Below are 70,671 nucleotides of genomic sequence, written 5' to 3' on the forward strand. Positions count from 1 at the left end.
TAAAGGCTCCTTCTGCTTTGAATCTATATATATTAGCCACTTTAAACAATGCTACCTTATATAAATGTTACTTACCCTACATTATTCATCTCATACGCATACGTATATACTGTACTCTATATCATCGACGGTATCCTTATGTAATACATGTATCACTAGCCACTTTATACTATACTATGCCACTTTGTTTACATACTCATCTCATTTGTACATACTGTACCCGATACCATCTACTGTATCTTGCCTATGCTGCTCTGTACCATCACTCATTCATATATCCTTATGTACATATTCTTTATCCCCTTACACTGTGTACAAGACAGTAGTTTTGGAATTGTTAGTTAGATTACTTGTTATTACTGCATTGTCGGAACTAGAAGCACAAGCATTTCGCTACACTCGCATTAACATCTGCTAACCATGTGTATGTGACAAATAAAATTTGATTTGATTTGATTTGATTTGATTTATTATCCAGTTAATTTTGTAACTCAATCAGTTCCACCTTCTTCTCCCCGAGAGGCCTGCTGGGGACCTCTGAGAAAGGGACGTTATCTTAATGATCACCTTTTCCTCCTCAGCTCTTCTGGTCTTAGCAAGATTACTACCACATTTTCAAAGGTATTTGGACACCTAAAATTTAAAGAGCTCGCAGTTCTTGCAATAATTGGATTGGCCTACTGTTCTGTCTCTGATGCATCTCAATGACGTAATTTTTGGCGCCGGAAAGGAACGGTAAAGAAAGAGAGGGGGCGGGATTTTTCTCATCTGCCTCACCGTTGTTTGCTTCAAACAATAATCTGAAAAACATCACCAAAGGTTCCTTCCAAAAGCAAATTGCGTAAAACGTTTACGGATAAAAGCTGGATTTTATATTAAAAAAGTACAAATAAAGGTCCAGGAGATTGAGGTAAGAGAAAGATTTCACAAAGTCTTGCGGTTAACTTATTATCTAGCTCTAGTTTAATAGCTAGCTATGCTAATGTTAGCCATATGCACTGTTGCTGCAATGATCTCGCCTAGTTTTTGTTCCAATTCAACATTGCCAGTCATTGAAAGTAAATTATATAGCTAGCTAATATCAAAACGCAATTGGCTGTCCTTAAATGAATGTCTATTTTAACGTTTTAAACGTTTGGAAGAGCAACTTCTTGTCCGTCCTTGTTCCCTTCTGGCTGCATCCCTCGGTCATCGATCATGTTGTTGACAGCCAGCCAGCCTCTTACCGCTAATGACAATTTCACCCATTGCATTCGCTAGCTAAAAATAGCAACTGCAAAAACATACAGCAAGATATAGCTTTAGCAGTTATGGCCAGTTAATTTATAGACTAGATTAGAACGTGATAAATAGGTAGGGGTCTATTGAGGTCAAATGTGTGATACTGAGAATATAGATTTCTAGGTTATACAATTACTTTGCAATTGTTATGGTATATATTTTCATATAAGAAAGAAAAATAATAATGATTTGACAGTACTGTAAGAAATTAGTGCATGATTTGATTGACATTTGTGTTTTGTGCAGAGAGCATGGATGCAGGTGATGACCAGAACACGGGCTCTACCAATGGGAATGCTCCGTCTGCTGGGAACACCCGCCCTCCCCAGATAGCCCACATGTCTCTGTATGAGAGGCAAGCTGTGCAGGTGATTTTATTTTAAGAAGCCTGCTGCATGAATCATTATCTTTGATAACAGGGTGACTGTCTGCACTGAATGTTGAACGACTAGCCTTGTCTAGGAATGGCCAGTCAAGAAGAGCATGTGCATACTGGAGGGTTGCTGGTATAAAATCCTAGATGCCATTGCCTGCAAGTGTGCCCTATAGCAAGGCACTTAACCCCCCCCCACAACAACAGCTCCCCGGGCGCCCAGTGTTGCAGCCCCCCGCACCTCTCCAGAAAATACCTGTATGTGTGTCTTTCGTAGTGGTTAGGTTAAAAGCGGAAGTCAAATTTCCTTTGGACCTTGTGTGTATTTGAACAATGAAGTGATGTTAATCTTAATGAATATGATGTTGAGGATGATGTACTCTCTAGGCCCTTCAGGCGCTGCAGAGACAGCCGAACGCAGCCCAGTACTTCCAGCAGCTCATGCTGCAGCAGCAAATCAACAGTGCCCAGCAGCTTCACAACCTGGCTGCTGTGCAACAGGTAATAATAACACAATAATAACGGGTAGCACAACGGCTAATAACACAATGAAAGGTAACAGAACAGGCAATAACACAATAACAGGTAGCACAATAGGTAATAACACAATAATAGGTAGCACAACAGGTAATAAGACTAATGGGTAACAGCTAATAACACAGTAGCAGGTAACAACAGGTAATAACACTATTATACCATGGCATTGTTGAATACTTGTTTCTGATTGGCTTGAATGGAATTCTAGAGCATGCATTATTTCCCTATAACACACTGTAGAATTCAATGGCTGTAGTTCATTCTTGCATGTTCTGTTGAGCTGCTTTTGAAAGCAAAAGTTGAATTGAAAGCATTGGTATTGTTGAATTCGATGTTCATAGTAGCAAGCTAGGTATGATGTTTTGGTTAGCTAAACTGTCAAGTTTGTTTGTTTTACTAAGACAACTGTAGCTATCTAGTAAACTTGCTAGCTACTTCAGTGGATGTTGAACACATTTCTACCGGCAAATTAACACATGTCTAGCAGTAAATGTGTTAAATTATAGCCATGGTATAAAAGGGATAATCAACTCAGGACTTTGCGTTCTCTGGAAAATAATGCAACCCCATGGAAGGTCAGTTCCACTTCGCTAGCGCATCGTGGAACACACTTTCCACGTCATTCATTATTTTCCATAGAACGCATCACCCGTCGTTAGTTATCCCTTAGTTATCCCTTACATAACAGGTTAGTTCTCCCACAATAACACTAAGCAGAGGAATGCACTGCCACAACGTTCAAAGTTTTTACTTTCTCTTGACCTCTTTCATTTTGTGTTTCTCTCTCAGGCCACCCTCGCTGCTAGTCGCCAGTCCAACTCTCCCAACCACAGTGTCTCCCAAGCAACCACCACTGTAAGTTTCACAGTCAATATTTCAAATAAAACATGGCAAGCGCTGTTATCCTTAATTGCAGTTTCTTAGCTTTCTTTGAGATTCCTCACATATGGCAGCGTCAACATTTTCTCTCTTGTCACAGGTCAATCTGAGCACCGCCTCTGGGGGAGGGACCATGACCAATACCCGCCCCCTCGGCCCTGCCACGTCAGTGACATCATCAGCTCTCAGCCAATCAGTGCTGCTGGGTGGGAACTCAGCCGGACAGGGCCAGATGTACCTGAGAGTGAGTTGAACGAGGAGAATACTTTTTTTGTCAATTGAGAAGGAGCCTCTTTATATTCAATAACCTCTGACCTATGAGCCCACAGGTCAACCGCTCCCTCAGGGCACCCCTCGCAGCCTCCCAGCTCATCTTCATGCCTGGTGGCACAGCAACGGCTGCTGTAGCGACAGTTGCACAGCAACAGCCTCAGCAACAACAGCAGCAACAGGGAGTCCATCCCACCTCCAATGCCCAATCCGACAATGACCAGGTAGTAACCACTTCCTGTTGTGAAAAGCAATTTTTTTTCAGTCAACATGTGTCTGTAATTAAGATTTTACACAGATAATATTGTTTCTAATTGTTTGCCTTATTTTCTCTTTCCCTCTACTTACTCTCTCAGGTGCAGAACCTGGCTCTCCATTGTATCTCCACTCCCAGAGTGGCCGCAGTGAAGACTGAGTTTCCAGACAGGAGAGACGCAGGTGAAAGGACTTATCTTTGCCTCCAATATGCAGACACAATTCTTTATCAATTTGTGTGCCACTAAGATGCAAAGAACTGTCTCTCTCATTCCAACTTTAAACATTATTTAAACTCTCTCTCTCCCTCTATCAGCCAACTATTCTTTTAGTCAACAACAACAACAGCATTCTCAGCAGCAACAGCAGCAATTCTCTCAGAACACCCAGCAGCAACAGCAACATATGGCCAACAAACTGACTAGCTACACTCATCCCACTGCTCTCCCCAGTATAAATGTCAAGACTGGAAACCAGCTGAATATGGCCCCAACCGCTGCCACCTCAGTTCCTGCCTCCCCCTCTCCCACGCTCCCTCTCTCCCAGCTCCTCATCTCCCCCTCAGGCCTTTGTCAGGCCCGGGCGGTAACCACAGTTACCCCTGCTGCCACGGTAACGCACATCCTAGTCCCCACCTCCAACGTTCCTACTTCCTCCCAGGGCTACCCCATAGGTTCAGTCGCTCCCAAAACTAACATCAACACCCAGACCTTGGTGGTGCAGCCACTGCAGCAGTCCAACACTAACATGGACAAGGTGAGCCACAGCTCTGGCCCTGTGCACATACAGCCCAAAACCTCACAGGGTCACCGCTTACCTGTCCAGCTGCCCCCACGCCACCCTCCACCTATCCTCCCGGCTCCGCCCAATACGGGGTGCCATCACCCGCCCCATGTCCCAGTCCAGCTGGTGGGAGCTAGGCAGGGCTCAGTAGGAAACTCCCAGGCTTTGGCACAGGCCCGAAGCTGCTGCCCCCAGGACAACGGCACCGCTATAGCCTCTACTGGAGGGAACACCACGGTAACCCTCTTAGATACTAAAAGAGTTGGGATGTGTGTGTGTATGTGTATGTGTGTGTGTGTGTGTGTGTGTGTGTGTGTGTGTGTGTGTGTGTGTGTGTGTGTGTGTGTGTGTGTGTGTGTGTTAATAAAAACTTGTCTCTTCCTGTTGCATCAGGCAAAGCCTGCAATTGGCTCATTGAAGAGGAAGTCGGAAACTGATGCAACCAATGAGATGGCAGTCGAACTTTCCCAACTTTGCTGTCCACCAATGAGAGATTCTGCCCCTCCTCTATCTCCTGCCCCCACGTTGGACTCAGGTAAGATGTCTGAAGACATAATGTATGTTCTTGTTTAGTTGAATCCTATCTAAGGTTGGCGATCGCTTGATACAAGGATTTAAGGTTAAGTTGTAAAACTTAGATTCATATTTGATAAATTCATGTTTGTTTTTTGAATGAATAGTGTAAAAACTCTGACATTTCACCCACACTCTTTTCTACCCTGGTTCCCTCACTTCCTCTCTCTCCTTTTCTCCAGCTCCTAAAGTGGTGCCAGCCTTCTCCTCTCCCCCCACCCTGTCTCTGCCTCTGCCCCTGTCTCGGGGCGTGGGGGGTCAGATAGACAGAGCCCCTCTGCCCCAGGCGGTGGTCAAACCTCAGGTCCTCACCCACCTCATAGAGGGTTTTGTCATCCAGGAGGGAGCTGAGCCTTTCCCTGTGAGTTCACATACCCGGCTAGCACCTGCTTACCATGGATCAGGAGAGGAGATGTGGTTTTGTTTGCACAGAACTTTGCTTTAGGGCCAGAACATATTCTTCTCTAACACCCAAACTTGACATCGATTGACAGGTGACTGGGCCAGTGAAGGAGCCTCTAGCCATGGGTGTTCAGCAGGCTGACAATGGAGGCCCTGCAGGTTAGTGGGTGGTATATTTTCTACCTTCCTTAAAGAATACACTCCATACCAGCTGACTAATGCACCAGCCTTTATTTTGATTTGATTCTGCCTCTGATCCAGTTGTCTGTGAGAGGTTGCAGTACTATAGCTTGATTCTGTACAGTAGTTGTCATCCCTAGCATAGGAGGCTGGTGGGATGAGCTATAAGAGGATGGAATCATTGTAATGTGTTTGACAACGTTCCATTTATTCCATTCCAGCCATTACAATGAGCCCGTCCTCGTATAGCTCCTCCCACCAGCCTCCTCTGACCCCTAGTCATCTCTGTACTAACAGTCTGACTCTCTCCTCACCAGTGTTGAAGTGTGAGTACTGTGAGAGCTTGGCTCCAGCCAGCCAGTTCAGGGGCTCCAAGAGGTTCTGCTCCAAGACCTGCGCTAAGAGGTACCCTAGCCTCCTCACCTGTCTTCTCACTATATCACACACCTCTCTGACCAGAACAGGTCTACACTTTAAAGTCAGCACTGTTGACATCACATTTTTGTCCTGGGTGCAGCCAACACTATTGACTCCTTGTGCTTTGTCCACTCTCCTCCAGATACAATGTGAGCTGCAGTCATCACTTCCAGGTCAGCAGGGGGCGAGCTTCTGCACGGCCGCCCGGTCCTCCTGTTCCCCCAGACAACATCGTCAGACGCAGGGGTCCTCGCAGGAGTAGCTCTGAGATCGCCTGCGCTAAAATAGCCGGCAGACATTTGCCTGTCAAGGAGGTAAAGGGGATGTTTCTGATCCATGAAATAGAAATGTTGTTGTTGTTTACTCTCCTCCTGTTTCAAGTTTGAATGTCACATACACAAGTACAGTGAAAATAGTTTCTAACCAGCTCTAACCCCAACACTGCAGTAATCAATAACAATGTAATACTAAAACTAAAAAGGTAGAACTGAAACACACCAGAGAGAAGAACATGATGAAGTAAGTAAGCATACTATACTGAACACAAATATAAACCCAACAAGTAAAGTGTTGGTCCCATGTTTCATGAGCTGAAATAAAAGATCCCAGAAACTTTCCATACCCTCAAAAAGCTTATTTCTCTCAAGTTTTTGGCACACATTTGTTTATATTCCTGTTAGTGAGCATTTCTCCCATGTCAAGATAATCCATCCACCTGACAGGTGTGGCATGTCAAGAAGCTGATTAAACAGCATTATTATTACACAGGTGCACTTTGTGCTGGGGACAATAAAAGGCCACTCTAAAATGTTTTGTTTTGTCACACAACACAATAGACGTCACAAGTTTTGAGGGAGTGTGCAATTGGCATGCTGATTGCAGAAATGTCCACCAGAACTGTTTCCAGATAATTTAATATTAATTTCTGTACCATAAACCGCCTCCAACTTTGTTTTAGAGAATTTGGCAGTATGTTGAGTGGTCAGCTGATGTCAACATTGTGAACAGAGTGCCCCATGGTGGGGTTATGGTATGGGCAGGCATAAGCTACGGACAATAAACACAATTGCATTTTATTGATGGCAATTTTAATTCACAAAAATACAGTGATGAGATCCTGAGGACATTTTTGTTGTTGTTGCTATCTTTGGCCAAAAGATGCTTATCTGTACTCCCAGTAGGGAAATCCATAGATGAGGACCTAATGAAGTTATTTCAGTTGACTGATTTCCTCATATGAACTGTAACTCAGTAAAATCAATGAAATTGTTGCATGATGTGTTTATAGTTTTCTTCAGTGTGTATGTATAATATACATACATACATACAGGGTCAGTTCCAGTACCATATTTAAACTGCAGGCCTACATGTATGACGCTCTTCTCTCTATGATTGGCTGTAGTGTCGTTCTGAGTCCAGTCGCTCAGAGGATGTGTCCAGCTGTGACGGAGAGGAGGAGGAGGAAGATTCCCCATCACTCTCCCCTAGCTCCTCCCTCTCCTGCCCTAGGCCCGCCCACTGTGATCCCCATTTGGACGACTCAGCTCAAGGCAGCCTCCCATTGGACGAGGCCAACTTCCTGTCCGGGAGCCCCGCCCATTGGGGTGTGGAGGAGGTCTGCAGGTTCATCTCTTCACTACAAGGTCAGTACTCATTCATTAACAGTCAATGAAGTAAACAATGAATTAAGAGTCTTCATAGTAGGGGAATCTGTAAAAATGGAACCCATGGCCATCTGGTCAATTAGATCAGGGTTTCCCAAACTGGGTCCTGGGGGCACGTTTTGGGTTTTTCCCTAGCATTACACAGCTGATTCAAACGTTCAAGCCTGAGATGATGAGTTGCTTATTTGAATCAGCTTCGTAGTGCTTGGGCAAAAACCTAAATGTGCATCCAGGGGGGCCCCAGGACCCAGTTAAGGTAACCTTGAATTAGATCAAAGAAACCAAGAGTTCTGGTTTGCCCATAACCCACGCCAAAGTGTATTTTAGGTCGATGTTCATTGCTAGTGAGCAGTCCCTTTTCATAGCGCATTCACTCTCTCTCCTCCCCTCCCAGGTTGTGAGGACCTGGCTGCCCAGTTCCTGTCACAGGAGATTGACGGACAGGCCCTGCTGCTACTCAGAGAAGAACACCTAATCTCCACCATGAACATCAAACTAGGACCCGCCCTCAAGATCTGTGCCTTCATCAACAGCCTACGAGACTGACGGGGGAGGGAGGAGGAAAAGGGGTTTCAATGAACTTGAAACTGGGACCCACACTAAAGACTTGTATTAGTGACGTTCAAGCCTGAGACCAAGACTGAAAGGGAGGGGGAAATGGGGGTTGATTTTTATCATAAACATCAATCATTTTAGAGACTAGATGAAGAGAAGGGGGTTGAATATAGGTAAGAGGGGAAATAATTAGAATGTGCTTTGACTTTACTGGACATTGATTGTGCAAAAAATCTGTTATGAGTGAGAGGTGAGCATGAGCATCAGATAGTCTGTCTTTAGAGTTCATGTTTGTGAGGTATACTGACAAAGCATGGGTGAGTTCGTGTATGTGTGTGTCTGTCAGTAGAAACATATACTCATTTGACACTGCAAACGTGGTCACCTACAGTAACCGTGGCTAGCTAGGACAGTTCAAGTTGCCTTTTTCTACATTTCAACGGTGCTATAACCATAGTGTTATTATTGAAAATGGTCCATTTCACTTTTCTTTTTACAAAGTGGATTTGTAATGTTAATGTAGATGCCAGGCTCTAAGTGTATGAAAGGACAATAAAGAGCTTTAACAAATCGTTTTTTTATGTCACCAGATACAACCCTGTTTTAAAGCTTTGATCTTTTGTACTACAATCAAAGTTATTCTTTTGGTGTGTAAGTTTTTCATGGAGGGGGATGTAGTGAATATTAGTAACTGACTGAACTACCTGAATATGGGTATTTGTCCTGAGAGGGGAGATACTCTGTGTATGCAGTACTACCAATAAACACCTGTTACTGGAACTATGCTATGAGTGTTGTTTGTATATGGCTGCTACAGACTGTCAGGGCTATTCAACTCCGGTCCTGGAGGGCTGAAACACTTCTGTTTTTTGTTTCTACTTGGTAGTTAATTGCACTCACCTGTTGTCCCAGGTCTGAACCAGTCCCTTATTAGGAGAGGATGAAAACTAGAAATGTTTCAGCCCTCCGGGACCAGAATTACACTGAACAGAAATACAAACACAACATGTAAAATCTTGGTCCCATGTTTCATGAGCTGAAATAAAAGATCCCAGAAATGTTCTGTATGCACAAAAAGCTTATTTTTCTCAAATGTTGTACACAAATTTGTTTATATCCCTGTTAATGAGCATTTCTCCTTTGCCAAGATAATCCATCCATCTGACAGGTGTGGCATATCAAGAAGCTGATTAAACAGCATGGTCGTTACCCAGGTTTGCCTTGTGCTGGTTACTCCAAACGGTGCAGTTTTGTCACACAACAGAATGCCACAGACATCTCAAGTTTTGAGGGAGTATGCAATTGGCATGCTGACTGTAGGAATGTCCACCAGAGCTGTTAGCAAATAATGTCAATTGCTCTGCCATAAACAGCCTCCAATGTCGCTGTAGGCGAGCAGTTTGCTAATGTCAACATTGTGAACAGACTGTTCCATGGTGGTGGTGGGGTTATGGTATGAGCAAGCATAAACTATGAACAACAAACACAATTGCATTTTATCAATTGGCAATTTGAATGCACAAATATACAGCAATGAGATCCTGAGGCCCATTGTCAGGCCCATTTTTTTTAAAGGTATCTGTAACCAATAAATGCATATCTTTATTCCTTGTCAATTAACATCCATAAATTAGGGCCTAATGAATTTATTTATATTGACTAATTTCCTCATATGAACTGTTTTTGTTCAGTATAATTAGCCCTGACTCTATAGTGGTATTTCAATTACTTGTAGGGTTCTCACTGCGCAATGATACAATCATTCAAGGCCAAACTCTTGTAACACCTGGCTTGTAGAAAAGCATTAAGTAGAAGTAGAAACAAATGACAACAGAATTCAAAAGACAAAAACAGCCACTGGCACAGAGTACTCCTGACCAATTCAGATGAGAAAAAGCATCACTATGAAAGGTTTTAATTGACATTGGTAAACTTCTATCTTGATTCACATTGTGGAAAGTGTGCAAATGACGTGACTTCAGATGTGCTCATTTACAGTAGAACATCAACCACTGAACTCTGACCTTCCATATAGCTTGTACCAAATATCCCACTCAGGCCATTTACCATAGAACAAAAAATTGTCACAGTTCCAGTCTGCTTAAGGGTGGCACCATGGCATTAGCGGCTGAGTCTGGTCTTCTTCATTTCATTGATTGTTTATGAACCAGAAAAAAGGAGTGAGTGAGATTTTGCTTCCTCTTCCGGGAGGTTTCATGATCACATGACCTGACCAGAACAAACTGGAGGCGCAACCAGGGTCCTGAGTTTTTCCTGTTCACCTTACGTGGTCAGGAGAACTCTGGTCCTACTTATGAGACAGGCGTATTTAAAGCTAGAATCATTAGTTGCTACACACATTTTTGAAGTGTCACAAAACAACTTATAAACACCTTATAAATCTCTTATGAAGCCTGGTGTCTCCACCCATGTGTTCTTTCAGTCCCTCAAATCACAACAAAAATAATGATTTCTAGTCATATATTATTACTCCTATTACACAATCATTTTGAAGACAAGATTTGTAAACCTTCATAAACAGCAGTGATGGGCAACTCAAGTCCTCGGGAGCCGGAGTGGTGTCACTTTTCCCCATCCCCATCCCTAGTGATTAAACTAAATGCATTCTAAACTGAAGATCCTGATTAGTTGATTATTGGAGTCAGATACGTTAGCTGGGGCTAGGACACAAGTGTGGCACCAATCAGGCCCCTGAGGACTGGAGTTGCCCATCCCTGATATACAGTATATTCACTACCGTTCAAACGTTTGGGGTCACTTAGAAATGTCCTTGTTTTTTAAATAAAAAAATGTTTTTGTCCATTAAAAAAACATCAAATTGATCAGAAATACAGTGTAGACATTGTTAATATTGTAAATGACTATTGTAGATGGAAACGGCTGATTTCTAGTGGAATATCTACATAGGCGTACATAGGTCTATTATCAGCAACCATCACTACTCCTGTGTTCCAATGGCACGTTGTGGTAGCTGATCCAAGTTTATCCTTTTAAAAGGCTAATTGATCATTAGAAAACCCTTTTGCAATTATGTTAGCACAGCTGAAAACTGTTGTTCTGAAGCAATACAACTGGCCTTCTTTAGACTAGTTGAGTATCTGGAGCATCAGCATTTGTGGGTTTGTTTACAGGCTTAAAATGGCCAGATAAAAAAAACTGTCTTCTGAAACTCGTCAGTCTATTCTTGTTCTGAGAAATGAAGGCTATTCCATGCGAGAAATTGCCAAGAAACTGAAGATCGCATACAACGCTGTGAACTGCTCCCTTCACAAAACAGCACATACTGGTTCTAACCAGAATATAAAGAGGAGTGGGAGGCCCCGGTGCACAACTGAGCAAGAGGACAAGTACATTAGAGTGTCTAGTTTGAGAAACAGACGCATCACAAGTCCTCAACTGGCAGCTTCATTAAATAGTACCCACAAAACACCAGTCTCAACGTCAACAGTGAAGAGGCGACTCCGGGATGCTGGCCTTCTAAACAGAGTTGCAAAGAAAAAGTCATATCTCAGACTGGCCAATAAAATATTAAGATGGGCAAAGGACAGAGGAAGATTGGAAAAAAGTGACAGACAAATCTAAGTTTGAGGTGTTCAAATCACAAAGAAGAACATTTGTGAGATGCAGAAAAAATGAAAAGATGCTGGAGGAGTGCTTGATGCCATCTGTCAAGAATGGTGGAGGGAATGTGATGGTCTGGGGGTGCTTTGGTGGTGGTAAAGTGGGAGATTTGTACAGGGTAAAAGGGATCTTGAAGAAGGAAGACTATCACTCCATTTTGCAACGCCATGCCATACCCTGTGGATGGCGCTTAATTGGAGCCAATTTCCTCTTGCAACAGGACAATGACCCAAAGACCCTCCAAACTATGCAATAACTATTTAGGGAAGAAGCAGTCAGCTGGTATTCTGTCTATAATAGAGTGGCCTGCATAGTCACCGGATCTCAACCCTATTGAGCTGTTGTGGGAGCAGCTTGACCGTATGGTACATAAGAAGTGCCCATCAAGCCAATCCAAGTTGTGGGAGGTGCTTCAGGGAGCATAGGGTAAAATATTTTCAGATTGCCTCAACAAATTGACAACTAGAATGCCAAAGGTCTGCAAGGCTGCAAATGAAGGATTATTTGACGAAAGCAAAGTTTGAAGGACACAACTACCTGACCTGATGACTCCTTGCTGTCCCCAGTCCATCTGGCCGTGCTGCTGCTCCAGTTTCAACTGTTCTGCCTGCGGCTATGGAACCCTGACCTGTTCACCGGACCTGCTACCTTGTCCCAGACCTGCTGTTATAAACTCTCTAGAGACAGCAGGAGTGGTAGAGATACTCTTAATGATCGGCTATGAAAAGCCAACTGACATTTACTCCTGAGGTGCTGACCTGTTGCACCCTCTACAACCACTGTGATTATTATTATCTGACCCTGCTGAACATTTACAAACATTTGAACATCTTGGCCATGTTCTGTTATAATCTCCACCCGGCACAGCCAGAAGAGGACTGGCCACCCCTCATAGCCTGGTTCCTCTCTAGGTTACTTCCTAGGTTCTGGCCTTTCTGGGGAGTTTTTCCTAGCCACCATGCTTCTACACCTGCATTGCTTGCTGTTTGGGGTTTTAGGCTGGATTTCTGTACAGCACTTTGTGACATAAGCTGATGTAAGAAGGGCTTCATAAATAAATTTAAAAAATCATAAAAAATGAATTATTATTTATAACCCTGTCAAAGTCTTGACTATAATTCCTATTCATTTTGCAACTCATTTTATGTATGTTTTCATGGAAAACAAGGACGTTTCTTCGTGACCCCAAACTTTTGAACAGTAGAGTACATCAGTGGAGCCTGCTGAGGAGAGGACGGCTCATAATAATGGCTAGAATGGAGTGGAAGGGCTGGAATTGATTGAATGGAATGGTATCAAACAAATTAAATTGATACCATTCCATTCCCTCCATTCTGGCCATTATTATGAGCCGTCCTCCCCTCAGCAGCCTCTACTGGTATACACGATCAACTACAAACAATCAACTACAAAGTTGACTCAACGATTGTGTCTGTTCAACTATCTTAAGTCTATGGTACAAAGACATAAAGGGCAGAAGGAAATTCATATCTTTCTGGAATGAATGGAGGCATACATATATAAACATCCACCGTCGTCCCTCGGCATAGTGCATTTCGTTGGACGGCACAGCCGCCACTCAGAAAACAGTGTAGCTGTTGGACTCCCCATATCCAGCCTCTTGCAGGTACTGCTCGATGTTGATTGGCTCAGGCACCTTGAGGACTTTGTCGTTGGCACTCTTCTCTCCTGACTGGAGCTTGCGGTCAACCTCAGCCAATGTGGCGCGATCCTGCTCCTTCCATTGGCAGCAGGCCTTGATGATGGAGTACCTGTGAGAAGGGTGGGCGTGGTTAAGAGGGAATAGAGGTATATCTCAGTTATAAAGACAGAGGATAAAGAACATCGTATCTGTCTGTCCCATTATGGCGTCTGTGAGAGCATGGGCATGAACTAGTCAATTTTCTTCTTCTACTACTTCCATGAGTTGGTAAACAAACTGAAAGGCTGCACACTGCCACCTGGAGTGTGTTGTTTGAACAAGTATAAAGCCAAGGTTTGGGATTTACTGCCACCTGCAGTTACGGAATGTTTGCTCACAAGCACAGATGAAAGTAGAATTAATTTCTTCCTGGTACGGGACCTCCTATTTGTGCGTGCATAAATCCTTTTATGTGCTTAATCATTACTTACATATAGAATCCCTATTCATTTAATAGGATCTCTGTGGATCTAGTCGTCAAAATGTGTCAATGAACTTTTACAATGTATTACCTTTTATTGTGGCATGAACACAACCAGTCATGATGTTTTCATCTGATTGTCAAACAATCACTTCAAAGGGCTCCTTTACTAGGCTATCCAGGCACGTGAATCTGTTACACAAAACACCACAAAGTGTAATGACATAAGGCAAGAACTTATGCTTCCACTGCTGTCTGTACTCACCTCGGTGTCGGATACTCATCTCTGCCTTGCCAAATATTTGTGATCTCGTCGAACCACATCACATTTTGGCAATACCACCCGTTTCCAAGTCAGTTTCGCTCATTTGTCATGCCTCTGACATTTGTTAATGATAAAAAGAGGTGGAAGAGCCTACATTTTGTTTTAATTATTACTATATGCTCATTCGTGTTTTATCGGTACGGTGTACCCCAACTATTTATTTTGCCAGGACGCCGTACTGCCTTTCCCCTGCTCATAAGTATATTTCATTGGCCGATCCCTCCTGATCACCTGGATGGAATTATGTGACCTTTCCTTAACCCATAGGAAGTCCCACCCAGTTGACTACTTCAAAATTGTGAAATTCCTCAATGGTGCTGCCCACACTAAAACAGGCTTTTAGGAACTAGAGTCCTCTATCTATCTCTTTGGTATCAGTCTAAAGAAGCCCCCTCTCCTGGCAATAACGCAGTAATAATAGTGCTGTATAATGGATAGTTACAGTGAGTTGGAGCAGTTGGCTGGCTTTCTCAGTGTTTTCCCTCTCTGGTGAAACTGTAGAAGCTCGTTGACGGAGATATCTGAAAACGGAGCATCACCTGAGAGAGGGAGAAAGAGAGAAAGAGGGGAGAGAAGGAAAGGTTAATGACACAAATTAGAGATTGTAGCTCAGAGAAAGAAATTATATCAGAATAAATGAGAGTGGTTGTTATGTGTATCATTGGCCAAAAGGGGCACTCAAAATCAGAAGAATAGATTTCATGTAACTCACCCAAGGTTGCCATTTCAAACAACAAGATGCCAAACGACCAGCTAGTGAGAGAAAGACAAACATGTATCAGTGTATTTTGCATATCTTGAAAATTGATTGAAATGTCAGCATAGACTAAGTAGGGTAACTCACACGTCACTGCTATGATTGGCAGGCCTCCTAGCCAATAGCTCGGGGGCCTGCCATTTCTTCATGCCAGGAACTTCAGTCTGAGTAGCTCCCTGGGTATTCCTGGTGTAGACCCCGCCCAGTCCCCACAGCTTGGCCGTCAGCTCCCGGCTGACCAGTACGCTGTGAGCACGGACGTTGCCATGAAGAAGGTCTCGGCTGTGGAGGAACTCCTGATTGGATGACAGGGGATAACGTGAGGTCAAAGGTCAGAGGTTAAAGCTGTGGGACAGTGTCATATCTCAACATTCGTAAATTATTCCCTTTCATTCAATTAGTCTCTAAAGTCCACAGTGACTTTGTCCTCTTGTTTCCTTTCCCTCTTCTGTACAGAATACACAGGACAGGTGCAGTACACTGACATACAGGAAACCTACCATGGAATTCAGCTGACCAAATCAATGCAGAGAAAGAAAATACAAAAGCACAGGAACACACTGTGGAGAATATATAAGCACAGGAAGCCACTGTGGAAAATACATAAGCACAGGAAGCCACTGTGGAAAATACATAAGCACAGGAAGCCACTGTGGAAAATACATAAGCACAGGAAGCCACTGTGGAAAATACATAAGCACAGGAAGCCACTGTGGAAAATACATAAGCACAGGAAGCCACTGTGATAAATACATAAGCACAGGAAGCCACTGTGGAAAATACATAAGCACAGGAAGCCACTGTGGAAAATACATAAGCACAGAAAACCGTGGAAAATAAATAAGCACAGGGAGCCACTGTGGAAAATACATAAGCACAGAAAACCGTGGAAAATAAATAAGCACAGGAAGCCACTGTGGAAATTACATAAGCACAGGAACCCACTGGTGGAAAATACATAAGCACAGGAAGTCACTGTGGAAAATACATAAGCACAGGAAGCCACTGTGGAAAATACATAAACACAGGAAGCCACTGTGGAAAATACATGGGGCATGTTCATGGTTTGGTTTGAACATGGGGCATGTTCATGGTTTGGTTTGAACATGGGGCATGTTCATGGTTTGGTTTGAACATGGGGCATGTTCATGGTCTGATGGTTTGAACATGGGGCATGTTCATGGTTTGATGGTTTGAACATGGGGCATGTTCATGGTCTGATGGTTTGAACATGGGGCATGTTCATGGTTGAACATGGGGAATGTTCATGGTTTGAACATGGGGCATGTTCATGGTTTGAACATGGGGCATGTTCATGGTTTGAACATGGGGCATGTTCATGGTTTGGTTTGAACATGGGGCATGTTCATGGTTTGGTTTGAACATGGGAAATGTTCATGGTTGAACATGGGGAATGTTCATGCTTTGGTTTGAACATGGGGCATGTTCATGGTTTGGTTTGAACATGGGGCATGTTCATGGTTTGGTTTGAACATGGGGAATGTTCATGGTTTGAACATGGGGCATGTTCATGGTTTGGTTTGAACATGGGGCATGTTCATGGTTGAACATGGGGCATGTTCATGGTTTGGTTTGAACATGGGGCATGTTCATGGTTTGGTTTGAACATGGGAAATGTTCATGGTTGAACATGGGGAATGTTCATGCTTTGGTTTGAACATGGGGCATGTTCATGGTTTGGTTTGAACATGGGGCATGTTCATGGTTGAACATGGGGCATGTTCATGGTTGAACATGGGGCATGTTCATGGTTTGAACATGGGGCATGTTCATGGTTTGATGGTTTGAACATGGGGCATGTTCATGGTTTGGTTTGAACATGGGGCAGGTTCATGGTTTGATGGTTTGAACATGGGGCATGTTTATGGTTTGATGATGGGGGGTGTTCATGTTTTGTAAATGGGGCATGTTCATGGTTTAAACATGTTGATTTCTGTGACAGAAACATATGGCAGAAACACATTAAGCCAACATATTACCATAGTCTACTCACCAGAGCAGAGGCTACCTGTTTGGCCATGGTAAACATACGTCTCTCTGTGATCTCACATGGAGGGTCCCCGCCCACACCATCCTTACATAACACACAAAGAGAATCAATTTATACCCCAAAACATCCTTATCACAAACAGCTCTTAATTTTACTATAAATAATGGGCTAGTAGAGACAATGTCTCATCGGTAATGTGGTTCCTACCTGTCTGCACCGCCACAGGAAGCTGAGCAGATCTCTGTTCTCTAGCTCCTCAACAACGGTAACTAGGGGCACACGCAGAGAGACCACGCCCAAGAGCTCCGGCAGGAAGGGGTGTGGCCCCAGCTGGGACAAGAAGGAAGCAAAGCACAGGAAGTTGTGCCTCTCTGTGGCGCTCGCAGAGTCTGAGGGAGAGTAGGAGGAGAGGAAAATGAAATTGCCTGCCAACATGCTGTGCGAAAATGGCCTTCCAAAGCCTTTGATAAACAACTGCTATGGCTGAACATATTTTGTCTTTATCTCAAAGCCTTGAAGCAGATTTGCTGTACCAGTTGGTAATTACATTTCTGAAAGGGAGGTCAGAGAAACAGGTTGTAGAGAGACCAGTTTTACAAAGTAAACAGTTGCTGCAATTATGGTGGTGATTGTCTAACAATCCACAAGCACCAGCCACACCTATTGAAACTAGGGAAGAAACTGCCTAATGACGCTGTTCCCCCATTCAATGGCTCTTTACAGTGGCTGTTTCCTCACTTCTTGACCATGCTGGAAAATATTTAAGTAACATGCTTTCACCACAAATTCTACCTTACACTAATGTCAACCCTAACTTTAACCCTTACCCTAACCCTAAGTAGTTCTGACTATATCACCACTTTGGTATGCTAATACACTGCTTATAAGCCATTATTAAATAGCTTGTTTCAGTAGTAGCTGTTTTTCATCTCCTCCCACTCCTCTCACCGTTGAGCACTCGGAGCACAGCGTTCCTGTTGTCCATGCGGGCCCTGTAGAGAGAGACAGCCTTGTCAGAGCGCAGGGAGAAGGCTGCGGGCAGCGAGGCCACTAGGTTGAAGGACTCTGGCAGCCTCTGGCGAGGCAGCTCCCTGGGCTGGACCATAGGGGTGAAGGAAGGTGTGAAGGACTGGGGTGGGGGGCTGGATGGGGAGGATGGGGTAAAGGTCTTGGGTGGGGGGATAGGGGGGAGAGAGGGAGTCCTCACAGAGAAGGAGAGACAGTTTGAGGAGGGGTGGGAGTGAGTTGGGGAGAAGGTAGAGTAGGAGGGGGCATCGAGAGCAATAGTCTCATGTTCCAGGGGGTTGATACCCAGGGGAGCTGCGGAGTGGGAGGGAAGGATGAATAGAGAGAGGAGGGGGAGGACAAAGAGAGGAAGAGGTTATTACCTGATGTTTAGAAGTAGATAGCTACATTATAATAACAGGTTTGATTCTGTTCATTACTAGCCTGTGCAAATAGAATAAGCGCCTATGTTGTTGACATAGACAGAAACATACACACGCATTACCTCAAATTACCTACAGTGTTTCACTATGAAAACAGTCTTTCAAAGTCACATCCTTGAGCACAAATACACATACACACACACTGACCATCAATGCCGTGCAGTTGTCTCCTGGAGCGCTGTGATCTGGACGTGGCAACAGTGTTCTGTGGTCGGATGCGGTCCACCTTCTCAGGACAGTACCGTAGCAGGATGATGAAGACCAGCACGACCAGGAAGCTACCCAATAGGAGGATGGGCACGATGATCACTTCTTGCTCGTACACACTAATATCTGAGGAACAGACGTGAGCATTAAGACAACGAAGAGAGATAACTGTGTGTGTGTGTAGTGTGTGTGTGTGTGTGTGTGGTGTGTGTGTGTGTGTGTGTGTGTGTGTGTGTGTGTGTGTGTGTGTGTGTGTGTGTGTGTGTGTGTGTGTGTGTGTGTGTGTGTGTGTGTGTGGCGTGTGTAACACTTACTACAGATGGTGTCTCCCGGTTTACAGCGGGAGTCTGCTTCTGACATTGAAGACATTCTAACAACAAAGCAAGGCAAAGTGGGTTAAACATGAGGCCTTGTAGGTTACAACATTGTACAGTACCAGTCAAAAGTTTGGACACCTCCTCATTCAAGGGGTTTCCTTTATTTGACTATTTTCTACATTGTAGAATAATAGTGAAGACATCAAAACTATGAAATAACACAAAAAAGTGTTAAACAAATCAAAATATATTTTAAATTTGAGATTCTTCAATGTAGCCACCCTTTGCCTTGATGACAGCTTTGCACACCCTTGGCATTCTCTCAACCAGCTTCAAGAACAACAGTCCATCATCACTTTAAGACATGAAGGTCAGTCAATCCAGAAAAGATCAAGAACTTTGAAAGTTTCTTCAAGCTCACTGGTTACCATAGCAGCACCAACCGTAGCACGCGCTCCAGCAGGTATATCTCACTGGTCACCCCCAAAGCCAATTCTTCCTTTGGCCGCCTCTCCTTCCAGTTCTCTGCTGCCAATGACTGGAACGAACTGCAAAAATCTCTGAAGCTGGAGACTCATATCTCCCTCACTAGCTTTAAGCACCAGCTGTCAGAGCAGCTCACAGATCACTGCACCTGTACATAGCTCATCTGTAAATAGCCCATCCAATCTACCTCATCCCCATACTGTATTTATTTATTTATCTTGCTCCTTTGTACCCCAGTATCTCAACTTGCACATTCATCTTCTGCACGTCCTAACATTCCAGTATTTAATTGCTATATTGTAATTACTTTGCCAGGGCCTATTTATTGCCTTACCTCTCTTATCCTACCTCATTTGCACATGCTATATATAGATTTTTCAACTGTATTATTGATTGTATGTTTATTTATTTCATGTGTAACTCTGTGTTGTCGTATGTGTCAAACTGCTTTGCTTTATCTTGGCCAGGTCGCAGTTGCAAATGAGAACATGTTCTCAACTAGCCTACCTGGTTAAATAAAGGTCAAAAAATTTTTTTAAAGTGCAGTCGCAAAAACCATCTTGCGCTATGAGGAAACTGGCTCTCATGAGGACCCACACAGGAAAGGAAGACCCAGAGTTACCTCTGCTGCAGAGGACAAGTTCATTAGAGTTAACTGCACCTCCGATTGCAGCCCAAATAAATGCTTCACAAAGTTCAAGTAACAGACACATCTCAACATCAACTATTCAGAGGAGACTGCGTGAATCAGGCCTTCATGGTTGAATTTCTGCAAAGAAACCACTACTAAAGGACACCAAAAAGAAGAAGAGACTTGCTTGGGGCAAGAAATGCGAGCAATGGACATTAGACCGGTGGAAATCTGTCTTTTGAGGTATTTGGTTCTAACCTCTGTGTTTCTGTGAGATGCAGAGTAGGTGAACGGATGATCTCCGCATGTGTGGTTCCCACCATGAAGCATGGAGGAGATGTGATGGTGCTTTGCTGATGACACTGTCAGTGATTTATTTAGAATACAAGGCACACTTAACCAGTATGTGTACCACAGCATTCTGCAGCAATACATCATCCCATCTGGTTTGCACTTAGAGGGACTGTCATTTGTTTTTCAACAGGACAATGGCCCAACACACCTCCAGGCTGTGTAAGGGCTATTTAACCAAGAAAGAGAGTGATGGGAGTGCTGCATCAGATGACCTGGCCTCCACAATCACCCAACCTCAACCCAATTGAGATGGTTTGGGATGAGTTGGACCGCAGAGTGAAGGAAAAGCAGCCAACAAGTGCTCAACATGTGGGAACCCCTTCAAGACTGTTGGAAAAGCATTCCTCATGAAGCTGGTTGAGAGAATGCCTAGTGTGTGCAAAGCTATCACCAAAGCAAAGGGAGGCTACTTAGAAGAATCTCAAATATAAAATATATTTTGATTTGTTTAACAGTTTTTTGGTTACTACATGATTCCATAAGTGTTATTTCATAGTTTGGTGTCTTCACTTTTATTCTATAATGTAGAAAATAGTAAAAATAAATTCAAAACCTTGAATGAATAGGTGTGTCCAAACGTTTGACTGGTACTGTATGTCAAGAGATGACATTCAATCAGGTTTAAAACAAGGTTTCAGTGGCAGACAGCTCAGTGCCTGTGAGAGAAATATTCATGTAACACATCCTCTGTTTATTTTTTTCCCATGAGGAAAGGTCACACTTACACACATAACCTGCTTAAACATTAAAACACAAGAACGGATGAATCACATGAATGATGAACAACATCATCCTCACATGATGGCCAGTAATAGTGAGTTTCAGATCCTCTGTTTATAGTGGACTAACTTGATCAGATCCTGTGATGTGAATTAAGATTGAGATTATGATCACTTTATTCGTCAGGTGTACACAAAGTCCAACTGAAATTGGACTTCTGTTTTATCCCAACCACTCCCCCGAAAGACACACGAGACACATGTTTCACCTTGCAGGAACCTAGCAAGTACCCTCAGAGATTCCCACAATCAATCTGAGGTGTGCCTAGACACTAATACAACTTGTGATTATCATAGACACACACACAGTCACCTCCAATTTATTCAGAAATTGTACTAACTTAAAGGAAACCAATTGTACTAACTTAAAGGAATCAAATTCTCTCTTTGTCCTGTCAAGTCTTTCTATTCTGCTCTCTCAACCTCCACTCCCCATTTCACTCTCACATACACAGCTCATTGTAGCTGTGAATGCAAAATTATATGCCCAAACTTCACAAAAGGGCACAACCTGGTATAAAGCATCACGTTGCAGGACCAATGCACATCTGTACACATATGTGGCACAGCATCTGGGGTTTCTGCCTGGTTTGGCATTAACACATTACTACCGTTTTACTGCAGGCCAACTATGAAAATGTGTCTCCCAGTTACACAAGGAAACTAAATCTCCCTAATCACCTGTGTGTCAGTGCAGTGATTACTTAACTTGTCCGGCTGCATTTTTTCAACCAGGTAAAGCACAATGACACACACACAAATCGCTCTCTATCGCGTATATACAGTAATGGAACCAAGATCTAGTTCAGACAAATGATAAAACATTCACATAGACAAAGTAAACACACAGTGTAGTCATCTTACCTCTCTCCCTCTGTGTGCCTCAGACCTTGAGAAATAAACCTTAACAATCCAGTGATATAATCCTTGGCCCTTTCCGTCACAGAAACCAACACATTTCATACATTTTCCCTGTTCCGTCAGTGTGTGTAGTCCAGGGTTAGTGTCGTGGTTTCTCTCCCATTCTCTCTCCTCTCAGGGGGTTTGTCAGGCTCCAGGGATTACGGTTGTGCGGCTCTGTGTTTGTGTAAGTCACACGTTCAGTGTCGTCTCAACCCCGCCCTCATCACCTGCACTACAGCCATCTTTCTCTCCCACCGTTTCTCACTCCATTTCCTCCCTCATCCAGGGAGTCTATCGTAATATTAAACCAGTTTAGTGGACTTCTCTCTGTAGAAGTTATTTCCCTCCTTATTCTGTCTTGACCTGTCAAACTCTCGTTGTGTTTGCTAGCCCTTTGTCAACTATCTTTTGTCTGGGGAAACAGGTCCTTCCACCTCTTTCTGTCCTCTTCCTTTTGTGTCGCATATCTGGCATCTAATCTTCCTAAAGCCTTGCAAAGTCCTTACATGTAAATGTCAGGTTTCTTTGTGGCAGTAAAAGTGATTAGTGAAAAGACAGTCATCTATTTCAAAGAATACATTTCAGGCAGATTTAGAAAAACGACCATTTCAAATCATATCTATAGTATTTATTAATCTTAATGAATTCCATACATGACAGCCCCAGTTTCATGTTTCAAGTCACAGTTTGGCAGCTGCAGGCTGGGGTCCCATCCACTTCTCTCCTAGAAGACAGAAGGATACGATTGGATAAGGTCTGCGCTGAGGTGAATCTTGATGGGCTCAAAGAGATGATAGTAATGATATAGGAACCAAAATTCAAAACAATAGAATCTACCATATTTAGCAACCAGAACGCAATAATGATATTGACTGTCTTGTGTGTTTACATACCTGTTGATAGCTAAATCTATCAAAAGATTGTGAGGTGCATGACATAAAACGTGTACAATGACATGTGACGTATTACAATAAGATGTACAGTATTGATTGCAGTCCCGTGTAGATCAGTTGGTAGAGCATGGCGACAGGGTTGTGGGTTCCATTCCCACGGGGACCAGCACAAAAAGGTATTAAAATGTATGCACTCACTACTGTAAGTCACTCTGGATAAGAGCGTCTGCTAAATGACGTAAAATGCCAAATTGCTGTAAGTACAGTGCCTTGCGAAAGTATTCGGCCCCCTTGAACTTTGCGACCTTTTGCCACATTTCAGGCTTCAAACATAAAGATATAAAACTGTATTTTTTTGTGAAGAATCAACAACAAGTGGGACACAATCATGAAGTGGAACGACATTTATTGGATATTTCAAACTTTTTTAACAAATCAAAAACTGAAAAATTGGGCGTGCAAAATTATTCAGCCCCTTTACTTTCAGTGCAGCAAACTCTCTCCAGAAGTTCAGTGAGGATCTCTGAATGATCCAATGTTGACCTAAATGACTAATGATAAATACAATCCACCTGTGTGTAATCAAGTCTCCGTATAAATGCACCTGCACTGTGATAGTCTCAGAGGTCCGTTAAAAGCGCAGAGAGCATCATGAAGAACAAGGAACACACCAGGCAGGTCCGAGATACTGTTGTGAAGAAGTTTAAAGCCGGATTGGATACCAAAATATTTCCCAAGCTTTAAACATCCCAAGGAGCACTGTGCAAGCGATAATATTGAAATGGAAGGAGTATCAGACCACTGCAAATCTACCAAGACCTGGCCGTCCCTCTAAACTTTCAGTTCATACAAGGAGAAGACTGATCAGAGATGCAGCCAAGAGGCCTATGATCACTCTGGATGAACTGCAGAGATCTACAGCTGAGGTGGGAGACTCTGTCCATAGGACAACAATCAGTTGTATATTGCACAAATCTGGCCTTTATGGAAGAGTGGCAAGAAGAAAGCCATTTCTTAAAGATATCCATAAAAAGTGTCGTTTAAAGTTTGCCACAAGCCACCTGGGAGACACACCAAACATGTGGAAGAAGGTGCTCTGGTCAGATGAAACCAAAATTGAACTTTTTGGCAACAAAAGTTTGGCGTAAAAGCAACACAGCTGAACACACCATCCCCACTGTCAAACATGGTGGTGGTAGCATCATGGTTTGGGCCTGCTTTTCTTCAGCAGGGACAGGGAAGATGGTTAAAATTGATGGGAAGATGGATGGAGCCAAATACAGGACCATTCTGGAAGAAAACCTGATGGAGTCTGCAAAAGACCTGAGACTGGGACGGAGATTTGTCTTCCAACAAGACAATGATCCAAAACATAAAGCAAAATCTACAATGGAATGGTTCAAAAATAAACATATCCAGGTGTTAGAATGGCCAAGTCAAAGTCCAGACCTGAATCCAATCGAGAATCTGTGGAAAGAACTGAAAACTGCTGTTCACAAATGCTCTCCATCCAACCTCACTGAGCTCGAGCTGTTTTGCAAGGAGGAATGGGAAAACATTTCAGTCTCTCGATGTGCAAAACAGATAGAGACATACCCCAAGCGACTTACAGCTGTAATCGCAGCAAAAGGTGGCGCTACAAAGTATTAACTTAAGGGGGCTGAATAATTTTGCACGCCCAATTTTTCAGTTTTTGATTTGTTAAAAAAGTTTGAAATATCCAATAAATGTCGTTCCACTTCATGATTGTGTCCCACTTGTTGTTGATTCTTCACAAAAAAAATACAGTTTTATATCTTTATGTTTGAAGCCTGAAATGTGGCAAAAGGTCGCTAAGTTCAAGGGGGCCGAATACTTTCGCAAGGCACTGTATATAGCCTACAGTAATTGTTATCTTAAAGGTTGACTTTGGACACAAAACGGTCGAACTCCGCCCCTTTCTCAATTTGGGGTGTGACTTTGGTGGTTCGTCGATGTGTCATTCTGGTCATGCGCACCCCGTGACCGACGTAGCTAGTTCGTTAGCTAAGCTAGCCAGTAACTCCTCCAGTATGTGTTGACCTAATATCACAGGATTCGTTTTTGGACAGACGCTATAGAGATCGGTAAGAAATGGCACTTCTGTAGCTAAATATTGTATTCATCCAAATTGTATTTGTTTTTAAGCATTACATGCCCTGGTATAATGGTTAATTAATAAGTCATATTGGTTAAAGTCAATTCTATAATATGCTATTTGTGAATATTCTGGTGCAGCCAAAGTGGGAGTTTATGCAGGAACATGACATCTTATGATGCCAGAGGAAGTGTGGGCTCACCTATGCAGTGGGCAATGAGCTCAAACCGGTCAGAGCCAAAGAACACCTCCGCCTTTCCATTCACATGACACACAGCCAGAGGAAAACCAAAGGCCTGAATGAAAGAGTACAGAGACAAGGTGAGATAGCAAAATAAGTGAATGTACCGATGCTGATGGCTGCTATTATCATTAACAGCCATCTAAATGTATGGGGTGGGGTTGGTTGGGAGGGAACAGGGAGAGGAGGGGGAGACACTGACCCTATGGTCCAGTGCTTCCTGGGTGAATCTCTTCAGCTTGTCTTTGATTTCCTTAGAGGTGGACAGTTTCAGCAGCTCTTCCACCTCACAGGCTGAGAGCCCCGCCTTCATGGCTGCCTGGAAAAAAACATGAATCACATTAAACAAACAACCTGCAATGTAACTCCGTCACGCCACCATCTAACCAGACCCAATCTCAAAATGCTCTACGAGGATTATGCCCTCCACTAGTGCAACTCCATTAGTGTTGGGAGATAGCACTTATTTAACAGATATTATATGAAAGGCACGTGACCAACACTAGACAGATGAATGGAGAGAAACCTTGAACTCAAGCTACAGCGACTGAGTACTTCCTGGTACCTCAGAGAGTGATGCAGGCTGGGTAATGTCTTTGTCTTGGCTCCAGATCCTCATCCACAGCTCCCGTGACACCTGCTCTACCTGCTTATCTCCTCCCACCTCCCTCTCCTGTACCGCCGCCACAAAGCGCATGGCAGACAGCGAGCCTGGGACAGATAAATAGTGGGGCAAAAAAGTATTTAGTCAGCCACCAATTGTGCAAGTTCTCCCACTTAAAAAGATGAGAAAGGCCTGTAATTTTCATCATAGGTACACTTCAACTATGACAGACAAAATGAGAAAAAAAACATCCAGAAAATCACATTGTAGGATTTTTAATGAATTTATTGGCGAATTATGGTGGAAAATAAGTATTTGGTCACCTACAAAAAAGCAAGATTTCTGGCTCTCACAGACCTGTAACGTCTTCTTTAAGAGGCTCCTCTGTCCTCCACTCGTTACCTGTATTAATGGCACCTGTTTGAACTTGTTATCAGTATAAAAGACACCTGTCCACAACCTCAAACAGTCACACTCCAAACTCCACTATGGCCAAGACCAAAGAGCTGTCAAAGGACACCAGAAACAAAATTGTAGACCTGCACCAGGCTGGGAAGACTGAATCTGCAATAGGTAAGCAGCTTGGTTTGAAGAAATCAACTGTGGGAGCAATTATTAGGAAATGGAAGACATACAAGACCACTGATAATCTCCCTCGATCTGGGGCTCCACGCAAGATCTCACCGCGTGGGGTCAAAATGATCACAAGAACGGTGAGCAAAAATCCCAAAACCACATGGGGGGACCTAGTGAATGACCTGCAGAGAGCTGGGGCCAAAGTAACAAAGCCTACCATCAGTAACACACTACGCTGCCAGGGACTCAAATCCTGCAGTGCCAGACGTGTCCCCCTGCTTAAGCCAGTACATGTCCAGGCCCGTCTGAAGTTTGCTAGAGAGCATTTGGATGATCCAGAAGAAGATTGGGAGAATGTCATATGGTCAGATGAAACCAAAATATAACTTTTTGGTAATAAACTCAACTCGTCGTGTTTGGAGGACAAAGAATGCTGAGTTGCATCCAAAGAACACCATACCTACTGTGAAGCATGGGTGTGGAAACATCATGCTTCGGGGCTGTTTTTATGCAACGGGAACCAGGACGACTGATCCGTGTAAAGGAAAGAATGAATGGGGCCATGTATTGTGAGATTGAGTGAAAACCTCCTTCCATCAGCAAGGGCATTGAAGATGAAATGTGGCTAGGTCTTTCAGCATGACAATGATCCCAAACACACCGCACGGGCAACGAAGGAGTGGCTTCGTAAGAAGCATTAAGGTCCTGGAGTGGCCTAGCCAGTCTCCAGATCTCAACCCCACAGAAAATCTTTCGAGGGAGTTGAAAGTCCGTGTTGCCCAGCAACAGCCCCAAAACATCACTGCTCTAGAGGAGATCTGCATGGAGGAATGGGCCAAAATACCAGCAACAGTGTGTGAAAACCTTGTGAAGACTTACAGAAAACGTTTGACCTCTGTCATTGCCAACAGAGGGTATATAACAAAGTATTGAGATAAACTTTTGTTATTGACCAAATACTTATTTTCCACCATAATTTGCAAATAAATTCATTAAAAATCCTACAATGTGATTTTCTGGATTTGTTTTCTCATTTTGTCTGTCATAGTTGAAGTGTACCTATGATGACAATTACAGGCCTCTCTCATCTTTTTAAGTGGGAGAACTTGCACAATTGGTGGCTGACTAAATACTAAATACATGGTTGCAAGAGAAAAATGTGGTGACTGAGGTCAGCAAGGAGTTTATTTTACATGACAGCAAGGCACAAAAAGGCTAAGAGAGGCTATACAGAGCAGTGTATTAGAACAGGCATGTTGACAGCACAGACGTTTTTCCCCTTGAGTGTCCCCAACAGACAGCAGTACTCAGTGGAATGTTACAGGGAGGGACCTGACAGGACCAGCTACCAAATCTTGGCCTACTGCATTGAGGCCTAGACCTGTTAAAGATGCTGTTCCATCTATATTAGGAAACCGTCATTGATCTTTAAGATACGTTCTATATAAGAAACAGTACTGGCATATTAATGCTGTTCCCACCCATGTGTACCCTGAATATATATCCAATAGCGTTGTCATAAGCTTGGCAAAATAGGCTACCGGCAAATTTACATAAAGGACATGCAGAGGGGGTGCACCTTTTTCAAACATGGCCTCAAAGGGGTCAGCAGGGGGACTGATGGGGACCTGGAAGTACTGGGCTAGACGGTGCAGGTCTGTGGTCATATACAGGAACTTGTTTGGGACCAGACCTGGGGGCTTATTACCTGGAATATAGGATAAAAGTACATACTTTATGTCACAATGCAGATGCCTCATCATAATGACAATAGCTGACTGACAACATGTGCAATGTAAACATAACAATCCATCCATAGCCTATTGTGAAGCCTGGTTTGTGTAATGTTGATCTTAGCTACTTACCTGATCCTTGCATGATGCCACCCAAGAACGCAGGACGTAGTTAAGGTCAATGTTCCAAACATTTCTGTAACGGCACATGACCTAAGGATACATGCATGCACAATGATCAGTCAATGCATATAACTCTAAGTCTGAAATTTAACAATGTACAATCTAAAGCCGAGGTGCCCATCCCTCTTCCTAGAGATCTACTGTCCTGTAGGTTTTCAGTCCAACCCTAATTTAGCATACCTGATTCAGCAGCTAATTAGTAGAATCAGGTGTGTTAAATTAGGGTTGGACTGAAAACCAACAGGATAGTAGATCTCCAGGAAGAGGGTTGGGCCCTGATCTAAAGACACTAACCTCAAAGCCAAGCCATGAGTAGGGAGAGACCACGTCATAAAACAGTTCAATCACTTTCCTAGAACTTGCCATCTGAAGGATTTTTTTTGTATTATTGCAACAATAATAGCAATATTACACATCAATACAGGGACATTCTTGTGAATACAATGAAAAAAAAAGAAATAATAGAACACCAGGCAAACCCCCCCGAAAAAAATATAATTCAGGACATCATTAATGTGTGGATACAGTAATATCCGTGTAACATTGTTATCGCACTGCAAGTAAAAACGTTCCTGTAGCCAAAATATTTAGCTAGTTGTAACATCCGTGTAACATTGTTATCGCACTGCAAGTAAAAACGTTCCTGTAGCCAAAATATTTAGCTAGTTGTAACATCCGTGTAACATTGTTATTGCAAGTAAAAACATTTCTGTAGCCACAAACACTTAGTTATAACGTTATTTTGTGGGGTAAATTAATACGTTCTATTTTACGTCATTGTTAATTATGTGCAGGTTACCTTTGACCACCAGCTAGATGTCCGTCTGTCAAAGAAAAAAATGTCAAAGTTCAACCATTGAAAACAATCAAATGCACTTTGAACTCTGAATGTTTTCAAGTTTAGAAATGTGTACATATGCACCAAACGATCATTCAAATTACCCATGCAAAAGTCAAACAAGCTGTTAACTTTGTTCTTTCGTTGTGTATTTCAAGGATACATGTAAACTAACAATAAAGACACTAATTTGGATTTAGCTGCAGTCTAGCGCGCAGTGCTTCTGGGTCATTGTTAGATGGGATACATTGTGTTAAATTACGTTAAATAAATTAGTTTTACTAGCTAATCCTTTTCATAACCTTAACCTAATTATCATAACCTGCTACGTTAATTATCATAACCTGCTGCGAAAAGTAAAGTATAGTCAATTGTGACATAAACTGTACTCCGTCTAGTCAAAACCGTGTTTGTTTACTTTATACATTCTTCTTCAAATTTTATTGGCGAATCGCAACCAACTGATATGTGCATACACTGCCACCTACTGCCCTCGAGTGTGATACCGGTCACGACCTACCGTACCTGTACCACTAGACATTCTTCTACCGCTTTGCTCGTTTTGATACAAAAACACTGCCCTAGTTTGCAGCCATCCACTAAAAATATAAAGCGCAACATGTAAAGTGCTGGTCCTGTGTTTCATGAGCTGAAATAAAAGATCTCAGAAATGTTTCATACAAAAAAAAGAGCTTATTTCTCTAAACTGTTGTGCACACATTTGTTTACATCTGTGTTAGTGAGCATTTTATCCTTTGTCAAGATAATCCATCCACTTATCTCAGTTGCTAGCTGTGCCACTAGAGATCCTGGTTCGAGTCCAGGCTCTGTTGCAGCCGTCCGCGACTGGGAGACCCATGGGGCGGCACACAATTGGCCCAGCATCATTCGGGTTAGGGGGGGTTTGGCCGGCTGGGATGTACTTGTCCCATCGCGCTCTAGCGACTCCTGTGGCGGGCCGGGCGCATGCACGCTGACACGGTTGCCAGGTGCACGGTGTTTCCTCCAACACATTGGTGTGGCTGGCACCGGGTTAAGTGGGCATTGTGTCAAGAAGCACTGCGACTTGGTTGGGTCGTGTTTCGGAGGATGCATGGCTCTCGACCACCTCTCACAGGAGTTGCAATGATGCGACAAGACTGGAGCTACCAATTGGATACCACGAAATTGGGGAGAAGACAGAATTTCTGTCTGAAACACTCATTCTGATTGACTGGGCCTGGCCCTCCAGTTATTGGGCCTGGCTCCCAAGTGGGTGGGCCTATGCCCTCCCAAGCCCACCCATGGCTGCGCCCCTGCCCAGTAATGAAATCTACAGATTAAGGCCTAATTCATTTATTTCAATTCACTGATTTCCTTATTATTTTTCTTAAAACTACATTGTTGGTTAAGGGCTTGTAAGTAAGAATTTCACGATAAGGTGCATTCAACGCATGTGACAAATCAATTTTGATTTGATTTTATGTACTAAAGTTGATTTCATCCACACTTGCGTTAGTCCCTCACGTGGTGATTGGCATTTATGCTGTGACAATGAAAGGGCAGAAGACAGACCTGCAGTAGGTTTTAGCAGGGACGTTGGGTAGGATGACCTGATTTGTAACTATGAAAATCCTTTTGTCAAACAGATTGCGAACCCAAAAGAGTACATTTCATTCTAGAGGGGATACAAAAAAATATAAAATAGTTTGGGTAGAGTGTAGGGGCAGATTTATGTAATATTTTCTTCAGGAGATTTTATTAGCTATTTACTTTATTTAGTCTGATTAGTGGAACAATTCTGATTCTTAACAATGGGCTAAAATATAGGGTAATTACTGTGCTTGTCAACAAGAACACTACTGTCACCCCCCACACGTATTTTAGTATTCCACTTCTTTCCAGTTTGGCCAGCGCAATCTCATATCTGAAATTTGATATGCCTACTTGTATCTTTGAATATTAATTATATGAGGCTATGTATTTTTGCCAGTCATGGACAGTTTTGAATAAGTCATACATTGCATTGGATATTATATGCTCCAGGAATCAAATATCATTTTTAACATTTTATTATTGTGCACATGCTAGGCAGAGATGGTAAGTGGACTCACAACTCATAAACACATCACATAATGTCTATGTAGAGTAAAATGATGGCAAGGATCTTCAACTAGTTGTCATAAACCACCTGAATACTGATCTTCAACTAGTTGTCATAAACCACCTGAATACAGATCTTCAACTAGTTGTCATAAACCACCTGAATACTGATCTTCAACTAGTTGTCATAAACCACATGAATACTGATCTTCAACTAGTTGTCATAAACCACCTGAATATTGATCTTCAAATAGTTGTCATAAACCACCTGAATATTGATCTTCAACTAGTTGTCATAAACCACCTGAATATTGATCTTCAACTAGTTGTCATAAACCACCTGAATACTGATCTTCAACTAGTAGTCATAAACCACCTGAATATTGATCTTCAACTAGTTGTCATAAACCACCTGAATACTGATCTTCAACTAGTTGTCATAAACCACCTGAATACTGATCTTCAACTAGTTGTCATAAACCACCTGAATACTGATCTTCAACTAGTTGTCATAAACCACCTGAATACTGATCTTCAACTAGTTGTCATAAACCACCTGAATATTGATCTTCAACTAGTTGTCATAAACCACCTGAATATTGATCTTCAACTAGTTGTCATAAACCACCTGAATATTGATCTTCAACTAGTTGTCATAAACCACCTGAATATTGATCTTCAACTAGTTGTCATAAACCACCTGAATACTGATCTTCAACTAGTTGTCATAAACCACCTGAATATTGATCTTCAACTAGTAGTCATAAACCACCTGAATATTGATCTTCATTCGATTTTTCTTGAAGGTTGGGTCATCTTGAAAAATGCGATGTTACAACAAGAACATTTTCAAACACCCAGCACTTGGTGAACATAGATCTGGGTGGCCAACCCTCCTGGAGAGGATTTTCTTCCACCAACATTTTAAAGAGATTGATCCCAAATGACAAAATATGAAATGTTTGTCTCCTTACCTTCAAAGCAGTCTATGGACAAGCAGACTCCAATCTATGATTTGGTGACCCACTGCCATCAACCATTGATATTAACATTTCCTGTGTAGAGCCTTGTTGTAGTGCTAACACTTCCGGGCACATGTCTCATAACTTTCCACCTGAGAACAGGGATCAATCCCGGCTTCCAACCTTTCCACTGTTTATAACACTTGCCTGTCTCCCCATCTCATTTCATTACTGTTTGAAAAAAGTGTCAAACCACCTAAAAAAAACATTTAAAAACATATTAGCATACTTTACATATCATACCCAAAAGTAGCAAAGTAGTCAAATTTGGAGTGTTAATTTAATGTTCAAAGCATCCTGAATAAACCTAATTGTACACCTTGGTAATAGGCCTAAGCCATGTCAAAATACATAGAATTTCAGGAAATTCGCTTTAAAACAGTAAACTCCTAGTCTTCCGTCTATGGATTGGCCAGGGGGCAATGAAATTCACATAGCAAATCTCACTCCAAACTTTCTTCAAAAGTTGGCAGCCCTGAATTATTACAATGCTCTGAAATAGTAAAATAGTAATAATTATTGCATGATTTCATTATCAAACCTTTACTACAATGATGTACATATATTAACAGTGAAAATATTCTAAAATAATATATTTGTATTACCTGTTATGAAAGTATACATTTTGACATCTTATTTTATATTTTGTATTCGGAAAGTATTCAAACCCCTTGACTTTTTCAACATTTTATTACATTACAGCCCTATTCTAAAATGGATGAAATATTTTTTCCCCTCCTCAATCTAAGCACAATACCCCATGATGATAAAGTGAAAACAGGTTTTTAGAAATACCTTATTTGCATATTCAGACCCTTCGCTATGAGAATTGAGCTCAAATGTATCCTGTTTCCATTGATCTTCCTTAATGTTTTTTACAACTTGATTGGAGTCCACCTGTGGTAAATTCAATTGATTGGGCATGATTTGGAAAGGCAAGACAAATATAAGGTCCCACAGTTGAAAGTGCATGTTAGAGCAAAAACCAAGCCGCGAGGTCAAAGGAATTGTCCGTATAGCTCCGAGACAGGATTGTGTCGAGGCACAGATCTGGGGAAGGGTACCAAAACATTTCTGCAGCATTGAAGGTCCCCCAAGAACACAGTGACCTCCATAATTCTTAAATGGAAGAAGTTTGGAACCACTAAGACTCTTCCTAGAGCTGGCTGCCTGGCCAAACTGAGCAATCAGTGGAGAAGGGCTTTGGTCATGGAGATGACCAAGAAACCGATGGTCACTGACAGACCTCCAGAGCCTCTGTGGAGATGGGAGAACCTTCCAGAAGGACAACCGTCTCTGCAGCACTCCACCAATCAGGCCTTTGTGGTAGAGTGGCCAGACGGAAGCAACTCCTCAATAAAAACCACATGACAGCCCGCTTGGAGTTTGCCAAAAGGCACATAAAGGATTCTCAGACCATGACAAAACAAGATTCTCTGGTCTGATGAAACCAATATTGAACCATTTGGCCTGAATGCCAAGCGTCACATCTGGAGGAAACCTGGCACACTCCCTACGGTGAAGCATGGTGGTGCCAGCATCATGCTGTGGGGATGGTTTTTGGTGGCAGGGACTAGGAGACTAGTCAGGATCGAGGCAAAGATGAACAGAGCAAAGTACAGAGAGATCCTTGATGAAAACCTGCTCCAGAGCACTCAGGACTGGGGTGAAAGTACACCTTCCAACAGGACAAATACCCTAAGCACACAGCCAAGACAATGTGGGAGTGGCTTCGGGACAAGTCTCTGAATGTCCTTGCGTTGCCCAGCCAAAGCCCGGACTTGAACCCGATCGAACATCTCTGGAGAGACCCGAAAATAGCTGTGCAGTGACTGGTCAAGAACTACAGGAAACGTATGATCTCTGTAATTGCAAACAAAGGTTTCTGTACCAAATATTACGTTCTGCTTTTCTGATGTATCAAATACTTATGTCATGCAATAAAAGGCAAATTAATTACTTAAAAATCATACAATGTGATTTTCTGGATTTTTGTTTTAGATTCCGTCTCTCACAGTTGAAGTGTACCTATGATAAAAATGACAGACCTCTACATGCTTTGTAAGTAGGAAAACCTGCAAAATCGGCTTGTTCTCCCCACTGTATGTGTATATGTATATGGATATATATATTTACCCGAAAAAATATATGGGGGATTGGAAATGATGCAGACAATTACATTGATGGAAGCAACAATCTTTCTGCAATATTAAGCTGATCCACCCCTTAGAAAAAATAAATAAATACAATAAAATAAATAAAATAAATAAAATAAATAAAATAAAATAAAATAAAAGTGTCTCCACTGACATTTTCAACCTCTTCCTGGCCGAGTCTGTAATACCAACATATTTTAAGCAGACCATAGTGCCTGTGCCCAAGAACACTATGATAACCTGCCTAAATGACTACCGACCCTGAGCACTCACGTCTGTAGCAATGAAGTGCTTTGAAAGGCTGGTCATGGCTCACATCAACACCATTATCCCAGAAACCCTAGACCCGCATACCGCACCAACAGATCCACAGATGATGCAATCTCTATTGCACTCCACACTGCCCTTTCCCACCTGGACAAAAGGAACACCTATGTGAGAATGCTATTCATTGACTACAGCTCAGCGTTCAACACCATGGTGCCCTGAAAGCTCATCAATAAGCTAAGGACCCTGGGACTAAACACCTCCCTCTGCAACTGGATCCTGGACTTCCTGACGGGCAGCCCCAGGTGGTAAGTGTAGGTAACAAAACAACACATCCGCCACGCTGATCCTCAACACAGGGGCCCCTCGGGGGTGCGTGGTCAGTCCACTCCTGTACTCCCTGTTCACTCATGACTGCACGGCCAATCACGACTCCAACACCATCATTAAGTTTGTCGATGACACAACAGTGGTAGGCCTGATCACCTACAACAAACAGACATCATATAGGGAGGAGGTCAGAGCCTTGGTCGTGTGGTGCCAGGACAACACCCTCTCCCTCAACGTGATCAAGACAAAGGAGATGATTGTCGACTACAGGAAAAAGAGGACCGAGCACGTCCCCATTCTCATCGACAGGGCTGCAGTGGAACAGGTTGAGAGCTTCAAGTTCCTTGGTGTCCACATCAACAACAAACTAACATGGTCCAAACACACCAAGACAGTCGTGAAGAGGGAACAACAAAAACTATTCCCCGTCAGGAGGGAAAAGGTTTGGCATGGGTCCTCAGATCCTCAAAAGGTTCTACAGCTGATCAATCGAGAGCATCCTGACTGGTTGCACCACAGCCTGATGTGGCAACTGCTCGGGCTCCGACTGCAAGGCACTACAGAGGGTAGTGCTAACGGCCCAGTATATCACTGGGGCCAAGCTTCCTGCCATTCAGGACCTCTATACCAGGCAGTGTCAGAGGAAGACCCTAAAAATTGTCAAAGACTCCATCCACCCTAGTCATAGACTGTTCTCTCTGCTACAGCATGGCAAGCGGTACCGGAGCACCAAGTCTAGGTCCAAGAGGCTTCTAAACAGCTTCTATCCCCAAGCCATAAGACTCCTGAACACCTAATGAAATGGCTACCCAGACTATTTGCATTTCCCCCCCTCTTTTACACCACTGATACTCTCTGTTGTTATCATCTATGCATAGTCAATTTAATAACTCTACCTTCATGTTCATGTACATTACCTCAACTAACCGGTGCCCCGCACATTGACCCTGTACCCCTGTATATAGTCTCGCTATTGTTATTTTACTGCCGCTCTTTTATTTCTTATTCTTATCCATATTTTTTTAAACTGCATTTGTTGGTTAGTGGCTCCTAAGTAAGTATTTCACTGTAAGGTCTACTACACCTGTTCGGTGCATGTGACTAATACGATCTGATATGATTTGATTGAAGGGTCTGATATTTCAGTGTTTTATTTGTTATAAAATTGCAAAAATGTTTGCTTGTTTTTGCTTTGTCACTATGGGGTATTGTGTGTAGATTGATGAGGCATTTTTTTTTTCATCCATTTTAGAATAAGGCTGTAAAGTAAAAAAACGTGGAAAAAGTCAAGGGGTCTGAATACTTTCTGAATGCACTGTACATACAAAGTATCCACTCGGTTATTACTCAAATATACACATAATTTTGTCTGTCTACATATTCTCCTGGGGACTGGAGTGGTCTTTGACCTCTGTGGAGCCCAGGTTGTCTGTGGGCGGAAAGCTGGGTTCAGGGGGCTTGTAGGCCAACTCACTGAAAGACAAAAAAACAACATCTGTCTGTCTGTCTGTCTGTCTGTCTGTCTGTCTGTCTGTCAGTCCGTCCGTCCGTCCATCCGTCTGTCCGTCCATCTGTCTGATTTGTCCGTTCTCTGTAGTGTCTTACCTCGCTCCATCTCTCTCTGTAGCAGCCTGGAGAGGGAGACAAAAACCAACAGGGGTGGTCAGTATTTCCCACAAATATATCAATAAGATATTCAGTGAAAAAAGAGAAAGCGCTTCCATCTTCAGTATGGGTTACCTTGGGCTTCTGTGGGAGCGGCACCCCGCCCATCTTTCTAGGTCCCCCAAGAGTGTCAAAAGAATTACTGCGCACCCTAATGGCTCTCTGCAACAAAGACAGGAAATATGGATGCCAAGTCCAAAACCCACTATTTCCCCATACTGGAGTGAAAAGTCAAGGATTTATGACTTCACCTTAAAGTTTTCGATGAACCCGCCACTACCCTCAGTTACACCCCTCATCCCCTCAGAAGTCGAGAGGGTGGACACAGGCGAATCTCCCATCATGCACTGGGAGCGGGTGGACAGTTCCGCCTGCAGACCCTCCAGGAGGGATGAACGAGTGCGCAGCTTGAAAAGATAGGATGAGAGGAGAGAGGGAGACAGAGGAGAGGAGGAGGCATCATATAGGAGTTAAGTAAGAGATGGGGAGCAGAAGAGAGGAATTATAACCTTTTGTGACTAGGGGGCAGTATTTTCATTTTTGGAAAAACAACGTTCCCATAGTTAACAAGATATTTTGTCAGGACAAGATGCTAGAATATGCATAAAATTGACAGCTTAGGATAGAAAACACTCTAAAGTTTCCAAAACTGTAAAAATATTGTCTGTGAGTATAACAGAACTGATATTGCAGGCGAAAGCCTGAGAAAAATCCAATCCGGAAGTGACTCATCTTTGGAAAGCTCTGCGTTCCAATGCGTCCCTATTGAGCAGTGAATGGGCTATCAACCAGATTACTTTTTCTCCGTATTCCCCAAGGTGTCTACAGCATTGTGAAGTAGTTTTACGCATTTATGTTGAAGAATACACGTAAGCGGCTACATTGCGCAACTGGTCACCTGATGGCTCCCAGAGTGATTCTCGTGTAAAATACAGAGGTAGCCATTATTCCAATCGGTCCTACTGAAAAAACAATTGTCCCGGTGGATATATTATCGAATAGATATTTGAAAAACACCTTGAGGATTGATTATAAACAACGTTTGCCATGTTTCTGTCGATATTATGGAGCTAATTTGGAATATTGTTTGGGTTTTCGTGACTGCAATTTCCGGGCGATTTCTCAGCCAAACGTGAAGAACAAACGGAGCTATTTCGCCTAGAAAAATAATATTTTTGGAAAAAAGGAACATTGGCTACATCTAACTGGGAGTCTCGTGAGTGAAAACATCTGAAGCTCATCAAAGGTAAACTATTTAATTTGATTGCTTTTCTGATTTCCGTGACCAAGTTACCTGCTGCTAGCTGGACAAAATGCTATGCTAGGCTATCGATAAACTTACACAAATGCTTGTCTAGCTTTGGCTGTAAAGCATACTTTGAAAATCTGAGATGACAGGGCGATTAACAAAAGGCTAAGCTGTGTCTCAATATATTTCACTTGTGATTTTCATGAATAGGAATATTTTCTAGGAATATTTATGTCCGTTGCGTTATGCTAATTAGTGTCAGTCGATGATTACGCTCCCGCACCCGGGATGGGGAGTCACTAGAGGCTATTAGAGAAGAGGAAAGACTAGTTTCTTTTGTTTCTGTTCCACATAAAAATATACCAGATTTGCATCTAGAAAGTCTTTGGATATGTGCGTGTAATGCCTCAAGAATTATTGTATACATTTATAATGGTGTTAGAGTTGTTCTTCTGTGGTTACCTCCAGTCTACTGAACCTCTCAGCCTTATAACAGGAGATCTCTGCATTGATAAGCTTGGTCAGAAGGAACTCTCTCAACAGGGAGCTCTGGAAGATAGGCCAACAGAGACACACTAAGAATGCATCATGGTCTTTTACCTTGTCACCAAGTTCAGATGTGAATTCTGCTCACCTCTGTGAATATAGGAGGATCAGGGAGGGAGGGACCAAAGGGAGGTACATCCTCTCTCGCTGTGACTGACACCTGCAAACAGACCACTTCCAGGTTTGAAAAAGGCTTTCCATTCCAATAAAAATACCTACAGTGATAAGAGATCAATGTGTCTCTCCTTTTGTTTTATCTTCTTACCTGGAACACCCCTCCTCCTCCTGCCTCCTCCCCCTCCTCCCCCACTCTCTTCCTCACCCTCCTGACCACTAGGAAACAGTGCAGGAAGTGTGAGCCGATGACATCAGACAGAAAAGGGGTGTGGCCCTCCTGGTAAACAATAGCAACGATGTCGTTGCCTATGTGTCTCTTCCTCTGTAGCTGTAAGGAGTAATGAGCAGAGGGTAAGAGGGAGCCACTGGAGCTGGGTTGAAGTGATTGACTGTGGGTGAGGATGATTAGGTGTCGTTATTCGAGCTAACCTGTTGTGTATCGCCCTCTGTGAAGGGCAGTTTGGTGGACACATGGAACATGATCTCTCTGCTGTGGAAGGAAGTGAAGACCGCATCACTTCCTGTCTGGCCGTGACACACGTCCAAACCTCCTCGGAACCTGGAAGAGAGGGAGGGAGAGAGAGAATGTGGGAGAGAAAGAGGGAAGAGGCAGTCGGGGAGAGGGAGTGACAGAAAGCTGCTGGTATCTTCTTATTCATCTCTTCCTGTTACAATGTCATATTTCTGTAATTTCTCCATAAGGCCATGTTAAAATGTCGGTTACTGTACATTACCCAGTGAACCCTTGAAGTGTGACTGTATCTCCCAAAATAGAGAGGAATTCTTGAAACTCTTCACTTTCCTCATTGTTACAGAGTATGTCCTCCTCTGTCAACTGTAAAAGATAGAGAGAAAATATGAGAGGTAATGTACAGTAGACAAGTGCTACTATTTAATGCTTCCAAGCTTCTGCCTGCATTCCAGTTATTTACCTGTCCCTCTCTCTGATACAAGACACCAAACTTGAAATTCAGAGACACTCTGTGTTCATCAAATGCTGTTATGAGATCTGGTGCCTGAAAGGCAGAGCGGGGAAGAGAGAAAGAAAGAAGCAAAGAGAGGGAGAGAGAGATAGAGAGATAAAGGGGAAGGAGAGAGCACACATTTTTGTCAAAATGGTCTCAGGGTTTAGAGGTCATTTGAAGAGTACATTCTGTGTAACATGAAGGCCTAAAGCATTTGGGAATGTGTACAGTGAAAAAGAAGTACCTTGAGGTAACTGACCACATCAAATCTGGACACAGTCACACTGTCGCATAGCATCTGAAAAGGACATGGTCAGTTTAGTTTTTTTCAATGATGGTAAATGTTTTCAGTAAAAGCACAGTAAAGGTTCATCTAAAATGCACACGTCTGTTGGAGAGACTAGTAATGGTACCTTGGCCAGCTCCACAGCAGACGGGATGTTTGGGAACAGAGACACAGAGAAAACCCCATGCATAGAGCATTCCCTCATCCTGGAAAGGAAAGACAGACGTAAATACTGTTGCTCATGGAATTCACCAGGGTGTTTCATTACATTAATTGAATAATTTCCATTCTTTCAGATATAACCTCAGGATTACTCTCAGCCTCTTCTCTTCTTCCTCCAAACAGACAGAGAGAAGGAGGGGTCCCAGGGAGGGGTCCACTGCTGTGAACGAGTGATGATACTGACATAGGAGAGAAAGTCACACAGCTACTATGTATGTATTTCATCATCTTGGATCATAGTCCATCTCTACCATCAAATGGAACAGAATAAGAGTAGTCCTATGGGCGGTACTCTACTAACTCGTGAGCGGAAGAACTCCTGGTAGTATGTGGCCTCGCTGTCTCTCTCCATGATGTCATAGGTCTCTGGGTCTAGTCCATAATGAGAGGATGTCGGACTGGTCTCAGCAAACTTTTGTAGCGGGGGGTCTATCCAGTAACCACCCAGCTTTGGAGGCAGGATCAGAGGAAGGTCATGACCTATCTTCAAAAGCTGAGACTTTCAAAAGGGTGAGGTGAGAATTAAAAAGTCTGGTGTATCAAATTAAATGTAGATCTAGCAGTATCTGTAGGATGATGGTTGCATCAGCATACCTAATAATGAGTTTTATGTATGCTGGTATGAGTGTTACAACTATTCTGACGTCAGTGTTTTAGGGAACAAAAATGTCTGTATCGTTGATCATATTGAAAGGTAAAATGTCAACACACACACGTGTGCACACAGATCTTGCCATTATATTTTAGGAGAAAGACTCACCCTCAAAGGCAGAGGAAATTCACAGCGCTGTTCATCTAGCCTGCTGCTCTGATGAAGGAGAGTGAAGGTAACAGTGACTGACTGATTGACTAACTGGAAAGAGAACTGATGTACACATAGAGACTACACAAAACAGAGAGGGAATGGTGCTGTACACTCACCTGCAACTTCTCAATGATCTCAAACAGCTCTGTCACCTTACATGGAAAACACAGACAGACAAAGTCAGACAGAAAGAGACAGACAAAGTCAGACAGAAAGAGACAGACAAAGTCAGACAGAAAGAGACAGACAAAGTCAGACAGAAAGAGACAGACAGACAGACAGACAGACAGACAGACAGACAGACAGACAGACAGACAGACAGACAGACAGACAGACAGACAGACAGAGACAGAAAGGAGGTTCAGGGAGAAACAGGAAGAGAAAGAGAAACAACATTAGACAAACACAGATGAAGGGAAATGCAGGGAGACTAAATTAGTGACGATGTGATCAACAAATGCAAAAAGGATATGATGAAAGACACATTATCACAATTAAGTCCTTTTACCTTCCTGTTGCTGCCAGCAGAAAGGAACGGTTTGGTCTCGCTGGTAGGGGAGTCCAAAATATCCAGAATGCTGTGTTCTAAAGGTTCTGGTCTGCTGCAACAGGTGGAATGACAGAGCAAAGCAATGCAACCCATCACTTTTCATATTCATCAACTGCAAGTGTATCAAGCTTTAAATCCAGTGTAAAATGACCAGCGAGAAATAAACTACATCTAATGTGGATAAAGGTAAATAAAGGTATTTTTAAGTTTTTCTCACCTAGTCTCATTTTCACATATGAACTTGTCCACACTGTGAATAGGGAAAGTGGTAACTCTTTCGACAATTTGACACATGACATTAAGGACTACTTCTATGAACTATTTCAAGATTTTATTCAGATTCTGACACTAGAACCAAAGCATTTTAATTCGTTGTCAATACTTTGACTGCTACTCACCCTCCATATGCCCCAAAAGTGAAACTTCTCTTTCTGGAGAAGAACTTCTCATTTCTGCTGTCTCTCTCCATCGTTCTGTGTGGGTGTTAGTGCTTGTGAGTGCCAGTGTGCTAGCTATAGTCAATCAGGGATGTACTAAATCACTCGTCTCTCTCTCTCTCTCTCTCTCTCTCTCTCTCTCTCCTCTGCCCCCTGCCTCTCACTCATTTAATCTCTCTACTTCCTTCCCTCTATCCTGCTGTCAGCCAGACTAGCAATATTAACCCCATCTTGGCCGCAGGGACACGCACTGATGGATAACAAACCCCCATGACCCTGCCCTGACATACAGTACATGTATGGACATAGAGACAGAGGAGTCGCTGGGTATCGATCGCCATGCTCTAAGAAACACAGATAGTGGTCTCACTGACTGGGTGTGTGTAGGAATGGTAAATAAATAAATACATGAGAGATTGGACCTGTTACCCTTTGAGTCTGTAGAACCATCAATTATTGACAGCACATACTGAGAGAGGTGCAAGGCAGCGGGAGAGGAGAGGAGAGAGGAGGGGAATGGGGAGGGGTGGCAGTGGAGGGGGAGGGGTGTTGAGGCACACTGCTAAAGGGAGAATACAAAAGAGGAAGGGGGGTTAGAAATACTGTATCTATGAACACAACATTAGGCTTCATTTGTGCAATAAGGTTAATTATGTTGTGGCATTGGTAGTATTTAAACAAATCTTTGTTATCAAGGAAGATTTTTCATATCAATCAAAATACCCTTTTCTGTGTTTGCAAACATTTCTGCAGGGGGGTGATGCGCGCCATATTTGAAGTTCTCATAGACGGCCAGCTAAGAAAGCCTCCATTTACATGTTGCTTATGAGTAGATTTATAATAATAATAATAATTAGGTGGGTGCTTACATTTGTCCTATTTCACACATGTACAAGTGTGTATTATACACATTTGTGAATTGGACATTTGTTTTTTGCATATCCCTCTCCCCCTGAGACAACCTCGGAGAGTGGGGTCACAGCCAGGGATCAGCAATTATTGACTGCAACCCTGGAGCAATTAGGGTTAAGTACCTTACTCAAGGGCACATTGACAGATTTGTCACTTAGCCGACTTGGGGATTAGAAACCAGCAACCTTTCGGTTACTGGCCCAATGCTCAACTGCTGCCCAATTTCACATTACTTAGGGATTATGATTGGATTTTCACATTCTAGCTAACAACTGCTACATCCAAAATAGTTTTTTTTAAAGATCACAAAGAAATATAATATTTGCGACTATTCAAGCAATAATCAAAACATTTTAAATGTATGAGAAACCAAAAATGTGTTTGCCCAGCAAAACGTCAATCAAAATTCCCTGAACTGTCATTGGCTATAATCCAAAACTTCTATCAGTCCCACTACTCCCACACTGCAGAGGTGCAGAAGTTGGTTGTTAGTAGGGTACATTGTTAACCTCTGATGTAAAGTCCCTTATTTAGGGGACTAGTAGCAGTTCTGGACTGGTTCCGAATGACCTCAATTTTTGTGTACAGAACGTTCTGTGAACAGTGCAACGTCAATTGCTTTAAACTCAGCAAAACAGCTGAGTCTCCCAACTCAGTTGGCGCTCTCCGCAAGGAGCTGAGATGCAGGGTTTGAAATCTTACACCTCATTTGCATAGGGAGTGACATGTCACATTTTTTGTCATATCCAGACAAAGGATCTATTCCTCTGGCTGTGACCATAGGAGCCCCACTTACTATAGAGCCGGGCTCTCCAATCAATGAAACTCAAGATTCTCAAATGGAGATAACGTTTGTGGTATTAAGTTTTAGCTATGTTGGATGAACAGATTACTATATTCTATATGAAAACCCTTCAGTTGGCATGCTGAATGATATTTCCCCAGTTTGACTGATAAATCAAATGTACCAGGAACATATTATACATGTAATTGTACTCATGAACATTGAAGAGAAGAAGTCTGAATTTGCTCAATCAAGTTCTGTTTATCCACCACAAATATTGATTTGAACCAAAGTTCACAACTGGTTCCATAATGGCGACATTCTTATTGATTTCAAGGAGCTGCTTCCTAGAGATCAAACACAACTCATGGTAACCTTGCAGAATCATCTGTATCAGTGAGCTGTTGTGAAGCTCGTCTAAGAATCGACCTTACAAAAAAATGTCATACTTGCATTTTCACATATGAAATAGCTGTTTTCACATGTTGAGCTGAAATTTTCACGTGAAACCATATGTTCACATGTATTACATTTTAAGATCACATGTTAACACCACCTTTTCACATAAAATGTGTTCAACTCACATGTGAATTGCAGTTTCACATGTGAATAATAAAAGTAATGAGTAATGCTAACTTTTTTTTACCAGTACCGAGTCGATGTGCAGGGGTACGAGTTAATTGACGTAGATATGTACAGGAATAAAGGGATGTATAGTGAACCGTAGGCCAACGTTAATTAGTGAGAGCTGAGAGCTGTCAAAAGGAGAATACTCCTTCAGGTCATAGACAGCTTGGTTAACCAACTGGGCATAGAGCGGCAAAGATGCACCAGATAAGGCAGGAGTTAAGAACAGTTCAAGGAGGCGAGTGAAGAAGAAAGACCAGCCTTGTCAGAACTACGGAACATCCTCAGGGCCTTTCAGAGAGCTGAGTGGCATAGAAGGCACAGGAAAAAGAGGGCAAGGAAGCGGGCTGCCTTTTAGCAAATCTCTTTGGATTCACCGAACAGCTGCTAGGTCAGACGCACAGTGGTCACCTTACCTGCTCCAAAGATGAGATCAACAACCATCTCTGCAGCACGTACAGCAACGCAATCAGAGAGAAAGATCTGGAGCAATGCAAGGCTTTGATAAATCTACCAGTACCAACCACAGAGTTAAACAAGAAGGAGCCCTGCTGGAAGGATGTACATGAGGTTGTCAAGAGGGCAAGAGCATCCTGAAGGTGACCTGGAGGAGGGGCTAAGTCTCTCAACAGTGGAGATGTGCAGAAGGAGTATGGATTCTGAAGGAGGAGAACTCGAAGAACATCAACCATTTCAGAACCATCTCGCTGCTCAGTGTTAAAGGAAATATATTATTCAGCATTGGGGCCAGCCTTCTGACAGACGACATCCTGAAGAACTCCTACATCAGTCCAGAAAGAAGGGATCCTGGAGGTGCCAGGATGACTGGAGCACACAGGTGTGGTCAAGCAGATAATCAGGGAAGCCCGGGAGAACAGAAGATACCTTGTTGTACTGTGGCTAGACCTCACAAATGCCAAAGGCTTCATACCCTACATCCCAGACAAGATCAGGGATCTCATACTGAATTACTACAACAGTTTCAGTTTGAGAGTCACCTTTGCGTCCACAATATTGGAATGGCACAGGCCTGGGAATGGAATCATCACAGGCTGCACCATTTCAGTGATCCTGTTCGCCCTTGCCATGTCAGCGGAGGTGGAATGTTGAGGCCTGCTGACCAAGTCTGGCATGCGACAACAGAGTCTTCATGGACGACCTGACTGTGACAACAACATCCATCCCAGGGAGTAGATGGATTGTGCAGGGGTTGGGGAAGCTTGCCACTTGAACTTCAAGTTTGACAGCAGCCTGGGGGATACAGCATCCATCAAGACATCCAACCAGGAGCTGGGAGTGTGGTTGGCTACAGTGGACATGTCAGGTTTACCTGGCAAGTTCAAGGCCTGGATATACCAACATGGTGTCCTCCCACGGATCCTCTGACCCCTCCTGGTTTACAAGGTCCTGATTTCTACAGTTAAGTGCTTTGAAAGAAGGTTCAGTAGCTACCTCTGCAAATGGCTGGGATTATCTTGAAGCCTGAGCAGCATTGCCCTGTACATTCACAAGAACAAACTGAAGCTACCCATCAGCAGCCTGAATGAGGAATTCATTGTAACTCGTACAAGGGAGGTGCTGCAATACAGGGATTCAAGCAACCCGAAAGTATCCTAGACAGGTATAGAGGTGAGGACAGGAAGGAAGGGGAGGGCTCAGGATGCAGTAGAGCAGGTGTAACAGGGTTATGTTGGTGATTCCCCTTGCCACTTTATTGTTAAGCCAATGGGTTTTTGGTTTGAGTTTGTTTTGCCTTCACCTACTCAACATGGCATCTTATTGGCGTAGCTTGCTTACGAGGGGGGATGTTCCAGTTAGAATCGTCCCAGTGAACAAGCACCAAACCAGCGGTAAGTTGTTGGCTGCAAAGCACTGTACATCAAAAGTGATTTTTATACTCTCAAGTGATAATTTAAATGTACAATTTATATCAAATTGTTTGTAAATGTTATTCGATAAGATGCAGCGGTTTTTGGAGAATATTTGTTGTGCATTTTGTTGTAGAGAATTCCCGCCAGTATTAGCTAGCAACTTACTGTGTCTGGTGGGGGGGTTCATATATTTTGTACAGTGCGTGAGTGCAGAGTTGGATGGTGAGACGTGCATTGCATGACGTGCAATTTTGTGTCGTTCTTATCAGGTACATTGTTAAATATATTATATTGTATATTGTAATTGTATTATTTTGGTAACTACCCCAGTGAACAAGCACCAAACCAGCGTGCGTGAGTGCAGAGTTGGATGGTGAGACGTGCATTGCATGACGTGCAATTTTGTGTCGTTCTTATCAGAATAAAGCTACATGACTGGTGCTACACAGGCTGAGTCACGGCTATGGCACAGTGTGCTGGTGGGTAAGGTGACTCCGGGAAGAGCTGACCTTTGACCAGGCACAGGGGAAAGACAGGCGAAAGCTGGTTGCGGAGGAAGTGTGAGCAACAGTCGAGGAGGAGGGAGCCAGCAGGATGGTAGGAATGTGGCAATAAGGCAACAAGATGGGAGAAAATGGTGGAAAGCACATGGTCCGAGCTGTGGAAGGCCGAGCCCCATCGCATCAAGTTCTATGATGTCTACGATGTCCTGAAAAAGAAAAGGAGAGCCGCAGACTCTAGGAGCTCAGATGCAATAATTTAATAAACAGCCCAGCTGTCTTCATCAGGGTATAATCTACAATATCCTACCAAGCCCATCTAACCTGTTCTGCTGGGGCAAGGATCGATTCACAATCATGCTCTCTGCCTAAAGAGAGGAGTACATCCATCCTCAACTGCTGCTCAAAAGCCCTAGGCGAGGGTCACTACCGCTGGTGCCACAACCTGGTGTTTAAAGCCTTTGTGGAAACCATATTCAGTGGGTTCAGCCACTGCAAGCGCCCCCGACAAGCAAAGTAGGCAATTGCAATCATCAGAGCCGGTGAAAAGCCAACACCAGCTACCAGAACCTCCACAGGTCTTTTCGCAACAGCTCAAGACTGGGAGCTGAAAGTCAACCTGGGAAAACAGTTCAAGTTCCCTGACATCATCACAGCAACAACACTGAGGCCAGAGGTGCTGCTTTCTGAAACATCCAAGCAGGTCATCTTCATGGAGCTCATTGTCCCTTGGGAGGACCGCATTGAGGAGGCAAATGAAAGAAAATGGGCTGAAGTACGAGGACCTGGTGGAGCAGTACCAAAGAGCAAGTTCTGAGTCTGTCGAAGTGGGATGCAGAAGGTTCGAAGGTCAATCCTTCTACAGGGCATTATGACTACTAGGCACCACAGGGAGGAAGGCCATCAAGACAGTGGAAGCAATGCTTTGGCTGTTAATTGTTAATTATCCATGTTAACCATGTTACATTTCAGAAATGTCAACTTCAATGGGGTAGGGACGTCACAAGGATTTTGGATAGCACTGAGCTGTGCTAGTGTGCAGGTGTTATCTGCTCTGATAAACCAAATCTAAAAAGAGGGCAAGAAACACAGGTTTTGCAAACAGGTTTTGCCTAGATGGCTAGTTTGTCAGAAAGGACTTTTCATAGCAGGTTAGGAGAACTTACACCGTAGGCTCGGATAATAAATGTAGCAGGTTTGGAGAATTAGGTTAGATTTGGGAAAAAGGTTAGGGTTAGCTAAAATGAAAAAAATAATCAACTTTTGACATCAATTTGATAAACTGTATCCCATCTAGTAACGACCATGCGAAAGTGAGTAGTTTATGTTGAAAACAACGGGCATCCATCTTGGACATTGTCTCTAGTTAATTTATAAGCTAAGTGCACTCTGCTCCTAAAATAAATACTAATTTTACCCTCTTCATGTAAAAAATTAAAACTGCTATTGGGTAAAGTATAAGCCTATACCTGAAAATATATCTACTATATACAAAATGTATTAGCTAAAACGATTATAACTATTATAGTTTGTAGTTCATGACTAGCCATAACTGCAAATTTTGTTGTCTAGAATTGTCGGTTATACGGCTGGCTATATGTTTATTGTGCCAACCCTACTTGTGCAGCTATTTAATAACAAATAGGCAATCCCAGTTGCTTCTATGATTTTTCAAAAGTTATGTCACTGTTTTAGAAGTACTGTATATTACCAAAGTTATCTATTGTACAGTACACCAGGACTAAACCTTGCACTGGGTAGGTTAACCTTTGGAACCAGGGTTGATAACAATTTACTTATCCTGGAAGCAGTCTATGGAAAAGGTATGACAGCAATCCATGAATTGGTTTAGTTTCCCTGGCAGTTTGCACATGCAAACGTTAGCATTTGTGGCACAAATCCCATACAAGTCATGAGCAATGTTCCCTCACATTTTTTCCGGCACTGAGCAAATTTAAGGTCTGCAGTGTGCAGACTTGAAAGTTGTGAAAAGTCAGTGCAACTTCGAGCATGCGTTTACTGGGAACACAGAGGCTGTACCCACTTTAAGTTACAGTCTAAACAGTGGCCATGTAGGCTACTGTGGCTATCTGATCATAATGTAGGCCTACCAGAGTGGGCTACTTAATTTATTTGATTTATTTCACCTTTATTTAACCAGGTAGGCAAGTTGAGAACAAGTTCTCATTTACAAGATAAAGCCAAGCAGTTTGACACACACAACAACATAGAGTTACACATGGAGTAAAACAAACATACAGTCAATAATACAGCAGAAAAATAAGTCTATATACGATGTGAGCAAATGAGGTGAGATAAGGGAGGTAAAGGCAAAAAAAGGCCATGGTGGCAAAGTAACTACAATATAGCAAGTAAAACACTGGAATGGTAGATTTGCAGTGGAATAATGTGCAAAGTAGAAATACAAATAATGGGGTGCAAAGGAGCAAAATAAAGAAATAAAGAAATACAGTAGGGGAAGAGGTAGTTGTTTGGGCTAAATTATAGATGTGCTATGTACAGGTACAGTAATCTGTGAGCTGCTCTGACAGCTGGTGCTTAAAGCTAGTGAGGGAGATAAGTGTTTCCAGTTTCAGAGATTTTTGTAGTTCTTTCCAGTCATTGGCAGCAGAGAACTGGAAGGAGAGGCGGCCAAAGTAAGAATTGGTTTTGGGGGTGACCAGAAAGGTATACCTGCTGGAGCGCGTGCTACAGGTGGGTGCTGCTATGGTGAACAGCGAGCTGCGATAAGGGGGGATTTTACCTAGCAGGGTCTTGTAGATGACCAGGAGCCAGTGGGTTTGGCGACGAGTATGAAGCTAGGGCCAGCCAACGAGAGAGTACAGTTCACAGTGGTGGGTAGTATATGGGGCTTTGGTCACAAAACAGATGGCACTGTGATAGACTGCATCCAATTTATTGAGTAGGGTATTGGAGGCTATTTTGTAAATGACATCGCCGAAGTCGAGGATTGGTAGGATGGTCAGTTAAACATGGTCAGTATGTTTGGCAGCATGAGTGAAGGATGCTTTGTTGTGAAATAGGAAGCCAATTCTAGATTTAACTTTGGATTGGAGAGGTTTGATGTGAGTCTGGAAGGAGAGTTTACAGTCTAACCAGACACCTAGGTATTTGTAGTTGTCCACATATTCTAAGTCAGAACCTGTTGAAGGAATTAAATTACTCTGTTTTAATATCCAATTAAAATTAAACACTCTGTCCATTCATAAGGACTTGTAAGACCCTTATTCTATAATAATAGACAGGGCCCAGTCTCAAAATCAAACAGCAGAGTTTATTCTCAAGAGTACTGAGTACTTACACATTTTACCACAGGTTATAAACTGAAAATGACGTCAGCGTTTTCTAAATGTTCCGTCTCTTCTTGACAATGGCAGAAAGGCTCTATAGTTCTCAAGCCTTCCCTCCTCGCCTAGAGCCAAGGTCAGCCAGTGTAGATAAGCATTCTAGTCAGTCTGGAGATATAGTTCATTCATTTGTACCAAGGAACAGACCGTCATTGTTCTAACTCTTGACCACATTCACACACATTATATTCAGTACTGGGATCAAGAAAGAAAATTCATACATGTACAGTAACATAACAGTATTCTGATTAGTACATATACAGTAACATAATAGTATTCTGATTAGTACATATACAGTAACATAATAGTATTCTGATTCGTCAGGCCTGATTGAAATGTATACATAATTAGTCATTATAGGTAAAAATTCCCTTAACAGAACCGTCCAGAGTAGTGATGCTGGACGGGCGGGCAGGTGGAGGCAGCGATCAGTTGAAGAGCATGCATTTAGTTTTACTTGTATTTAAGAGCAGTTGGAGGCTACGGAAGGAGAGTTGTATGGCATTGAAGCTTGTTGTAAAGGTTTTCTTTAGGTGAAGTAGAGGCGGACCAAAATGCAGCGTGGTGGTTATTCATGTTCTTTAATTTATAAAGACACTACACATTAAATAACTAACAACAACAACAAACGTGAGAAAACCTAAAACAGTCCTATCTGGTGTAAACACAAAGACAGGAACAATCACCCACAAACACACAGTGAAACCCAGGCTACCTAAGTATGATTCTCAATCAGAAACAACTACTGACACCTGCCTCTGATTGAGAACCATACTAGGCCGAAACATAGAAATACCCAAAACCTAGAAAAACAAACATAGACTGCCCACCCAACTCACGCCCTGACCATACTAAATAAATACAAAACAAAGGAAATAAAGGTCAGAACGTGACACTTGTTTGGAGGGTTGTTAACACAGTGTCCAAAGAAAGCTACCATCAAAAACAATGGAGAAAATGCACCCCATAACATTTTTACATAGAAATAGCTGTTCTGCCGTTAAGCCCACAGCAGCAGCCAATGAGTGGTGTTCAATGTCGGCCTACATTCCATGAGACTTTTGAAAAAAACCTGCAGGGCTTGACATTAACCTGTTTATCCACTTGTCCTTCAGACAAGGAGGTGTCTGAAAATGTTGTTGTGTTGTTTGATGCAAGAGACCACTTGACAAAATAAAATGTATTATTATTCCCATACCATTATTACAGAGAATCAGATAAATTATGCTACCCTCTGCCTATTGGCTACTTAGCTTATTCAATCCTGTCCCAAAACACAACACTGCCCCTTCAAGACAAAAAAAGCTCATTACCTGACTCGCTTTTCAAAGATGCCAAGAAATGTACACGTTTGTCCTCTTGTAGGAAGCAATCACTCCCCTATTGCTGTCAACAAATACATGTAACTGGGCTAAAAACTCATTAACTAGCAAAGGATATGAACAAAATATGCACACGTGGCTCTCGCTTTGATCTCAAAACAAGCACATCTACTCATGACCGCTCATGCTATAAACACAGTCCAGTTCAAAGTAAATGGCACAGATCCATATACATTGCCTTGGGGTCTGAAAACTGTCCTATTACTTTTTCCACATTTTGTAATGTTACAGCCTTGTTCTAAAATTGATTACATTTTCCCTCATCAATCTACACACAATACCCCATAATGACGAAGCAAAAAAACAGGTTTTTAGACATATCACATTTACATAAGTATTCAGACCCTTTACTCAGTACTTTGTTGAAGCACCTTAGGCAGTAATTACAGCCTCAAGTCTTATTGGGTATGACGCTTCAAGCTTGGCACGCCTGTATTTGGGGAGTTTCTCCCATTCTTCTCTGCAGATCCTCTCAAGCTCTGTCAGGTTGGATGGGGAGCGTTGCTGAACAGCTATTTTTGGGTCTTTCCAGAGATGTTTGATTGGGTTCAAGTCCGGGCTCTGGCTGGGCCATTTAAGGACAGTCAGAGACTTGCCCCGAAGCCACTCCTGGCTGTGTGCTTAAGGTAGTTGTTGCTCTGTTCATCTTTCCCTCGATCCTGACTAGTCTCCCAGTCCCTGCCACTGAAAAACATCCCCACAGCATTATGCTGCCACCACAGTGCTTCACCATAGGGATGGTGCCAGGTTTACTCCAGATATCATACTTGGCATTCAGTCCAAAGAGTTTAATCTTGGTTTCATCAGACCAGAGAATCTTGTTTCTCATGGTCAGAGTCCTTCGGGTGCCTTTTGGTAAACTCCAAGCAGGCTGTCATGTGCCTTACTGAGGAGTGGCTTTCATCTGGCCACTACCATAAAGGCCTGATTGGTGGAGTGCTGCAGAGATGGCTGTCCTTCTGGAAGGTTCTCCCATCTCCACAGAGGAACTCTGGAGCTCTGTCAGAGTGACCCTCAGGTTCTTGGTTACCTCCCTGACCAAGGACCTTCTCTCCCGATTGCTGAGTTTGATCCGGGCAGCCAGATCTAGGAAGAGTCTTGGTGGTTCCAAACTTCTTCAGTTTAAGAATGATGGAGGCCACTGTGTTCGTTGGGACCTTCAATGCTGCAGAATTTTTTTTGTACCCTTCCCCATGTCTGTGCCTCAACAATCCTGTCTCGGAGCTCAACAGACAATTCCTTTGACTTCATGGCTTGGTTTTTGTTCTGACATGCACTGTCAACTGTGGGACTTTATATAGACAGGTGTGCGCCTTTCCAAATCATGTCCAATCAATTGAATTTACCACAGATGGACTTCAATCAAATTGTAGAAACATCTCAAGGATGATCAATTGAAACAGTATGCACCTGAGCCCAATTTCAAGTCTCATAGCAAAGGGTCTGTATAATTATGTAAATAAAATGTGCAAAAATGTTGAAAAACCTGTTTCCGCTTTGTCATTGTGAGGTATTGTGTGTAGATCAATCAATTTTAGAAGAAGTGGAAATGTGGAAAAAGTCTGAATACTTTCCGAATGCACTGCATGTTCATACTGTATCTATAAATACAACATATTAGGCTCCATTTGTGCAATAAGGTCAATTATGTCGTGTCATTTTAAGAATAATTTTTCACATCAATCAACAGCAGTTGGGCAAATATGGATTTCTCACAATCAAAAATTCCTTGTGGACAGATGTGAGCTGTTTCCAGTTCATTCCTGAATCCCCTCCCTTATTTCCTACAAAGGACATGCCATCCTCTTTACTTCATCTAAAAATGTCAGTCTTCCATGATATTCTTATCAATTGGTTGATTATTTACTGTAACAACCGATTCAAATTCAAAATTTATTTGCTTATATGTTTCCAACCTCGCCCTGGGAAAGCTGACTCGTATTCGACCAGGAAAACGTCAATCCAAATCCTCCGAACTGTCATTGGCTATAATCCAACACAATGAATTTAGACCACTCCCGCTACCATTTTCACACATTGCAGAGGCGCGGAAGTTGGTTTACTTGGGTAAGTTATGTTGTTAATTTGTGCGAAATATTTTCAAATACAGTTAGCTAAATTGGCTATCTAGTTTTAGGACATATGGGTTGGGAGCAGATGACCGCATTGAAGGTGTTCTGAATGTTTGAAATCCACAAAAAAAAAAAAATACCAACGTTAGCATGCCGATGTAACGTTAACTTAGCTATTTGCAGTTGCAAATCTAAAGGTAAATGTACATTGTTTTGAAAAATGCAACGAAACTGATTGACACTTGCTTACATTTTGAACAAATTTCTTAGCATAGCTACCTGTTTTTATGCAATAGCTTACAAGTTAGTATTGTTCGGACGTCAAGGTGATGTCAACTTTTCCTTCACACATTAATTATTAGCTAGCTAACGCGTTAGCTGGAGACAGTTGGCTAACGTTACCTGACAGCCATTGTAAGTGTCTGCTGCTGAGTGTTACCAGACTTTGGAAAGAATAGGAGATATAACTACCAATTACTTTCTCGTATTCATCCAGACAGCTACTATAGCTAGCTAGTATAATGTTGGTTATCTTACAGAAAAACGTATTCAGCATCCTTACCACTCCGACTTAGAAAACAAGGTAAATTGAGCTATTATAGTAACTAGATACAATTCCAATGAGTAACGTTAACACGTTGTTGAGAAGCTAGGCCTATATACCGCGCCACGGTTTTGCAAGAAGAATGGAAGTTGACAGTAAATTAAGCGTTTTCTTGTGTGTTGTCTCGTAGCAGAATGTTGGGAGAATGCGGTATGCAGGAACGAGACAGAAGGGGGCTTCGGAAATACGCTGTGACTCTCTGCAAAGAGATGGTGGTGGACGAGCTGTTCATTCAGTCGCTGCAGACAGACGACATTCTCACCGACAGCATGGCAGAAAGCATCCTGGTATGTTGTGTTCAATTGTGTAGCTCGATACTACTACCAGGTCAGGTGACTTATGACCCTTATCAACTTCCAAAAAATGTATGCCCAAATGTCTTATTGTTGATGTATGTCATTAACTTCAATCACGTAACCAAATGTGAATGTTAGTGTGGATCAGGGTTTCCCATACTTGGTCCTTGAAACTCGTCCTTGCATGTCCCCCCCCCCCCCCCCTTAGCTACATCCAAAAGTGCATAATAGGGTAGAGTAGGGTACACTATGCTACCAGTGTACATAGGCGACAGGAGGTTGGTGACACCTTAATTGGGGAGGACAGGCATATGGTAATAGCTGGAAAATAATAGGTGGAAAGAGATCAACATCAAACACATGGTTTCCATTCGCTCCATTCCAGGCATTATTATGACCAGTCCTCCCTTCAGCAGCCTACACTGACATAGGCCTATCCTTTACCAGTGTATTGATAATATACCTTGCCTTACTATACACTTGTATAAAATGTGTCATAGCGGATGACTAAGTGTATCGCTGGAAGCTTCCAGAGATGTAGAAGTACTATTGCCACAGATATAAAAATGCCTTTTATGGGTCAATAGTATGCTTGGTTTCCCCACTCTGTCACAGTGCTTTGACTTGGATCACACAATTGTGCTCTGCCTGGCTGCTGTGGATGCAGGAGGAGGATGTAGCGGTGCATCACTACTACTCTCCTGAGACCTAGAAGTACTGTTGCCCCAGACCATGGTGCATCTTGGGTGTGTTTGTGTGGAGTGTTTGCCCCCCTCTGGAATTTCCACTCTGTCACACACACACACACACACACGTATGGCCAAGCCTGGCATGAATATAGGATTGCCGTGCTGATAGCAATGATCTATTTGCATAATCTGACAATTTTATTTCCTCACTTCTGATGTTAATTAACCACATCATTGGATCTGAAAGTAGTATGGATTGATTCAGTTTAGGGATGTAGGAAAGTAGCTGCCCAAATCATGCCTGGAGTAAAATTGAGAAAAGTTTATAGGTCACCTGCATCTACGGGCAGTAGCAGGCACTGTTGAGCAAGTATAAATTATAAGGCTCACTAGCCACTAAATCTGCCGCCCCCCCAAGCTTGATGATGAGTTGGTTATTTGAATCATGTAGTGCTATGGCAAAAAACTAAATGTGCACCAGGACCCAGTTTCGGAAACCCTGGTGTAGATTAACATGTATTCCACTTTCTATTTTTTTCTTTCTAATCTGTTGATATCCGTTGTTCCCCAGGTGGAGCCAACCTCCCAGAAGCGGAGCTGGCGTCTGCTGTCCCTGCTCCCCAAGCGTGGTCCCAGAGCCTTCAGCAGCTTCTGCTCAGCACTGAGAGACACAGAGCAGCAGCACCTATGTGCCCTGCTCACAGAGTCACCAGAGAGGGACGGAGAGAGACAGGTGAGTGGGCACTGGGAGCCACACCACAACCAGCACAATAATCAGATGTTGATCCTGACAGACGAGCAGAAGGACAAAGATAGAAAGGGGAGAGGGTAGACATGGAGAGAGGGGTGAGTGCCACAACCAACCTAAGCCTCAAACTGCGTCCCTTACTCAGTGTCCCCAGACAGCTAGGGTGAAAGACAGGGCTGAGGGGGTGAGTTCTACAAAATACCCAATCCAAGCTTCAGACCGCTATTCCCCATTCACAAAGACCCCAGTCAAAGACAGTGAGGAAGAGGGGGATGAAGAGAAAGAGGTGAGCGCTACCCAACACCTAGCCCAAGCTACATACTAAGTACTTTTTACAAATGTTCCATCCCAAGAATAAAACAACTTTTCTCATGGGTAACCCTGTGTTTCCTGCCAAAACTGGAAGTGCCATTCAAAAGCATTATAAAGCATATAAATATGTAATGAAAATCCAAACCTAATGCTACCTGAGTCCGATACATTTTATGAGCCCTACATCAATTATGTCGCTCTTGCTGCTGGTGATTCTCTGATCCACCTCTACATAGATTCTGTATACTTCTGGCCCTTCTTTGGACACTGTGTTAACTAACCTCCAGATGAGCTTCAATGCCATACAACTGCCTCCAACTGCTCTTAAATGCAAGTAAAACTAAATACATGTTCTTCAACCAATCGCTGCCCGCCCGTCCAGCATCACTACTCTGGACGGTTCTGACTTAGAATATGTGGACAACTACAAATACCTAGGTGTCTGGTTAGACTGTAAACTCTCCTTCCAGACTCACATTAAGAATCTCCAATCCAAAATGAATTCTAGAACCGGCTTCCTATTCCGCAACAAAGCATCCTTCACTCATGCTGCCAAACATACCCTCATAAAACTGACCATCCTACCGATCCTCGACTTCGGCGATCTCATTTACAAAATTGCCTCCAACACTCTTCTCAACAAATTGGATGCAGTCTATCACAGTGCCATCCGTTTTGTCACCAAAGCCCCACCTTCTACCCACCACTGCGACCTGTACGCTATTGTTGGCTGGCCCTTGCTTCATACTCATCGCCAAACCCACTGGCTCCAGGTCATCTACAAGTTTCTGCTAGGTAAAGCCCCGCCTTATCTCAGATCACTGGTCACCATAGCAGCACCCACACGTAGCACGCGCTCCAGACGGTATATCTCACTAGACACCCCCAAAGCCAATTCCTCCTTTGGCTGCCTTTCCTTCCAGTTCTCTGCTGCCAATGACTGGACTGAACTGCAAAAATCACTGAAGCTGGAGACTCATATCTCCCTCACTAACTTTAAGCACCAGCTGTCAGAGCAGCTTACAGATCACTGCACCTGTACATAGCCCATCTGTAATATAGCCCATCCAACTACCTCATCCCCATACTGTATTTACTTATCTTGCTCCATTGCACCCCAGTATCTCTACTTGCACATTCATCTTCTGCACATCAATCACTCCAGTGTTTAATTGGTATATTGTAATTACTTTGCCACCACGGCCTGTTTATTGCCTTCCTTATCTTACCTCATTTGCAAATCAAATCAAAGTTTATTTGTCACGTGCGTCGAATACAACAGGTGAAATGCTTACTTAAAATGCACACACTGTATATAGATTTTTTTTCTACTGTATTATTGACGACTGTATGTTTGTTTACTCCATGTGTAACTCTGTTGTTGTATGTGTCAAACTGCTTTGCTTAATTCTTGGCCAGGTTGCAGTTGTAAATGAGAACTTGTTCTCAACTGGCCTACCTGGTTAAATAAAGGTGAAATAAAAAAATATATGGCTAGAATTAGATGCAGAAGGCTTCTCTTCATGAAGATTGAATGGTTATGGGTCTGAATAAACAACTGCTATAGCCTGCCGCCATCGCACGCATTCACTGTTCTTTCAAACTACCCGTGAGTTCTGTTGGCTGCTGTATTTAACATTCAGCAAAAAATATATTGCATTAATTAGCTAAATATAATACAAGGTAATACATTATTAGAAGGTAATACATTATTAGCCTTATATTTAGCTAATTAATGATGGGTTACGCATAATAAGCATCTAACTTATAGCCTCTGTCTCTTACGCAAGCGCCTGTGCTCCGCTGTCCTCGCCTTACAAAACGTCCTTAGCTCTGAGTCCCATGCAGGAAAAGCTAGACAATCTTTTTAGCATTTCTTACACCAATAGACTATTCGAAGAGGGATGCAATATATTTTTTATATAGATTTTCTAGCCTACAGATGTCAATTTAGAACAGGATTATCTATTTTGGATGCAACTTGAATGGAGTTGATGGAGATTGTGTGTGTGCACTCATTTAAAGCAACGCTATTCGAGTGATAGGCTGTTTTTAAAAATCTTTACAATAAATAAAATTTTAAAAAACAAGAAAAACAAGGTGACCCCTGAAAGCCAGATCATTCTGTTTTTATATTACTGTAGCATAGGCTGTGCTGCAGTCAATGTAGGCCTACCATTCACAAGAAAACACGTTACCATGATGAGATGATACAGGAAGAGTAGCTGCTGCTTTTGCAACAGCTAATGGGGATCCTAATAAAATGCCAATACAGTAGGTCCTCCTACATGCACTGTGAATTGCGCTCCATACTGAGATGGGCTGTCTGTCCCCACCCTGAGCGTTGATTCATCAATCAGCGGCCGTAGAGAAGCCAGATTTGGACATTGCATATAATTTTAACAGTTCCATTTCACTCCATGCTGTTCATATAAATAATTTATTATAATTTACCGGTTTCTCGCAGTTATTTATCCCTGGAAAGAGGAGTGGTTTTGGACGGTAAATCTCGGAAACCGGGTTCCTGCCATTCAACTCTACTACAGACAGTCCCCCCCAGAGTCCCCAGATAGTCACTAGAGAAAGAAGTGACCACAACACTCCCAACCCAAGCTACAGACTGCTGTAACAGGAATAAATAGGGGGATGGTGAGAAAGAGGGGAATAAGAAAAGAGGAGGAGAGCTGTAGATTGGGAGAGAGGTGAGAGTTAGCCATCACTCCCAACCCAAGCCTCCTCTGGATGTTTTGGTATTCACACTGCAGGCGAGGAAACAAATCAGGAATTAACTGGTTTTCCCAAAAATGTTTAGATTGTATTGACGTCGAAGGTAAGTTAAAAGATGGTTAAATTCTCCTTTTCCTTTGTCCTTCAGAGATATGTGGACTCTCCCCTCCCACTTCCCACCCAGGAGGGGATGGTTCCAGCCAAGAGAGCCAGAACACAAGGTGAGTGGAGCAGTCATCTGAGCTGGGTGCATTCAAGATCACAGTTTTACAACTGTTTCATTCACAATATTTGCACGTTTCCTAGGAGATCATGGGAGGGGTTGTTTGTGTGGTTGTTTGGGGAAAAAATGAATAAATGTAATTATTCTGTTTGTTGGCTTGTAACTCAGTCTTTTATTTTAAAAAAAGCTATTTTTAATAAATCCAATAAAACTGTAAATGAAAATGTCCCAATTGAGTCCAGTTGTATAATTTGATCAGTGTGGAAGCAGTGTGCTGTAGCCTTGGTATGGAGTGCCACTGCCCAGCCAGTCTCGCCACCTGCAGGCACCACGCCCGTGTGACTTGCTCACATAGCTGTAGTACAAAGGTTGTTACAACACCATTATATGTTGCTAACAGCTTCCCTTTCAAGGCAGAAACGTGACCTTGACTGGAACCCTGCTCTGATGGACATTATTGTAATTGCTTGTCTCCACTGGTGTAATTTCTGGAATGAAATACATGCAGAGTGTAATGTCATCCTAATATGTTTTTCAGAGTCAATGGAGATGTGTCTGGATGCAGACAGTCCCATCACCAGCTCTGTTCTTCCCTGTACACCAGACTTCTACTTAAAACACTGCCAACAGGTACAACGCTCACTGTTAATACAAACCAGTAAATCACTGTCTGTACCATGTCACTGCCAACAGGTACAATGCTCACTGTTAATACAAACCAGTAAATCACCTGTCTGTACCATGTCAGTGCCAACAGGTACAATGCTCACTGTTAATACAAACCAGTAAATCACTGTCTGTACCATGTCACTGCCAACAGGTACAATGCTCACTGTTAATACAAACCAGTAAATCACTGTCTGTACCATGTCAGTGCCAACAGGTACAATGCTCACTGTTAATACAAACCAGTAAATCACTGTCTGTACCATGTCACTGCCAACAGATAAAACACAGTCTCTGTCTGGTATCTCTTACCTGAGACGATTAACGTTGTTAACTGCTGTATATTTTTGGTTCTCATATTTGTCACTGCAAATACAACTGTTACAATGCAACTTTATGCAACCCCCTAGGGCAGTTAGTTTCAAGGCAGCACCCACTGCAACATGCACCTTTGCAACAAATGCATGCATGCACTTCCTGTGTCCAGAATGTGTTTCCAGCTGCTGTTTAGCTGCATTGTTCCCCAAGGTATTTCTAGGGAGCAGGAGAGTAGATCTTCCTATTCATCCACCTCAACCTGTAACAGCTGTTGAAGTGTCTCCACTCTAAACAGACAGCTATTAGACTTCTGCGGTATAGACAGAGTTTAGACAGTACCAGGCGAGTCCCACTGGTCCGTAGAAGACAGTGTTTGTCTAGACCATAGTCAGTTTGACAGGAAAGAGACACGGGGAGAATTCCCCCAGCCCATGTGTTGAAGTCTCTGTAAACCTGTCATTGAAGTACAGGGACAGAAACCACAACAAACACTACTGAGAACAGCAGCAACATAAGCACATCATTATTTTCCTTCAGGTAAACCATGTCATTTTCTCACGCTGCATTTTTGTCTCTTGTCCCTCACTCTTTTCTCCTCCCCTTCTCGCTTTCTTTCCTGCCTTCGCACCTTTTTCTACTCCCCTCACACTTTCTCTCTTCCCCCTCTCCTCTCTTTGTCCCGTTCTCTCCCCTTCAGTCCTATAGTATGGTGTCCAGTCCTCGTGGCCTGGCCTTGGTGATCAGTAACGTCTCCTTTGACCCCTGTGCTGCTCCTGACCTGGACTCCAGGAAGGGAGGGGAGGTGGATGAGGAGGTCCTCAGGAAGGTGTTCACTGAGCTGGACTACATAGTTACCGTCCGGAGAGACCTCACAGCTCAGGTAACACACACACACACACACACACACACACACAGAGCAAGACAGTGGTGCCAAAGGTACAGCAGTGCTTCAACCAACATGGACTGTATCGGTGGATCCCCCACTGGCTTCAATCAGTGGCACTCAGGCATTTGTTTGCCTTGATCTTCATAGACCTGTTGCTATTAGAGTCATGTTGTTAGCTAGTGGAGACAGCTGTTTGTAGCGTTGGTCTTTCCATGGCCATGTTTAATGCAAAGAACAAATTGTGAATTTACAGCTCTACACTTCCTCTCTGTATAACTAGTGGCGCTTGCACTTTGACAAAATGTACCAAAATAATTCTAAAAGTTCAATGTAATTAAAATATAGTTTAATCTCTCTCTATGACAGGGCATGCGGGAGTGCATTGAGCAGTTTGGCAGACGGCAGCAGCACCAGACCGTATCCAGCTGTGTGGTGTGTCTGCTGTCCCATGGAGTAGAGGGGGCTATCTACGGCACAGACGGACAGCTGCTGGAGGTGTGTGTGACCTCATTCAGTTGAGTGAAACCCTTTCTGATGATAATAATCATATTAATTGAATCTCTGTCTCTCTCAGTTGGACTGGGTGTTTGAGGCGTTTGACAATGCCCACTGTCCTCTACTGCAGAATAAACCCAAGATGTTCTTCATCCAGGCCTGCAGAGGAGGTGAGCTCACACACAATCTCTCTGCCCTCACTCTCCCTCCTTCCCTTTCCCCAACACTCCCTCCCCTGTTCTCTTCTTCTAACCCGTCTTCTCTCTGTCTCCCTCCAGAGGAGATGGACTGTGGGGTGGAGCAGTCAGACGGGCCAGAGAGGACCCAGTCTCCTGGCTGTGAACAGAGGGATGCAGGGAGGGAGGGAGAGGGAGATGGAGACACCAGGCAGACGGAGGAGAGAGGCAGGCTCAGAGTCAAACTGCCCCAGCGCTCTGACATGATCTGTGGCTTCGCCTCCCTCAAAGGTGTGTGTGTGTGTGCTTATGTGTGTTGTCTGTTTATGATGTGAATGTTGGAGTATTTGTTGGTGTTTCTTTGTTGTGTATGTGTGTTGGTCCCTACTAGGTAATATAGTGTATGTTGGGCCCTACTAGGTAATATAGTGTCTGTTGGGCCCTACTGGGTAATGTAGTGTCTGTTGGCCCCTACTAGGTAATGTAGTGTCTGTTGGCCCCTACTAGGTAATGTAGTGTCTGTTGGCCCCTACTAGGTAATGTAGTGTCTGTTGGCCCCTACTAGGTAATGTAGTGTCTGTTGGCCCCTACTAGGTAATGTAGTGTCTGTTGGGCCCCACTAGGTAATGTAGTGTCTGTTGGGCCCCACTAGGTAATGTGTTGGGCCCCACTAGGTAATGTGTTGGGCCCCACTAGGTAATGTGTTGGGCCCCACTAGGTAATGTAATGTAGTGTCTGTCGGGCCCCACTAGGTAATGTAGTGTCTGTTGGGCCCCACTAGGTAATGTAGTGTCTGTTGGCCCCTACTAGGTAATGTAGTGTCTGTTGGGCCCCTACTAGGTAATGTAGTGTCTGTTGGGCCCCTACTAGGTAATGTAGTGTCTGTTGGCCCCTACTAGGTAATGTAGTGTCTGTTGGCCCCTACTAGGTAATGTAGTGTCTGTTGGGCCCCACTAGGTAATGTAGTGTCTGTTGGGCCCCACTAGGTAATGTAGTGTCTGTTGGGCCCCACTAGGTAATGTGTTGGGCCCCACTAGGTAATGTAATGTAGTGTCTGTTGGGCCCCACTAGGTAATGTGTTGGGCCCCACTAGGTAATGTGTTGGGCCCCACTAGGTAATGTGTTGGGCCCCACTAGGTAATGTAATGTAGTGTCTGTCGGGCCCCACTAGGTAATGTAGTGTCTGTTGGGCCCCACTAGGTAATGTAGTGTCTGTTGGGCCCCACTAGGTAATGTGTTGAGCCCCACTAGGTAATGTGTTGGGCCCCACTAGGTAATGTAATGTAGTGTCTGTCGGGCCCTACTAGGTAATGTAGTGTCTGTCGGGCCCTACTAGGTAATGTAGTGTCTGTCGGGCCCTACTAGGCACTGCAGCCATGAGGAACACCAAGAGAGGATCCTGGTTCATCCAAGAGGTCAACTCAGCACTCCGCTTCAGAGCCAGAGACACACACCTATCAGACATACTGGTGCAGGTAAACACAAACACACACCACATATCACAGTCATAGTAAGTACATTTTCCCTCAATAAAGTAGTTATCAGCAAGTTCAGTGCTAGTAACCTTTTGTAACCTCTGTCCTCAGGTGAATGGTCGTATTAAAGACAGAGAAGGCTATGCTCCTGGCACCCCCCACCATCGCTGTAAGGAGATGTCTGAATTCACCAGCTCCCTCTGCAAAGACCTCTACCTGTTCCCCAAGTACCACCCTCAGTACTGACATGCACACATTTCTGCACCTCTACAACACCACACACATACCGCACCCACTACTGACACACACACACACACACACACATACTGTTACACACAATCATAGAGGATTAATTCATTCACATTTGCTGTGCAAATTCCCTCTCACAGACAAACTTGGAAAGGAAAATGGACCGAGTTGTTGTAAATCTATGTGCTTGGTAATGGGCATGAAGTATACATGACTGGTATGCAGCTGATGTGTGTACCTACCTATCAGCTAGGCTTGCTATATGTGTATCTGTGCCAGTTAGAAATGGGATTGAAATGTTCTAGGAAAATATTTTAGCTTGCTAACACACCAGAATATATTTAAATGTATCGCTTTTAATTTCTTACTAAACAGCAACTTTTGTGTTTGAAGATTATTCTTTTTTTAAACATGTATTTTGTATGCAGATCTATTTTTATCCATTTATTTTGTATCAAATCATTTTGAAGCTCTTTTTTTGTAAGAATTGTAAAGCCCTTGTCTCCTTTTTGTATTACATTTTTTTAAATTATAAAATGCATAGCATTATAATAGGAAATCCCCCCTGACCAAATGAAGGTATGTATCTGTGTCCATCTGATGGGCAGACAGGTGGTGGTGTAGAGGTATTGGCTGAGGATGCAGCATGGAGGGAGCTGCATTTCAATACCCTCCTAGTAATCTGAGTCTTCCACTGAAGGATACTGGGACAAGTAGATGTGATATTGGGAGTTTCATGTTTGTTAGCAATGATTTGATATGTTATTGACTCAACAAGTGTACTGCATTCCATTTTAATAGAATGGAGTCATGACCATTTCTCTCACAAACAACTGTCCTCCCCCTCCCATCTCTACCTCCATGAGGGGGTTACGGTCTAAGGCACTGCATTTCAGTGCAAGAGGCGTCACTACAGTCCCTGGTTCGAATCCAGGCTGTATCACATCTGGACGTGATTGGGAGTCCCATAGGGCAGTGCACATTTGGCTCAGCGTCATTCGGTTTTGGCCGGGGTAGACCGTCATTGTAAATAAGAATTTGTTCTTAACTGACTTGCCTAGTTAAATAAAGGTTAAATAAAAAATTTAGACAAGTTAAGGCACGTAGGTTAATTAATGTTATAACTACATTGGTAACCAGACTGTTATTACTTAGATGTGATGAAAGATGTCAACATTGTATTTACATTAGTTACATGTTACACCAATGAATTATATTAGAATTCTATGTAACTGCTTGTTATCCACTGTCAATGCTTCCTTGGCCATTAAGATTTCAGTTCACAAGATGGATGTACATGGATGTTTAAAGATGTATGGATTGGTTTTCAAGCAGCTACAGTATTTTCCTTTTAGATTTGATATGAAATATTCCATAGCAATGTGTGCCATGTGAAATATGTGTTAAGTATTGTCTTTAAAATACTTAGTTAATCATTTACATAGGACCATGCATCACATTCAACTGTATGAGCAGCAATATTGATGTTTCTCAGAATGAGCAGCAATGTGTTTGGTTCTAACAAGTGTTGTAGGGAGGAGTGATATGGCAGGAACAGTATGAATTGAGCTGTTGACCAACCAATCACAGCGGCAGCATGTGGTGCTCATGTTAAAAAAAATACAGTTCCATAGAGATCTTGTTAAATTAGTATTCTAATTCTATGGACAGTTCACCCCAAATTCTAAGTGCCAGATGTTTGTTAGACGCTTTCCATTCGGTTTGAAGCCTCTAGTTCGGTTTCAACTAACTACACAACTGGTGTCGTGACAAAGTCATATTTTTGTTATTGTAAATATTCAGAAAGATTTTGTGGTGAAGTAGGTTATCCCTTGAAAGTGAAGTACTGAGGGCTGGGGTTCACTGCCATAAGCTAAGGAGCTGCTGGGGATGGGGGGAGAAGATGACTGTATTTATGTCTAAAACAAAGACTGCCAAATGTTCAGGAAAATAAACAACCTTTTGTTTTTTCTATGAATTGACTTTCTTTGAGTTGTGTTGACGTGCGCTGTGTGTGTGTGTGAGAGAGATCACTGTACATATGTACACTATGCATGATATTATATTTTGATCTCTCCTTGTTGCTGTTTCTTTATATCACAGTGTACATCCAGTCCCCCTCAGTGTACTGGTATAGTATATCTCATAACCCTATAGTAAGGACTGTTTTATGACTGCACAATATGTGTCGTGAGTCACACTGACCACTACCACTGTGATAATGTTCTCTGTGTATCAGGTAGTGCCTCAGCCAGCTGTCCATAATCATTCTCCCTGACACACATCACACACTCGCCCGCGGTCGGAGTGACACATTTCTCTCTGGCCACCACCATGCAGTGAGATTAGGTTGTAATGTGGTGGCGTGTGGTCTCCAAAGCAGAGAAGGGTTAAGGGATTGGTGGGGCCGGGCCATTCTCTCTCTCCCTCTCTTTGGGCGGGCCATGTGCCATGCTGTCTCATCCGGCTGAAATGGAAACAGGTGATTTCAGAGCAGTAAACATGATTGAGTGAGAACCACTTCAGACTTTTGAGATGCACGCCTACAACCCAGACTGAAAACCATTATATCAGATGGGATAGATGGCAATGTGCGTCATGTTGACTGCTACATCTGGCCTAGTGAAGTCCATTACAGATTGCTGATATGGAAGAGGTATGCTGATACAGCAGGGGGAATGAGGGCTTGGAGCATGTGAGGGTTCGAAGGGATAGCCTTGCATCATTGGCTGATGACGGGGGTGTTAATGTGCACCTACCCTCACGTTGCAGGGGCAGCCCTGTGGGGGGTGGCATCACCCTCACCCCTGCCTGTCCAAACAAAAACACCCCATCCAAAAACAAAGATCTAATGGCCCATGGGTCTAGCTGGCCTGCTCACGGGGACAAGAGGTGTGTATGCCAGTATCGGTGTCGTTAACGTGAGCCCTGCTGTGTGTGTGATTAGGTGTCTGCTGTTCTAATAAAGGAAAGCGCTGCGTCTGTCTCTGCCTCATATCACTACCAGGAGTCTCTGTACAGACGTCTTTCTGTTGACTGTCTTACAGGACAGGTGGAGGGAACACCGCCTCTGGATCAACTGAACAAGATTGGATCTGAACAAGTGTCAATCTCAAGTGTGTGTGTGTGCACTGAACTGCTGTGTATGTTAGAATGCATATGTAAGAAAGTGTGTACACTCTTGACGTGTGTTTGTTTAGCTGAGAGTGTGCGGGTGGAAATGCTGAAGCCACCATCAGGGTTATTTTTGGGTCAGTGACAGCGTGTCAATGGCTGCAGATGCGTCGCAAAGGAAGGCTCTGAGATACCAACAGACCCTGGTAGGTCTCTGTCTGTCTGTCCATCAGTCTGTCCACTTCTCACTCTACCTGTCCGAGTGTCCGTCCGTCTCAGTCCATCTCTGTCTCTGCCCGTCTGTACATCTCTCACTCTGCCCGTCTGTCCACCTCTCACTCTGCCCGTCTGTCCACCTATCACTCTCCACCCGCCTGTCCACCTCTCACTCTCTGCCCGTCTGTCCACCTCTCACTCTCTGCCCGTCTGTCCACCTCTCACTCTGCCCGTCTGTCCACCTTTCACTCTCCACCCGTCTGTCCACCTCTCACTCTGCCCGTCTGTCCACCTCTCACTCTCTGCCCGTCTGTCCACCTCTCACTCTCCACCCGTCTGTCCACCTCTCACTCTCCACCCGTCTGTCCACCTCTCACTCTCTGCCCGTCTGTCCACCTCTCACTCTCTGCCCGTCTGTCCACCTTTCACTCTCCACCCGTCTGTCCACCTCTCACTCTCTGCCCGTCTGTCCACCTCTCACTCTCCACCCGTCTGTCCACCTCTCACTCTCCACCCGTCTGTCCACCTCTCACTCTCTGCCCGTCTGTCCACCTCTCACTCTCTGCCCGTCTGTCCACCTCTCACTCTCTGCCCGTCTGTCCACCTCTCACTCTCTGCCCGTCTGTCCATCTGTCCACTTCTCTCTCATTTGCAAATCAAATTTTATTTGTGACAACTTGTATAGACTTTACCATGAAATGCTTTCTTATGAGCCCTTCCCAACAATGCAAAAAAATAAAAATTGTAACACAAGGAATAAAATAAAAAACAAGAATGGATCTATATACAGGAGTACCAGTAGCAGATCAAGAATGGAGCTATATACAGGGAGTACTAGTACCAGATCAATGTGCAGAGGTACAAGGTATTTGAGGTAGATATGTACATGATGGCAAGGTAAAGTGACTGTGCATCAGAATAAATAATAATAAAGAGTAAAATAAAGAACAGAGCAGCAGCAGCAAATGATGTGTATTGTGTATGTATGTGTGTTTGTGTTGTGTTGGTCTGCATGTCTGTGCTTGTGAGTATGTGTGGGAGTGTCAATGTAATGTGTGTGAGTTAGTGTGTGCATATGGTTTGTATACAGTATTTAGTCTAGTGTGTGTGCGTATGGTCAGTGCAAGATAGTCAATGCAGATAGTTTGGGTGCCATTCTTATTTCTTACGGGTAGAAGCTGACTCAAAGCCTATTGGTCCAAGAGCCAATGCTCCAGTACCATTTGCCCGGACGGTTGCAGAGTGAACAGTCTATGGCTTGGGTGGCTGGAGTCTTTGGTAATTTTTTGGTCCTTTCCCTGACACCGCCTGATATAGCGGTCCTAGATGGCAGGGAGCTCGGCCACAGTAATGTACTGGACTCACCGCACCACTCTTGTCAGCCTCCTGAGGTTGTGATGTGAGCTCCAAGGAACTTGAAGCTATAATAATGTTCTGTGCTCAGGTGTTATGAGCTTGTCTGTTCTGCTGGTGTGATGACATAAATATCTGACGCTGTAGAGAACCTAGTCCTCCCTCGTTCTCTCCTGGCCTGTCTTCAATAAGAGAATCTGAATTCTCGTTGCTTCTTCATGTATGAGATTTCATGGCCCCCCATTCATCTGAGTATACCAAACATTAGGAACACCTTCCTAATATTGAGTTGCACCCTCATCCTCCCCCCCTCCTTTTGCCCTTGGAACAGCTTCAATTTCTCCGATGTGGCAAGATGGCGCTGACAGACATTGCAGCTTTGCAGTATTTCGTTTTTTGTGTTATTACATACAGCCGGAAATAACTTTTGGATATCAGAGTGACGGTAAATCATCAACATTACCGCCAGGAATACGACTTTCCCGAATTGGATCCTTTGTTTCTACCCCCCAGGGCAATTTAACTTATCCCAGAGGCTGCTCCAAGACCCTGCCGGCGGAGAAGAGGTATTCGGAAACCATGGATAGATGGCAGCATTCGCGCAAACTGAAAACACGAACCACCGCATTTAACCATGGCAAGGTGACTGGGAATATGGTAGAATACAAAACAGTGTAGTTATTCCCTCCATAAGGCAATCAAACAGGCAAAATGTCACAATTCAACGGCTCAGACATGAGACGTATGTGGCAGGGTCTACAGACAATCACGGACCACGAAGGTAAAACGAGCCACGTCAGGGACAGTGACGTCTTGCTTTCAGACAAGCTAAATACCTTCTTCGCCTGCTCTGGGGCTTAGACTCAGTACGTTTTATTAACAATGGTGCAGGTTCCACCAAGTCCTCACACTTGGGCAACTGGGATATATTGATATGCTTTTATTGTTGATCTCTGGTAACGTGCGACCAAACCCTGGGCCGGTAGATACCATGCTATCTCTACCGACTCTCTATGATTTTAAAAACAAAGCAGATTTTGGCCACTTGCATGTTAATGTCAGAAGTCTATTTCCAAACATGATTAGAAAATGGGCCAAAATGACAAATGTAGACGTAATGGTTTTATCAGAAACTTGGCTAAATAAATCTGAGTCAGATAATGGGTACATGGTTTTAAGAATGATCAGATGAGTAAAGTACGGTGGATTGCAATTTATGTGAAATCTGAGTTTAACACCTCTGAAATTCTCTCAATTTCCAAAGCCAAACATTTTGAATTGCTTGCGGTTAAAGTGAACATATATAAGGACACCCACATCACTGTAGTTGGCTGCTACAGACCGCCCTCGGCTTCGGGACACGCTCTCAACTCTCTTTCTGATGTCCTGCAAGCTTAATCACTCTGAATTCATTATTTTAGGAGATTTGAACTGGGACATGTTTACATCTGTATGGAACTCATTTAAAGAACTGTTTGACTCTCTGAATCTCACTCAATGAATTAATGCGCCTTCAAGACCGAATCCAAGAGCACCTAACAAATCAACGCTATTGGACATTATTCTAACGAAGAACCCTCACAAATACACATCGACTGGGATATTCTGTAATGATGTCAGTGATCACTGTGCAATTACTTGTGTTAGAAATACAAAAATGACCAAAGCCAAAACCCATTATATTTTTAAACGACATTTAGACAATTTGATGAGCAAGCATTCTTACATGATCTGTACCATAATGTCGACAGTAAGTCTGATTCCCGGTGTTGACACTGCCTGGGACTAAGCATGCCCCTGTGAAGACATTTAGAATCAGTGGAAGGGACAATCCCTGGTTTTCAGATAATTTGGCAGAATTAATTAGAAAGATAAATATCTATTGGGCTCAAGCTTGACATACAAATGTTCCTGTTGACTGGGCCTCCTTCAGAGTGCTAAGAAACAATTGCACAGGATTGATCAGGAAGTCCAAATCAGATGACTATTTAAATGCAGTGACAGAGAACCTAAACAACCCTACCAAGTTCTGTAAGCTAATCAAATCAGTATCAGGTTCTAATGTATCCTTTGGCTGTGAAGGATAAAGCCGATATTGTAGGGGCTTTTAACAAGCACTTCATATCTGCTGGGTCAGTTTTTGATAATGGTGGGGCCCAGGCCTCTAATGTAAACTCGGCTACAGTCAACTATGATATAGGCCCTCATGTGAACCATTTGAACTTTGAGCCTGTTCCTTATACTGAGGTCTATAAAACACTAAAGGCAATAGACACTAAAAAGTCTGCAGGTCCAGACAACCTGGACCCCTACCTCTTAACTTCTTGGTGACAGGGGGCAGTATTTTCACGTCCGGATGAAATGCATTCCCAAATTCAACTGCCTGCTACTCATCCCCAGAAGATAAGATATGCATATTATTTGAATCATGTCTGTGAGTATAACAGAACTTATTTAGCAGGCGAAACCCTGAGGTCACTCTCTTTTCAATGGGCTTTCATTGGGAATCCAGATATCTAAGGGACCTTCTTGCAGTTCCTATCGCTTCCACTGGATGTCAACAGTCTTTAGAT

The 70,671-nt window shown here is 43.2% G+C and overlaps 5 protein-coding genes and 1 pseudogene across 7 annotated transcripts in view; 3 read left to right on the forward strand and 3 right to left on the reverse strand.

The window, feature by feature from the left end:
• The first annotated feature begins 719 nt into the window (after positions 1-719).
• LOC139422009 (polyhomeotic-like protein 1) lies at positions 720-8,949 on the forward strand. Of its 2 annotated transcripts, XM_071173161.1 has the most exons (15): positions 720-910; positions 1,528-1,649; positions 2,042-2,155; positions 2,981-3,046; positions 3,171-3,314; positions 3,400-3,564; positions 3,697-3,778; positions 3,912-4,615; positions 4,772-4,913; positions 5,134-5,312; positions 5,446-5,512; positions 5,851-5,938; positions 6,093-6,264; positions 7,353-7,593; positions 8,009-8,949. In XM_071173161.1, exons 2-15 carry the CDS (start codon positions 1,533-1,535, stop codon positions 8,158-8,160), a joined length of 2,433 nt encoding a protein of 810 aa, XP_071029262.1. In that variant the 5' UTR covers positions 720-910; positions 1,528-1,532; the 3' UTR covers positions 8,161-8,949. The 2 variants fall into 2 exon arrangements, with proteins under 2 accessions (XP_071029262.1, XP_071029255.1); XM_071173154.1 differs by having other exon boundaries at positions 742-910; positions 3,912-4,913.
• A 2,789-nt stretch (positions 8,950-11,738) lies between these two features.
• Positions 11,739-22,413, reverse strand: LOC139422025 (tyrosine-protein kinase STYK1-like). Its single transcript, XM_071173170.1, has 10 exons — positions 22,114-22,413; positions 18,997-19,052; positions 18,623-18,808; positions 17,976-18,347; positions 17,235-17,416; positions 17,031-17,111; positions 15,104-15,312; positions 14,972-15,012; positions 14,702-14,798; positions 11,739-13,583 (listed from the first exon to the last, which is right to left on the reverse strand). Exons 2-10 carry the CDS (start codon positions 19,049-19,051, stop codon positions 13,391-13,393), a joined length of 1,416 nt encoding a protein of 471 aa, XP_071029271.1. The 5' UTR covers position 19,052; positions 22,114-22,413; the 3' UTR covers positions 11,739-13,390.
• Positions 22,414-22,765: 352 nt separating this feature from the next.
• On the reverse strand, positions 22,766-29,771 carry LOC139422037 (glutathione S-transferase kappa 1-like; annotated as a pseudogene).
• A 6,439-nt stretch (positions 29,772-36,210) lies between these two features.
• Positions 36,211-42,092, reverse strand: LOC139379610 (rap1 GTPase-activating protein 2-like). The gene is made up of 19 exons (XM_071122409.1): positions 41,997-42,092; positions 41,816-41,848; positions 41,557-41,650; positions 41,165-41,200; positions 41,004-41,051; positions 40,545-40,736; positions 40,325-40,422; positions 40,149-40,227; positions 39,980-40,033; positions 39,703-39,786; positions 39,505-39,605; positions 39,200-39,329; positions 38,919-39,098; positions 38,742-38,813; positions 38,570-38,656; positions 37,110-37,265; positions 36,934-37,020; positions 36,799-36,824; positions 36,211-36,666 (listed from the first exon to the last, which is right to left on the reverse strand). Exons 1-19 carry the CDS (start codon positions 42,065-42,067, stop codon positions 36,567-36,569), a joined length of 1,728 nt encoding a protein of 575 aa, XP_070978510.1. The 5' UTR covers positions 42,068-42,092; the 3' UTR covers positions 36,211-36,566.
• Positions 42,093-53,412: 11,320 nt separating this feature from the next.
• Positions 53,413-65,393, forward strand: LOC139422046 (caspase-2-like). Of its 2 annotated transcripts, none has more exons than XM_071173186.1 (11): positions 53,413-53,546; positions 54,286-54,442; positions 55,712-55,873; positions 59,076-59,148; positions 59,689-59,780; positions 60,832-61,014; positions 61,387-61,515; positions 61,595-61,685; positions 61,794-61,982; positions 63,057-63,166; positions 63,278-65,393. In XM_071173186.1, exons 2-11 carry the CDS (start codon positions 54,290-54,292, stop codon positions 63,410-63,412), a joined length of 1,317 nt encoding a protein of 438 aa, XP_071029287.1. In that variant the 5' UTR covers positions 53,413-53,546; positions 54,286-54,289; the 3' UTR covers positions 63,413-65,393. The 2 variants fall into 2 exon arrangements, 1 of the variants encoding a protein (XP_071029287.1); XR_011635702.1 differs by having other exon boundaries at positions 53,491-53,546; positions 63,028-63,166.
• An 864-nt stretch (positions 65,394-66,257) lies between these two features.
• Positions 66,258-70,671, forward strand: part of LOC139422057 (chloride channel protein-like) — a 91,050-nt gene continuing 86,636 nt past the window's right edge. Inside the window, exons 1-2 of the mRNA XM_071173202.1 lie at positions 66,258-66,336; positions 66,463-66,735. Coding sequence (XP_071029303.1) covers positions 66,685-66,735 — 51 coding nt within the window. The 5' untranslated portion in view covers positions 66,258-66,336; positions 66,463-66,684. The remainder of the gene's footprint in view (positions 66,337-66,462; positions 66,736-70,671) is intronic.

This window comes from Oncorhynchus clarkii, chromosome 2, assembly GCF_045791955.1.
Source record: "Oncorhynchus clarkii lewisi isolate Uvic-CL-2024 chromosome 2, UVic_Ocla_1.0, whole genome shotgun sequence".
NCBI classification, from domain to species: Eukaryota; Metazoa; Chordata; class Actinopteri; order Salmoniformes; family Salmonidae; genus Oncorhynchus; species Oncorhynchus clarkii.

Bases quoted from the DNA above. Each gene is read 5' to 3' on its own strand.
- LOC139422046 (XM_071173186.1), top strand. From the start codon at position 54,290: ATGTTGGGAGAATGCGGTATGCAGGAACGAGACAGAAGGGGGCTTCGG. The intron at 55,874-59,075 runs GTGAGTGGGCAC...TTTGTCCTTCAG, and splicing joins AGAGGGACGGAGAGAGACAG to AGATATGTGGACTCTCCCCT. The intron at 59,149-59,688 runs GTGAGTGGAGCA...TATGTTTTTCAG, and splicing joins CAAGAGAGCCAGAACACAAG to AGTCAATGGAGATGTGTCTG.
- LOC139422009 (XM_071173154.1), top strand. From the start codon at position 1,533: ATGGATGCAGGTGATGACCAGAACACGGGCTCTACCAATGGGAATGCT. The intron at 2,156-2,980 runs GTAATAATAACA...TTTCTCTCTCAG, and splicing joins ACCTGGCTGCTGTGCAACAG to GCCACCCTCGCTGCTAGTCG. The intron at 5,513-5,850 runs GTTAGTGGGTGG...TCTCCTCACCAG, and splicing joins TGACAATGGAGGCCCTGCAG to TGTTGAAGTGTGAGTACTGT.
- LOC139379610 (XM_071122409.1), bottom strand. From the start codon at position 42,067: ATGGAGAGAGACAGCAGAAATGAGAAGTTCTTCTCCAGAAAGAGAAGT. The intron at 41,651-41,815 runs GTGAGAAAAACT...CACCTGTTGCAG, and splicing joins ATATGTGAAAATGAGACTAG to CAGACCAGAACCTTTAGAAC. The intron at 37,021-37,109 runs GTGAAGTCATAA...TCTTTGTTGCAG, and splicing joins GGTTCATCGAAAACTTTAAG to AGAGCCATTAGGGTGCGCAG.
- LOC139422025 (XM_071173170.1), bottom strand. From the start codon at position 19,051: ATGTCTTCAATGTCAGAAGCAGACTCCCGCTGTAAACCGGGAGACACC. The intron at 17,417-17,975 runs GTGAGAGGAGTG...ACTCTCCCTCAG, and splicing joins TGTGCTCCGAGTGCTCAACG to ACTCTGCGAGCGCCACAGAG. The intron at 15,013-15,103 runs GTGAGTTACCCT...TTCTCTCACTAG, and splicing joins GCCAATCATAGCAGTGACGT to CTGGTCGTTTGGCATCTTGT.